This window comes from Magnolia sinica, chromosome 1, assembly GCF_029962835.1.
Source record: "Magnolia sinica isolate HGM2019 chromosome 1, MsV1, whole genome shotgun sequence".
In the NCBI taxonomy this organism is placed as follows: Eukaryota; Viridiplantae; Streptophyta; class Magnoliopsida; order Magnoliales; family Magnoliaceae; genus Magnolia; species Magnolia sinica.
Window position 1 is genome coordinate 80450033 of NC_080573.1, and position 72089 is coordinate 80522121.

Sequence of the window (72089 nt, forward strand, 5' to 3'; positions counted from 1 at the left end):
GATGTAGGGTTCAACTCCGCTCCTATGGCCTCTGATGGGCAGCTTCAATGATGACTGGAAGCCCCATCCTGCATTTATTGAATTTAGGTTGTTTGTTAGTTAAGTTTGAAGTCCCATTATTATGCGTTTAAATGGTAACACCTGCGTATTAGAAGTGCGGGGTGTTACAGTCAACCCCCCCCCAAAAAAAAAATCACCCTCGAAATTACCTACGGTGTGTCACTGAACATGTGAGGGTACTTCTCCATAACCTCTGCTTCCCTCTCGCAGGTTGCTTTTTCCTCGCCATGGTGAGACCAGAGAACCTTGACCAGTGATATTGTTTTCGTCCACAAGACTTGCTCCTTGCGATCCAGGATGCAGATAGGATCCTCTGTGTAGGAAGCATCTTCTGCGAGCTCTACCTGGTCCCAGCTGACGATATGCGAGTCATTTGGTGTGTACTTCTTGAGCATGGATATGTGGAAGACATTGTGAATGTCAGCCAAAGCAGTAGGTAGTGCCAAGCGATACGCCACGGCTCCCACACAATCTAAGATTTCAAATGGCCCAATGAATCGTGGTGCTAACTTCCCCTTATGTCCAAACCTCATCAAGCCTGTGAGACCCGTATCCTAGACCGTACCATTCTGTAAGCTTCCGCGGTCCTCCCTGTCGAATTTCGGCAACCTGTGACCTATAATCGGCATTTGTGTTTAACCCTGAGCCGTATCCCGTATTCCAGAGTCAGCTCAACCCGAGACTTGTATCCTTGCGACTGCGCCATTGCCACAGTTTCGATGCCATGTCTCACACGTTGATACGATACCTAGGCCAAAAGATGTGGGCCCACGTTCAGTTCAAGGGCCATGTATTTACAAACCCAAGAGAAAATGTCCTATCAATCACATCAATCATGTCAAGTACATATCCCATCCCCAAGTACAAGCAACCCCTAAAGTTAACTCTCTCTCTTACACAATCCATACATGTCAAGTACACCCATCACTCACTTACCCACCAATCACCATCCCTCTCCCTCTCTTATATCATCTCTCTCTCTTTCTCAAACCCATCTCCCAAGCAACAGCCATGAGAGAGGTGGACATCTAAGCTTCCATGAAGAAAGAAGCTTTGTGTGGCCCACCTTCTTACCACCAAATCCCACCCTCCAAGCTTCATCTTAACCGTTGAAATTCATCCCTTGGAGCTCTAGTGCGCATTAGTGGAAAGAGGAGTCCAAGATTTAACGGTGGGTGTTCTAGAGTAGATCATGATCTTTGATGTATGGGGCAAGTTGGGCCCATTGATGTGTGTGTTATATGATTAAGGGGGGGGGGGGGGGGGTGTAACACCCCGAATTCCAAGGGTTGAGCAAAGCTTAACTCTCGAGATCCAACGCATCACTTATGCAACAAGATAATGATGTTTAAATGTTGTCCATGTTAGTGCATTAAACACGAGGAGATTATACTAAAACAACATATCATACTTTACAGATAATTTAATTTAGCAAGCGAAAGACTGAAACACATATATATAAGTACGTGAGGGTGTCGCAACCTCCAGAGTATGAGTATGGTACCAGGCTGAATATAAACATGTATTGTTCCAAAATTTACAAAATATCAAAACGTACATGTCCGACTAATCCATATAATCCCTATGATCCCGTCAATCAGCGTAAGGTCTACATAGATCTGCCTGATAGCTGTACATATGAGAACTCCTCCTCCTCATCAAAGAAGTTCATCTCAGATGTATAGACTCCGTCATCACCTCCATCTACAACAGAGTCTGGTTGGTGTTTTAAAAAACCATCCCAGAGTGGGAGTGATCAACTCAGTGGTACTATAAGGCAAAGGTTAGGATGTTATTAATTCAGTCAAGCAGTAATGATAAAGCAGTACAACAATCATATCTTAAGTACTCTTGTAAATACAGGGGTGGTATGCTGTAATGATGCATGCACTCGCATGAAGCTCCCTCACAAGCGACTCCGTCAACCATTCACGCATGTCAAACTCCTTAAACGTGCCCTTCATCGCCAAAGTGCATGCAATGCGGTGCATGGTCGTGTTAGCCATGTACTTAATTAGGCTTATTCATACTACAGATTTGGGAAGCTAAGACACCTCTCTTTATATCACTAACCCCAAATGGAGATCTATCTAGGGTCGTCAATCCTAGTTAATCACATACGATAGGCAAGTTGTAGGGCATCACTCCTAATAAAAGCAGTGGATAAAAAATTCAAGAGTTTATACTTGAGGTCACTATGGGGAGGCTCGTCACTTCAGCGTAGGCCGACAGCTCGAATACAGTATCCCATACTACCATATTCGGCTCATGAGTTTGGGTTGCTCACTGGTCACTACAGGGAGGCTCGTCACCCCAGCGTAGGCCAATAGTTCGACCACGGTGTCCCATACCACCATGCTCAGCTCATGAGTCTTAGCGGATCATGGTACCATGGTTGAAACGGATTTTACATTGGTAAGTGGTACCTTAGAACCAAGCAGTAGTGTCCATACATGGTAAACACACAATAGGCCAATCGGGTTATTTAACAAGTTCAATTGGTATGAGCACACGCTAAATTAATCGACATGGAGCACATAAACACTCCTTGTGGCCTAACCACTGTCGACAATCGTCATATGGCTCAGATTCATCGAACGTATCCAATGTGGCGAGACTAATTCGGCTACTCAATCGGAAACCGTTACCGATTGCCTGGGCTACATTGTAATCCCAATCATACTCAAATGCAGCATGTAGATACATGTGACAATCATATAAGCATTTAACAGACATTCCCAATACAAATCTCATTCGAGCATTTCATCGAACACATTGCACATATTACCAAATATTGCATTTCATCCATATATTGCATAATCGAAATTTAGGTTACATGAAGGAAACTATACATATAGATAAGGTAATTGAGAATCATATCTCAATGCCCTTAATAATTACAATTTACTAACAAATTTCTCATTCAGACATTTTATCAAACATTCAGACTACACATTACCACATACATAGACTAAATTAGTTACGGCATATATTATGGAAAATCCTTTCACAAGGAGATTGTCATACACACAACAAACATGAATTCTACGTTAATAGTCAGGGCAAACACAAATCATAATTTCAAGTTCATTCAAACATTTCAAAAAACACATAGAATGCATATTTGTCCAACATAGTTCATACATGTAAAATATATGGAAAACGTCATTATAACTAAGATCATATGGCAGCAATTAAGTCAGACATAAACCATTAACTGACATTGAAAGCCTTGAAAATCATAACCTAAACGTTTATAGTCCGTACCTTACGTCGGAATCCTCATATCGAACGTGGTTCGAATCCTACATTCCCAAATACAGAACGAGTACCTAAATCACGAAATAGGTTAGCTATTTCATCGATTACTCTATTTGGATTCCTAAATCAAGATTAGGGTTAGGATTTCTTACCCAAATCGTAGTTGAAATGATTCGCATAGCGATGGTGGGGAGGTGAATCAACACATGGAGTAGTGGGAATGATCCCGACAATGATCTCCCGAACTCTCTCTCTTCTCCTCACTCTTTTCTCTTTTTTCCTCTCTTCTCTCTCCTATGGTTAAAGAAATTCGTATGGAATGGAAATGGGGTGATTTAAGGGCATTATATAGGCCCAGAACTGATGTCAATGGCCTCAGGGTCATGGTATACTTAGGTTATAGCCAAAGGGTGTCTTTTTCGGGCAGACGGGACATATCTGGAGGTCCATTACCTGTCTATGTCATAGAGTAAGTTCCCTGACAATGGATCTAGGCCAGGATGCGATTTCAGCGCGTTTGGATAGGCCAATCAACCGTGACGGACCTGTATCAGATCAACGGTCGTTGCCATAAGTATACCGATGTGTGAAGGGAAATTTTCTTGTTCCAAGGGTGAAGTTCGGTCTGAAACTGACGGTCTAAAATCTTCAATTTCACCCGCAAGCAAATGGTCCAATTCACTTAAGTTTGGGTTCATTTTCTAAAGATATTCGTGTTTCTCACACACTTCACTCAAGGCTCAAGTTGTGCATTTTTGGATACTATTTGGGTTCGATTCCCACGATGGCTGTCAAGCCCAATAAGACGGTCATAACCCTATAGTTTCGTAGTCATCGGAATTTCGACATGCGGTTTAGGTCCAATACGGAGTTTCAATGTGCTCCTGAGAGTAACTGGGTATTGGGATTTTCTAGAGGTTTTCAAGTAATGTTGAGTTAGCAATTTTAATGGTTTTGGGTCTTGCAGTTTGTATAGGTAGTGGTTCATGCTAATCTACCGACTAATTTAGTCTAGTACTTAATAAATTTTCGTATAATTTCCATAATATACGGTCTTTAGGGATTTCTGCCTGAGGTGGTACTCGGGTCTTTATACTGATTTTTCTGAGACGTTACAGGGGGGGTGCTCATAGTGGCGGAACTTTCATTTCTTTCCTTCTCTCTCTCTCTCTTAATGCGTGGCCCACCTGAGAATGCATGTGTCTTATCCATGCCATCCACCTTTGTGGGACCCACTCCACATGTGCTGCACATGTGGAGATGGGCCCACATTGATGTATGCATTCCATATCCAGATCATCCGTCAAAAGGACGTGTGGAAGTTGAATACATGATGATATATATATATAATAATAAAAAATAATATAATATAATATAATATTTATATATATAGTGAGAGATGTGGGGTGGCCCACCTCCACCACGTGGGTTCCACTGAGGTATGGGTTGCGTCCCACCGTCCAGTACATGGATGGTGGGGACCACCGTGATGTATATGTTTTATTCACCATCCATTTGGATGGTAGATTCCATCGTGTTGTATGTGTTTTATCTGCACCGTCCAAGATGGGACGGTGGGCCCTCACATGATGTATTTGTTTAATCCACACCATCCATATTTGGATAGTGATGGTGGGACACACCAAGCTGTATCTATTCACCCATGCTGTCCATCATGAGGTACGTGTTATATTGCACCGTCCATCCACTGGCCAATTGCCCAACAACTAAATTGGATTGACGTCAGCAAGTTTTGCTGTCCTGATCATGTGGCATATGTTATATCAAAATTGTCCATCCACATGGGTTTTAATCCACTCCATCCATCCGTGCAAGACCACCTTGGTGACACGTGTGGTCACTGGAGGTGGGGCCCACCTGGACAACGTGCTGCCTCCAGCATGTGGGGCCCACTAAGATGATGTGTTGTATCCACACCGTCCAATCAATGGACGGTGGGTAGTGGATTGGTTGGTGCATCTCACACCAGCAGCTTGCTGGACGTCAGCAAGCTATGTCACACCCCAAACTCGGAAAATGGGCTCACAAAATTTTCGATCGCTGAATCTAGCGCCTATAGCCTCCATAGTGCCCCATTCTTGGATCCCGGCACTCATATGCCCGATTTTGATCCTGTGATCCTACAAGGAGGATTTTCAGTAAATTTTTTTTTTATAATGGAGCATAACCACAAGCATAACCAAGTCACAAAACAACATTACCACATATCCACTATATCAAAAACTTTAAGTACAATGCGGAAAGAGAAATATAGGGTGATCAAAAACTTTAAAATGATCTGATGTGTGCTCCTGCCTCAGCGCTACTGCGATCCAAGGCCACCTACATGCAACGGTCGTGCATAAGCTTATAAAAGCTTAGAGAGTGGTGTAAGTGTGTGCGCAAGGCAAGCGCCAAGTGTACAATATCAGAATAATGCGAAAATATGCGATAAGTCTATGAATGTTATCAGCTATACCAAAGCTATATGATGCAAGGCATGAATGCTATCGGCCATACCAGGCCCATGCGATACGAGGCCTATGTAGCCAAATGTCATATGCGATATGTAAAGCAAGCATGTCAGTCCTCATCAAGTACACATATCAGTATAGTTCCTCTTTGGATATCACCGGGGTCTAATACACTTCACACTGACTGCCTCCTCCCTAGATGCACAGCTAAGCAAGTGGAAGAGACCACACTATCTGCCTGACCAGTAGTCTGCTAATACTTACTCGGCTCGTTGATAATGGACTCATTTACGAGCTAGTCAAACTCAACCTAGCTTATAGCCCCCTCACTCGGGCGGATAAGGCCACACCCCGTTCTAACTGACCACGACACAGTGGGAGACGTGGCCTACTGGTATTCGGCACTCAGGTGCTCGTGTATCCACTCAGTTTAGACGTTAGAGCATCTCCTAGTACCAAAAAGGTTCTGGGATTTTCACCCAAGGAGATCTTAAGTGCCCACAATGCTAGAGCTAATATTTCCGATATCCGATACAACCATCCACGATGTGCCTGTAGAGGCTACGACCCTGATGTCGCTAGGGCATGCAATGATCATGACACACAATGTGAAATGCATGAGTCACACTGTCAGTCATGCAATAATCCTGCGTGTACTGCGCGATCATGTGGGGCACTCCATCTTATAAGGAATCCCGTAAATGTCTCAGCCTAACGGCTTATGTTATGATCAAATATTCCTCATATCGAGCATACATATGATGTGTATGAGCATGAATCATGGAGTTATACTAAGCATGTTATAAGGTGATGAATTATCAACAAGTATAGGCCTATCAATGAGCCCTAAGGAGAGTTACAATGCGGACATTTAACTAACATTGTACTTACAATGTGGATGTCAAACCATCATTGCTCCCAAGGCATAGCCCACCATAAAGGTCAACACATAAACCACGGTGGAATCACATTCAATGAGCCTTATGTACATCCCATTGGGCCTTGACCCACGAGCCTCCAATACATCAAACGGGCCTTATAACTTGGGCCACAAATACATCAAGGTGGGCCTTAACAACGGGCCACAAATACATCAAGATGGGCCTAATCACATGGGTCTCATATATATACCAAGGTGGGCCTTAATGGATGGCCACAAGTACATCAATATGTATAATATATATATATATATATATATATGAATCATATCAAAAGACCAACTGGACTGCACTCCAAATAACAGCGGTGAGAATGATTTCTACCATTTAAAACTTTCGAGGCCCACCATAACATTTATTTTCTACCCAATCTGATCATAAGGTCACACAGACCTGAATTAAGAGGAAAAACAATTTTCCTAATGATCCAAAACCTATGTGACAACAAGGTTTCAATGGCAGACACTCAATCCCTATTGCTTTTGCTGTGTGGTTCACTTGATACAGGATCTGTCTCATTTTAAACTCAAACTTTAAAATGATCTTTCAAATGGTTGTACGGATTGGATGCAACACATGCATCATGGTGGGTCCCATGAAGGCCCACCATCATATATATATATATATATTATATAATATAATATATAATCTATATATAATATATATAATATATACAATATAATACACACACACACATCAGGTGCAGCCCCACACGTGGGGTGGGTCCCACCGTCCAGTGCTATGGACAGTGCGGATAGAACACATACACCATGGTGGGTTCCACCGTCCGTGACAGTGGACGGTGTGAATAAAACACATACATCAGTGGTGGGTCCCACGTAGGGCCCACTGTAACATTTATCTGCCATCCAATAAGGTCACACGGATTGGACTGCAGAGGAAAAACAATTTTCAAATTGATTTAAAGCTTCTGTGACACCCAAAAGGGACCCAATAGTGGACGTTTAATCAACACTGTTCCTTGCCGTGTGGGCCACCTGAGCTGTATACGGTTGATTTCTTAAGGGACCCATTGCTTAAAAAGGGGCCCCATCAAATGCATGGTGTTGATGTGGGGTCCATGTCATGGTGGGGCATGCGGCTGGGACCCACGTCCCAGCCCCCTTTCAAGTCTAGTGTAATAAGACGCTACACATCCTTTGGACAGCAGCAGCGCTGCTGCATACCAGTTTTTTTTCTTTAAAACACATTTTTCTACGGTTTTTCACAGGTGGGGCCTGAATCAGGAAAATCTGACCCATCCATTGGATCCTATAGCCCATGGCAGATCCAATAAGTCTAATATTGAGTATATTTCGGTGTGTAGAGGCATCAGGTGGTTTTCAACGGTAAAAACCACAGTTTTCTATGCTATAGTCCGCCAGAAAGTCGGATCAGTTTCATTTTTTGGCTCAACACCTAAAATGATCTAGGGAATGGGATGGACGACTTGGATTAAATACATACATCAAAGTGGGGCCTGCATGAGCAACCCTTCCCAAAGGCTTTAAACCAAAGCTAACATTTGTGTTTATTTCACGTCCAGTGTCCAGGGACGCTGGACGGTTTGGGCATTCCAAGTATGGAAGGTGGGCCCTGCTCAGGTGGGCCACCAAATGATGGATGGTGTGGAGACAACACATATAGAAAGTGGGCTCCACCTATAAATGGCTTGGATTAAATACATTGTTCATGGTGGGGTCCATCCAGGTGGGCCACATGGCCATATCATCACATACAAAAACAAATGAAAGAAAGAGAGGGAGAGAGAGAAAGAGGGAGTGAGACACACATGATGATGGAGGGACCCCGACATTATGGGCCCTCCTTTGCATGACTTACAACATTTATCAAGTGGGTCCCATTACATATGGGCCCACCGATCAAAATCAACCGTGGAGATCCTTTCTCTACCGAAATGCAAGGTTTAGATGACCAAGGAAAATAAACATCATAATGGGGTTCATGGAAAATGGCCCCATCATGGAATGATCATGAGGATCAAGGTGGGCCATCAGCCACATCTAGGGTCCAAAGTGAGATCCATACCATCAATCGGTAGGCCTCACTTGGCCCATCATTAAAAACATGAAAATCTATCCTATAAAGCACCCACTGTTCGATCTTCTTGGTCTGATGGAATGCCGATCTCCTTGTTCTTCACTTTGATGGAAGGTGATGAAAGGTGAATGGCTAGGATGACGGTGTTTGGGAGAGGAAGAAGGCCACACAACTCACTCTTTTCTCTCTTGAAATGGCTTGGACATGCACTCTATTCCCTTGCTTGAAAAGTGTGTTGAGAAATGAGAGAGAGAGGGTTATAAGGAGAGAGAGTGTGAGATGGGTGATGGATGTGAGTGATGGGTGAGGTGATGGTGTACTTGCCATGTATGGGTGTGTAAGAGAGAGGGTGAGAGAGAGTTGACTTGGTGGTTGCTTGACTTAGGGAGAAAGAAAGTATGGGTGCTCTTGTACTAGACATGAGGTGATTGATTGATTCATTGAGTAATTGATTGATGAGACATATTGTAGAGATTCTCTTGAGATTATAAACGCGTGGCGTTTCTTCGAAATAAACGCCGACCAACATCTTCTAGCCAGGGTATCGGATCGGTGCACAAGATGCGGTGTTGGAACTGCGGTGATTGTGCGGTCGTAATGATATAAGTCTTAGATTAAACCAACTCAGATATATGGGTTACAACTTAGGGTCGCGCGCGAACGTCGATTATACGTTGTAGGCTGCCGGAGTTCGACGGGAAGGATCGCGGGCGACAAAACAGTATGGACTAGGATACGGGTCTTATAAGCTGTGCGGACCCCACTATGAAGCATGTGGGGCCCACCTTGTGATGATATGGTACATTCACACCATTCATGTGTGGGGCTCACCATATGACTTATGTGTTATATCTTAACCAGCTATCAAGTGGACCACCCTGCAAAAATAGTGAGGGGATTGAACGACTACCCTTGAAACCCTTTTTGGTTGTACGGAAGCTTTATGATATTTGTCTTCCCACTTAATTTTGGTCTTTGTGACCATATGCACAAATTGGATGGAAGTAAATGTTATAGTGGCCCCTGGCCCTATGGAGTTTTAATGGTGGAAATTATTATCACCACTATTATTTGTGGTATGGTTCAGATGATCTTTCGATATGATTTATGTTTTTTGAATTTCTCTTAAATGATCAAGTGGGCCATGTGATGCGGCCCACTTGATGTATATTGGCACATTGGTGTGGCCCGTTGGTGCGACCCCACTTGATGTATATGAGGCCCATTGATGCAACCCATTAATGTGGCCCACTTGATTATATGAAGCCCATGTGGTGCAACCCATTGTGATATGCATTAGGCCCATGGGTTGTGGTCCATTTGGAATGTGCAGGGCCCACCTTATTGTGATGTATTTGTGGCCCATTATAATGTGCATTAGGCCCATGAGTTGTGGCCCATGTGATGTATTTGAGGTCCATGTGCAGTGCCCACCTGTTGTGTATTTGTGGCCCATTTGGCGAGGCCCATTGTTGTGTATTTATGGCCCATATGGCAAGGCCTGATGTGAAGTATTTGAGGCCCATGTGCAATGCCCACCTAATGTGTATTTGAAGCCCATGTGATGAGGCCCATCATGATGTATTTGAGGCCTATGAGTTATGGCCTATTATGATGTATTGAGGCCCATGGGTTATGGCCCATTGTGATGCATTCGCGGCCTAGGTGGTGCGGCCTATTTGATGTATTCAAGACCCATGGGACATGGTCCATTATGATATATTTTCGGCCCATATGATGAGGCCCGACTTGATGTATATAAGGCCCATTGTGATGTATATTAGGCCCATGTGAGCAGCCCACCGTGATGTATTCAAGGCCCATGTGATGTGGCCCATTGTGATGTATGTGGCCCACCGTGATACAGCCCATTGTAACTGTATTTGGCCCGATGTGTTATATATGAGGCCCATATGATGAGGCCCGATGTGTTGTATAAGGCCATGGGATGCAGCCCACTTAATGTATGAGACCCTTGTGTAAGGCCCATTGAGATTGTATGTGGCCTATTGTGATTGTATGAGGCCCATTGTGATTGTATGAGGCCCATTGTGATTGTATATGGCCTATTGTGATTGTATGAGGCCCTTGTATGAGGCTATGGGCCCACGATACGTTTGGCTCTATGTGGGCCACTCATTGGGAGCAATGTTGGTTAAATGTCCACATTGATGGGCAATAATGGTTAAATGTCCTCATTATGAGCTTCCCTTAGGCCTTATTAGGTCCATTTTCATCATTTTCTAAGTGGGTTGACCCTAATTATTGAGCACGATGGGAAGTCTAATATATTACGCAATAGAGAGGGAAAGGAAGCCCACTTCTTACACTTAGACTCGGATCTGCCCTCGGTGGGGGATATTGTAACGCTTCATTACTGTGATCACATGTGGGTGGGCACACGTAGGTGGACACTGAGTGGGCGGGGCATGAGGACTTGAGCGAGCTACCAGTGATTGGCAAGCTACTGTGCTGGCAGGCTACTGTGCACACAATGAAGGCAAAACTTTGTCCTACATCGGGAGTATCGTCCAATGTTGTGGTGGCTATAAGTTGGATTCTTTCCTTAACTATCGTGATGCATTTTAAATCGGTGAACCTATCTTGATATTTGGACTAGATCTGTCATCCTTCTTTAAACCCCCATCATTCGTATGTATGCTGTGATGGATGATTGAGTAAAGTAGATGCCATTGGGCTGAGATGTTTATGGGACTCCTTGTGAGATGGAGTTATCTCCACATGATTGCGCGATACGCGCAGGTTTGATGTATGGCCTAGATGAGGTTGATGGTATTCGTGGCTCTTCAGGATTTGCATATTGCATTGCATCATCGACATATGATATTTAGCTCTATGTGATTCTATATTTGCAAAGTCAATCCACATTGCATATTTTGATATTGAATAATTTATAGACTTGCAGTATTTCTGCTTACTCTGATATTGCATACTTGGCACTTATCTTGCTTATACACTTTCACCACCGTCTAAGCTTTCTATAAGCTTATGCACGATAGATGTGTGTAGGTGGCGTTAGGTCCTAGCAGCATTGAGCTTAGAGCGTGTAGCGGACTCCTGGAGCTTTGATTTTGACATATGTATTTCCCTTTCAGCATTGTATTCAATTGTTTATATTAGTGGATATGTGATGATGATGTTGCCTTTATGATTTGGGTATACTTGTGGTTATGCTTCTTACGGGATAAATGTACGTTGGAAAATCCTCCTTGTAGGATCTTAGGATCGGAACTTGGTGTATAGGCGTTGGGAGCCGAGAATGGGGTACTACGGAGGTTGTCGACACTGAATTCAGCGATCAAAAATTTTGTGAGCCTAGTTTCCGAGTTTGGGGCTTGACGAAGCCCTTCAAAGGCGAAATCTTCAAGAACATATGATCGCCCACTGCGAATTTCAAGTCACGACATCAATTATCTGCATAGCTCTTTTGTCTACTTTGAGCGGTATGCAGCCGTTTCTAAACAACGTCAATGACTTGAGTAGTAGCTTAGACAAGCTCGGGCCCTAACAAACTTCTCTCCCTGATTTTCACCCAGCACTGAGGGGCTCGGCAAGGGCTACCATAGAGAGCCTCATATAGTGCCATGCCTATGCTGGACTGGAAGCTGTTATTGTACGCGAATTCTACCAGAGCCAAATGATTGTCCCAGTTACCTTGGAAGTCCAGAACGCATGCCCTCAACATATCCTCCAAAATCTGAGGATGAAATGCCATGCTGAACTTGAACTCTGTGCTTATCTCTTCCTGCAACCTCTTTCAAAAGGTAGAAGTAAACTTGGAGTCTCGGTCTAATATGATCTCCCGCCGAACTCTGTAGGATCGCATGACTTCCTGAATGTATAACCTTACCAAACTATCGGTTGAATCGATCGTGTGAATCGGAAGGAACCGGGCGGCCTTTGTCAGCCTATCAACAATGACCAAAATCGAGTCGTGCTTCCTCTGTGTCATAGGAAGCCCGGATATGAAGTCCATGCAGATGTTGCCCACTTCCATTCAGCTAGTGGCAGCGGCTGAAGGAGGCCAGTGGGCTTGTGATGTTCGGCCTTTATCTTCTGACACACCATACGTTTCGCCACAAAGCCTGTTATGTCCCTCTTTATGTTATTCCACCAGTACTGCCTCTTGACGTCGTTATACATCTTAGTGCTACCTGGGTGGATAACTAAACTGGAATGATGGACTTCTACCATAACCTCTTTACTTAAATCGACATTGTTAGGTACGCATACTCGCCCCTGATACCAAAGACCGCCGTCACCACCAATCCTCCAATCGAGCATTTCCTCTCCTACACTTCTCTTTCTTCTTGATAAGCCACTCATCCTGGTCTTGGGCCGAGATTACATGGCGAACCAGGGTCGGCTCCGCAATCAAGAGAGCTACGTAAGCATCCGGTTCATCAAGGTTAAGTTGGATATTGAAGTCCTGAATGAACTCCATCATCTCCCACTCTTTGATCATCAAGGTAGCTATCAACTTGTGTTTCTTCTTCCGACTTAGTGCGTCAGCCACAGAGTTCGCCTTACCCGGATGCTAAGATATGTCGAAGTGGAAGTCTTTGAGCATTTCCATCCACCGACACTAGCGCATGTTCAAGTCCTTATTCATAAATATGTACTTTAGACTCTTGTGATCGATGAACAACTGAAATTCTTCCCCATAGAGGTAGTGCCTCCATATCTTCATGGCGAAGACTACTGCTGCCAATTCCAGATCATGCACTGGATAATTCTCTTCATGCTTCTTCAACTGCCTTGAAGCATTAGCGATCACTCTATCATTTTGTATCAGCACACATCCTAGTCCCAACTTCGACGCATTGCTGTATACCACGAACGTCTCTTGCTCTTGTGGAAGAGTGAGTATTGACGTGGAAGTCAGTCTCATCTTCAGATCTTGGAAGGCCACTTTTGTGTTCTCATCTCACATAAACTAGTTGTTTTTCTTCATCATTTGGGTGAGCGGCCTCACGATCTTGGAGAATTCCTTGATAAAGTGCCTGTAGGACCCTACCATGCCCAGAAAACTTTGGACTTTAGTGACTGTGGTGGGCTAATCCCACTTAGATACTGCTTCCACTTTGGCCGGATCAACTGCTATTCCCTCAACTTTCACTACATGTCCTAGGAACTTCACTTCCTCTTCCCGTAACTCACAGTTGCTTAGCTTGGTGTACAGCTGATTCTCCTTCAGAGTGTTCAAGACTGTCCGCAAGTGCTGTTCGTGTTCTTCTCGACTCTTCGAGTAAACCAAGATATCGTCGATGAATACTATTACGAATCGGTCCAGGTATAGCATGAATCATCAGGTCCATAAACACGGCTGGGGCATTACTGAGGCCGAACAACATATCCAAGAACTTGTAGTGCCGACAGCGAGTTCTGAATGCCATCTTAGGGATGTCCTCATCCCTGATCCTCAACTAATGGTATCTTGATCGCAGATCTATCTTGGAGAAGTATTTGGCATCCTTAAGCTGATCGAACAGATCGTCGATATGTGGTAGGGGGTATTTGTTCTTTATCATCACATCATTTAGTCTTCTGTAATCTATATAGAGATGCATCAACCCGTCCTTCTTTTTCACGAAGAGGACTGGTGCTCCCCAGGGAGAAATGCTAAGGTGGATGAAGCCTTGGCCAGTAATTAATCAATCTGACTCCTTAGCTCCTCCATCTCGCAAGGAGGCATGCGAAGCAGAGGCAATGATATGGGGGCGGTCCTTGGCTTGAGATCAATATAAAAATCCACCGTTCTCCTAGGGGGTATCCCTTGTATTTCTTGAAACACCTCTGAAAAATCTTGCACTATTGGTATTCGACTGATGGTGGCTTATATTGTTTCAGATTCGCCTAGAGCCTGTAAGCTCTCGAACATATTGCGTCTGCCCCTCCCTTTCAGGGTGAAGGAGGCCTGCCCGGGGATGGATATAGTAACTGTCTTGTCGCGACAATCTATAACTGCACGTACTAATCTAAGCCATTCCATCCTAAGGATAACATCAAACTATCTAATGGGCATGACGATTAGGTCCACAATCACTTCGCCATTTGCGAGAGTTATGGGACACGCTTTGCATACTTTATTTGTTTCCACAAACTTACCCATAGGGGATGCTACGACTAAGGGGGCATGCATTTAAATTGTGTTCAATTCTAGTCTAGATGCGATAGCAGAATATATGAAAGATAAAGTTACACTAGAATCAAACAAAGTGAGTACAGGGGTACCGTTAGTGTGGGCGGTACCGTGAATGGTTTAGAGAGGGTCCTCTTCAGTTTCCGTAGTGAAAACTGCATACATTCGCGCCGGGGGAACCCTTTACTGAGTCAGAGGTCCTTGTCTGGGTTGCTGGGGCCTAGGTGCTGCCTTGACTACTGCCCGGTTCTGCTGGGGGTGGTTCGCTGGCGGCGCATTGCCCTCATCGGCTATCATCCTGTAGCAATATCGGGCAGTGTGGCCATCCCGTTTGTAGTACTCACAGTACTTCCTTGGGGGCGCGGATGGGGTGCCTACAGGCTAGATACTGAACCTCCCTACTGGAACTGGCAGAGCAGGAGGAGCCTGTCTCGGTCTGATCGCGGCGTCTCAAATTAGGGGGGGGGGGGGTGACCTGATAGTGCGCTCGAAGTCCTTCTATACCCTCATCACCTTATCCACCAATTCCAGAAAATCCCTAAAATCTCATGCACACAACCGCAACTATATCCTAGGCTTAAGCCCCTCCTTAAACTTTTGTAGCTTATACTCTTCGTCCTCGAGGGCCTTAGGCACGTATCGGGAGAGCTTGTCGAACCGCGCCTCATACTGGAGATAGTCATTCCTGCATGATCGTGGGAAATATTTCTCCAGGAACTTCGTCATGAAGCTGGCCCATGTCTAAATGTACCCAGTTGGCACGCTTCGCCGGACACCCTGCCACCAGTTCTCGTCCTCTCCTTCTAGTAGATACGTGGCCACATTGACCATCTGAGCGTCCAAGCACTCCAATGGCCTCATCCTCTTGGCAATCCCCGCCAACCAATGTTCCGCCTGAACTGGATCTGACACTCCTTTAAACGTCAGTGGCTGGAGCCTCTGAAACCGCTCGAAAATGTCTGCGCCGGTGACATCTCTATCTCGGGATGCCGCCCAATGGTCCTTATCTCGAAGAGTCTCCATCATCAGCGCATGCACGTCTTGGTACTGCTTCATGGCTGCGACCATCTATGTGAAGGTTGCGAAAGTCACGGCACCTGTCTATGAATCTGCAGGTGCATCAGTTAAAGCATCCTTTGCTTGAAGTACTGTGAGGGCAACCCTGATGGGATAACCTAGGGGAGGAGAGTCTCCTACAGCTTCAGACTCCATGTCCCGGTTTGCCACTCCAGGCGGGAGCCCTGGTGTGTACACGGGACTGCGCTCTTACTGGCGCCCTGTCGGTGGAAGGGGGTGGATATCAATCGTGTGGGCCCGCTGCGATCATAGTACGGGTGGCATGGTTCCTGTGAGGTCAGAAATTTATGGGTCAGGTATTAGGAAAACATAATTTTTGTCAAATAACGAAACAATGCAAAGGTTAGGGGTCTGCTATGTTGCTTGCCGAATTCGCGTCATGGTGAGCATTCGCCTTTTCAGGGCATACAAATTTAGTTCCTAAGCCTAACCAATACTCTTGGTTGTAATTTAAGGGGACTAAGGTTTCTGTTTTTAGATTTAGACAACTAGCTTAATGTTTCCTAAGGAATCCTAAGTTCTTATCTAGGGAACCTAAGACTTCAATTCATACTATAAATTCCTCCTAGATAGTGGAAATTTCTTCATAAGTTCAATTGTGTTATTCTACCAATATTTGAGGGGGCATAAGTATTCTGTTTCTATGTTTGTTCATCTTAGCTACTTCCTAAGGGAAAATTTCTAAGTTTCACGTAAGTTAATCCCTTAAGGATTTTATAAGTTGATCCCATACCTGGCTATCTCAGACTCCGCTTTGATACCAACTTGTAATGTCCCAATTTTCAGAACCCGAGTATACAACATGTTTCCTGAAAGCCCGGGAGTTAATAGATCATCAAGTGGCAATCAATATAAAATAAAAGTGCAAATAACAGAATTTAAGCATAGTATAAGTCCACTCAGCAGGGGACCTAAATACAAAACCTCAAGTTTTAAGTGTAATAAATAAATAACAACTAAATCCACTGGTTCAGCCCGAAGTATTCAGCCGCTTCCTGATTCGGCTCCTTCTCGTACAACTCTTCCTCCGCTGCAGCTGCAACAATCCCCAGATCCGCTGCGTATCTGTCCATACCTACACTTGTGTCCTTTGTATGATTGAACATTGATAAATAAGTGGCCAACTCAGTGTGATTTCCCCTCAAGATTACACATCGCTGCCTTAGACAAGTATAACATAAAACAACAAGACATATAAAACATGATAAGATGTAATCTTATTATATGCATGGATGTATGAGTGCACATCAACTAGGGATGGTCATCCAGTTAGCTTTTGGGCAAAACTCATGCATGTGGTCGGTCAACAACGAAAGTACATAGTACATGCGTAGGGCCAAACTCACTGAAAGTAGGTCGATAGTCAATGGTGTGGGAGTTAGCGAAACAATACCATGCTAAGGACACGTGCCACAACATCTAGAATTAGCCATATGTCATCCCCCGAATGCTATGTGTGCATGATTAGCCAAACTGTTATTAATCCATTTACAATCAGCAGGTTTAATGAAGCTCACGGTCACTACGGGGAGCTCATAGCCCAGCGTAGGCCGACGGCTTAGGCATAGTATCCCATGACCACCATCCCTGACCCACAAGTCTACTACCTTAGAGTGTGGATAGAACCCATTAACATGTGGCCAATCGACTCCCAATGTATGGGAAGCTACCATCGTATGCTCCATAGATGGTAAATCCCATGAATTAAACTGCCACTAATATAACCTCCATGTTAGGGGCCCGATTATATTGCAATCAATTTTGTTACACCCTAAGTACAGACTTTCTTTAAATTAAGGTTTCCTTAGAGAGATTTCAAGTCATATGTGTCTTGCAACCAACACCATAATATGAGAAGATGACATGGAGATTAAGTAGTGAACTACCTAAAGAAGGCATGATCAATAATTTAAGTATTCATATAATTCAGGGGTCATATGATCATAACTTATAAATTCCAAAGCATGCATTCAGGGTAGCTATCCAAGTGTTTCGGGCGTTGAGTAACCGGTCAAGCAAATTTAATAAATTCTAAAACATGTACTTAAACTAACTAATCAAATATTTTCATCAATTTAGGACATGTATTTATTTTAAACCTATTGAGTATTAAATCAATTATAAGGCATTTGTTAAGTAAACTCATCAAGTATTCTAAGTAATCCTAAGACATTAGTTAAGTAAAATAATCAAGTATTCTAACTAACTCTATGACACTTATCTAACCAAGCATTATAATCAATTCCAAGACATGTGTTTAAGAGCTAATCAGATGATCAAATCACTTCTAAGACATGAATTCAAGTAAGCTAACCATCAATCAAATCACTTATACGGTATGTATTCAAGTAAACTACCGTATGATTAACCACTCATGGTTCATCGTTCGTAGTTATAATAAAAGCTATCCTTAACATAGTTTGGGGATGGAAAGCCCAAGGGGAGAAGTCATCACCTTATAGGGTTGTATTATCATCCTTGATCCACGTTCCCGTGTATACCTTGTGGCCCAAATCACACAAGTAACCTCTTAAGGTTATAGTCTGTATTAGTCAAATATCCCTAAGGTCAATACATTGAAGTTATGTGGGTTTGAAAGGTCCCATGGATAAGGCTATTTGGGCCTGCATCAGATTCACTAGGCCTACCAGATTTTGGTCCAACAAGTGGCCCAAATTGGGCTTAGAATCCACCCAAAATTGAGGCCTGAATTGGGCCCAGTCTGTTAGGCCCCAAACGAGCCCAAAATTGGGATGGGCTGACCGCCTTAGGCCTAACAATGGTTGGCCCATCTGAACCCATGGGTCCGCATCATGTTTGATTGTGGCCCACCTGCACCATGCAGGGTGCGGCCCACCTGCCTTATGTAGGGCATGGGCCACCTACGTTGTGCAGGGTGGGGCCCACCTGCGATGTGCAAGGCTTGGATTTTAAATAGGCCCACTGCCTGATTCTAGCTCAGTTTTTGGCCCAGCTGAAGGCCTATTTTCATCATTCTCACGGCCCATCTGAGAGGCCTTTATTCATCATTTTCATGGCCCATCTGAGAGATGTTTCAGCTCCAATTGTGGCCTAGTTGAAACCTGATTTTTGCTCAGATTTATGGCCCATTTAAAGGACCGTTTCAGTCCAGATCCACAGACTAACTATGGCTTTCTTCAACCCAGTTACAAGGCTTGTCTTGAAGCCATTTTCAGCCCACCCTTCTGGACTGTTTTCAGTCTAGAACATGGGATGGTTTGGCCCACCATCCAGTACATCTTGTGGCTACGACACAACAAACGAACAGCCCAAAAAAGAGCTCGTTCCTGCAAGTTCTGCCCATACATTAGATGGTTACAATCAGCATTCACCGTTGCAGGTGTGCAAAGTTTCATTACCACCTACTGATGCTGAACCTAGGCTGACCCATTATGCCTATAGGAAGTTTGGCTTGACACAGAGCTTGTGGTTGAGTCAGGCCCTGATTAGCGACTGGTTTGGATCCAAGTCATTGCGATATGAGCGGGCTGGATGACATATGAACATGATGGTGGGCATTCCTTAAATGATCCTAGCCATCTGATGAGATGAGCACTGATGATTAGTGAACTATCATCATCTGAAGTTAATGGAGGCAGGGCGCTCGACCCAACGTTACTAACAGAGTTCGGCCCACTACATGACTTCCAATCCTAACCGACCAGAACTCCCACAGCAATGTGCTATTGGATGAAGGAAAAATAATGGGAGTTAGACCGTTACCTGGGCTGCTCTAATGCGGGTTGAGTCAGCTCAACTCAATTGCAGTTATAGCGATGAACACCTGCGGATGTCGATTTAGAGTTGGCAAGGTGCTATGGTTTTTTTTATTATAAAAAAACTGACCAAGGCAACTCAAGGCCTTTACTTGAGGGATTCCTGGTCTTGGGACTCAGTGAGACAGCCGCCTAACTCTCCTGAGTGGTTGAAAATGACCCAAGTTGAGTTAAAGATGGGCCGAGTCGAGTTGAGTAACTGCTGACTCGCTTCTCCCTCTCACACTCTACTATTCTCTCTCTTCTATCTTTCTTTCTCTCTTTCCTTCTCTCCCTCTCTGGTGCGAATCCCAATGCACCCTAATGACTTTTATAGCTGAGAGAGAACTCCAACACATCTCAACCAAAGGCTAAGATCAAAACACCGTTTGCAACAGCCATAGTTGGGGAACCGCTATCCATGGGGTCCATCCAACCCTGGGGATGGATTCCCACTATCATGGCTCACCAGGAAAGTAAATTTTTAGCCCTGATGGGGCCCATCTCGTGATTGTGGGTTGGGTGCTTCAACGGGGAAGATGAGAGAGCCATCAATGACAACTTCTTATCTATAATACTTTCTTAAGATCTGGTCCATTTGAACAAACCAGATGAAGCCTCTGATCAGCGTAGGGCCCACTTTTTAGGCCATTCGGGTGAGTTTCGAAATATCTCACAAGAAACTCCTCATCTCGCCAATTTCTCGTGAGATGAGATGACTCACACCTACAACTCGCGTCGCCTTAAAGTGAGGGGTTGGGATAGCTCCACGTGGCCCAGGGAAGGGCCTGGATCATGCCAACACCCATTTCCCGAAAGGGAAATGTCTCCTTTTGCTTTATTTGCTTTAGAAGGTTGTCCTACCATTTTTGGCAATGGGAGAGCGTTCTCTCTAACGAACTAGGGGATGGCTGGCATTGCATGGCCACACTGATCCTGGACCGCCCATGTGACTCCTTGTTGGCCCACCATCCGATGATCTTAGCCATTTATATTGTTTTGATCTGTTCTGATCCCAAATCCACGTCCCTTTTCATCAGACCATAAGAGTTTGCTTGTTCAGGCCCCACAAGTCTGATGGACGGTTCAGATCGATCAGTTAATGGATGAGGTGGGCCACCTTGGAAGCTGACGTCCATCCCTTTTTTGAAAATGTCGTTGGTGGTAGGAAAATTCAAATTTCCCTTCAAAGGGTCGGGTCAACACTGGTCAAACCGGCTGATCCGTCCCGTGCACTTCGTGCGCGGATGCACTTGGTGCACTCACACTTTGTGTGGGGTCCACTGTGATGTTCGTGATAAATCCACCCCATCCATTCATCTTGGGAGCCCCCCTCTAAGGGTCCTGGCCTAGTATGGGGCAAATGTGAGGCCCAGGTGGGTTGTATCACACATCCCAGTGCATGTTTGGTCAATGCACACTAACTTGGTGGATAGATTGGCTTGAAAATGGGTTTCGACGGTTAAATGGGGGTTTAGGGCACGGTGAATGCTTGGTTGGCTACTAACTAACCCTCAAGAGTTGATCGTAGGTGCATTGTCCCAATATAATTCGATTAAGTGATTTATAAGCTGATTTAATTTGAGGCGTTTAGTTAAGTTTACCTTCCTAACTGATGTAGGGTTCAACTCATCTCCTAGGGCCTCTGATGGACAACTTCAATGATGACTAGATGTCCCATCCTGCATTCGTTGAATTTAGGTTATTTTTTAGTTGAGTTTGAAGTCCCATTGTTATGGATTTAAATGGTAACACTCGCGTACTAGAAGTGTGGGGTGTTACAGCGCCGCACAACCAAACGTTTGTAAAAACTTATTTTTCTTGAGTTATTCTTCTCCTCTTTGATTTTTTATGCCTCAGATGCCGCCTTGATCTTTCATTTCTGATTTTCCATCTTCAAAATGAAATGGAGGATCAATCCTTAAAAAAATTTCATTTTGTTTCTTCTTTGCACGCAACCACTGCTCATTACGTGGTTGGATTCACATAATAGACCCAGGTCCAAATCAGTATATAAGCAAGAGTTGTCTTCATTCCGTCTATTTGGAATTCTCGTCCAGTCTCCTTTGCACGCTAATTTTTTCCACATAATGTTTCCTTGAGCATAACACATCTCAGCGCACAATGAAACTCTGTGCACAACGCATCTTAACACATAACAAAAATCTACACGCAATGCATCCCAGTGCACAACGGAACTCTGCATGCAACAATTTGTGCACAATCAGAACTCTGCGCACAACAAACTCTACGCGTAATTAGAACTTCCTGTTCAGAAAATTTTCTAAGTGTTTGAACTCCACTGAATTTTCTTTGACCTTTTAATGGCTCGTTCTAAAAGACCACATCCTCCTCATGATGAAAACATTGCTGGATCTTCAAATCCTCCAACATCCATCGAAGACCGTCCTTAGAAAAGAACTTGATCAACTGAAGATTATTCTTCTTTCTTCAAAATACCAGATCCACCAATTGTTAATTTTACTAATCGTATTCAACTTCTTGCTGACCTCATTCGTCATGCTGTATTAATGAGACGATTTGAGGGACCACCAATAGAGGGTCATGAATCTGATTGGGAGAACTAGTTGAAGTCTGCTGCTAACTTCCATACCGACAGTTTCTTATAAGGACGAGACTGTCATTATCCCATTGAGCCTTCATCGTCTGCTCTCTATGGTCCAAAGTGAACCCTTTGATCACATGACATAAAATGACTATTATATGTTGCGATTTGGGTTATAAAAGAGCCAAAGATTCTGGAGGGTTTTCTCATAGAGAAAGGTCTTGGACAGAAGACTGGACAAATATCGTACATGCGCTTCTTTACTCCATGTTATAATCCTCATACTTCGTATCCCACGTACTACTTTGAGACCATTTAGCAACGCTTTCATGATAGACATTCTCTATGGAGTAAAGATGAATTCAGAACACGCGGTCTTCTCTCCCATCGTCAGTTCTATAGTTCATGGGTCAAGGCCATTCTTTAGAAATATAAAGAAGTCCCTGGTATAATGAATTTATACGTTGTCATAGAAGCTACTTTTGATTTCTTTCATACAGACACCATGATTTATAAAGGATTTCTGAAATACTAGTCCTCTACGACAAACTCTTTCCGCCTACCGATTGGTGAAGTGAACATTACTCTATGGGATCTTCACCGAATGGCTGTTCTTCCCATTACAGGATATTTTCTTGATGAATATATCCCTACAAACACGGAATTTGTTTATTTTGATGCTGGAAGAGATCCTCACATTTATGCTTCTACCATCGAACTCTTTAGAGAGATGTCTCATTTTCTAGATGTTCATAAAATATCTTCGCTTCAGTGGCTTGCACATTTCACGAGATACTTGCAGTATATTCTTTTGATATTCCTTTCCCTTTCCTTTTCTCCTTTTTTTTTTCTTTTTTACACACACACACACAAATATATACATACACACACACACACACACACACACACACACACACACACACACATTTTCTCATACTCTTTCTTTCAGATTTTCTGGAAGTCATCCTCTGAAATTGGAATCTGCTCGACGAAAGATAAGAGGTCCTGCTATATTTAGTCCTGAAACTGAACTAGCCACCTTTCTAGCATATTGGCTAAGTTTAGTTATTTTGCCAAGTTTAAAATGGTTGAACTCTGTTCATCCTACTTTGTTTGTTGCTTTTAGAGCTATGGAAGAAGGCAAGAAGAAGTATTCTTTGGTTCCACCTATTCTATGATCCCTATATAGAGCTTTTGGAAATATTGCGGCGCACTGCTCAAGCCTAGTGATTGGAGCTTCATCTTCCTTTACATGGCATTAATTTTCTGGATGGCTAGGAATATATTTTCCATGGACATACAATGATCCTAAGAAGGCCTATGTCAATCCTGAGAGTCCTCCTCTATACCATTATCTCAAGCGAAAAATGGTGAAGAAAACTTACAATTGGGTTGTTGACAAAATTAAGAGTATGGAGTCTATCGACTTCTTTCCATTTTATCTAACTTATCAAGCTGAAGATAGGCAGGTTGAAGATAATAATGACCTAGAACTTATTGAAAGAACTTTTCTGATTTGCATCAGATCTTGGAGTCTACCTCTTCAAGAAGGAAGTGAATTTTGGAGAGAGCCCTACTATCCCAGTAGGTTCGCAAGACAATTTGGTTATGATCAAACGGTGCCACAGGCAGGAGAAGAAGTCACTCGCATAATGTGAAGCTATGGAGTAGGTCTATATAATTAGGCCTTGATATGGAAACAACTCCTAGCTATAAATTTCGGTTCTTGCTTCATTCTTCCTAGTTTTAACCACCAAGTGTTGGCTTCATATTCTTGGATGCGTTGGTGGTTGCATCAATATTACTTGGTATGCAAATTTTTTCTAGTTGATCGTCATATCTGGATTCCTCCTCATAGATTGAGGAATTACAGAACAGAACAAGGAATAAGCTATTTTATCGAGAAAGATCACGTTACGACTCTTGGCCAACTTTGTCAAAGAATTTCTACAAAAGTGCCTCTCAGGGAAATAAAGCCACCCAATACACTTGAAGGTTGGATAGCCTTTGGATCTCCGATGGACCTTATAAAGTAAGTGGAGAGACAAACTACTCCTGCCAATGAATTTAAAACTCTTGGTGCTATTCTTTCTTCTCCTACTCGAGAAACAGAAGACCAAACTGTAGTTGCGGCTTCTCCTTTTATGGATCGAGCTGCGACTGTAACTTCTCTTACTGTGGGTCGAGTTGCGACTGCAACTTCTCCTAATGTGGATCAAGCTATGACTGTAGCTTCTCCAATGACTCGCTCATGAGATAAATCCTTGTCCCCTCAGGTCCAAGCTTTATGGGTTTCTCCTCCTGACAACGTTCGCCTTTTTCCTATTAAAGCTGGTCCTTTTCCTATAGGCAAATAAGCAGTCTCTAAAGAGAGTTCATCAGAATATTCAGCAGAAATTGAAATCTCTGATACCTCTTCTTCTACAAGTTTAACTGACGAAGGAAATCTTTTAATAGATGACAATCATGAAGAGGATGCAGAAGTGGATGTTGGTGAAGAAAGTGAGATTAGGGTTGATGTTCCGACCATTGAAATTCAGCCAGATCATCAAGATATTTCTTCTCCGATTAGGATGGCTTCTTTTAAAGAGGAACAACTTAACTATGGGAGTTCTAGCTGTTGGAGCATAAAAATTGGCAATTTTTAGACTACTCCAAAAATAGAAGGGTAAATCACCCATGGAAAGTTCACCAGTTTATGTATCGCCTCAGAGCGTATCACCTCAACTCATATCGCAGTCGGCCGAACTTTGTGGAAGCACTGAAGAAATAAACAAGACTCCCTTTTCAATAAGCCCTGTCACATTAGCATATTCTCACTCCACTCCGGTGACTGCTTCGTTAGGGAACGGAGAACCCACCGTATATATGGCCGGTACAAGTAAAGATCCACCACCTACTACTGAAAATCATATGGTTGAAATGGCCCAAGCACAGAAAACACTGATCGAAGAATGCAGAAGCCTCCAAGAAGCTTTAGCTACTCTCGCACATAATGTAGCCCAGATAATTGCACCTCCGATGATGGCTACTATGAATGAACGAGAACATCAACCTGAAGGTTCTCAACCACCAAGAGCTGGATCACACGGATCAGCTCCCGTGGTGAGAGTAATAACCTAAGAGGAAGTATGGCAGGTGGTCACAGAAGCTGTTAGAGTAGAAAGGGAACGCGATAATGTAGGAAGGTTTCACTATCGGATGCCATATTCGAGAGAGGTAGAAGACATACCTTTTCCGGTTAACTTTAAGCATCCCGAATTTTAAAAATTCAGCAGGGATGGGTCCCCAGATGAACATTTGATGCATGTCACTACGTCCATGGGTAACTTCTCCACTATCCCTTAATATTGCCTGTGACTGTTTGAGTCTTCTCTAATAGGCAAGGCATTCCGATGGTATTCTGGTCTGGTGCCTAAATCAATACAAGCTTAGGAACAGATGTAGGATGCATTTATGTCGAATTTCTTTTTGTCAAATCATGATGTCAGTATTGTAGAGTTAGCATCCGTAAAGCAAAGAGAAAATGAACCTGTGGAGAAATTTATCAGTAGATGGAAGACTTTAGGAGCATCGTGTCGATAATTACCTGAAGAAAGAGAACATGTAAAAATGTATCTGAGCTCCATGGAGACATGGATCGCATTTGGACTCACCAGTGCTAACATAAGGACTTTTTAAGACTTGGCAACCAAAGTACATGCATTGGAAATGATGACTAAAAAGATGACAGCATTTCAAATCCGAACAGAAAAGGGAGGACCGAACAGGGCAATAGTAAATGCTGTCGATCAAGAGAAAAAGAAAAATATTTTTCACGACAAACGGGAAACAAGAAGAAGGGAAGATTTAGATCAACGAAGGGATTATAAAAATGATAAACGACCGTGGTCATATGATTCTCATAGAGAATATACTTTTGATAAAGAAGATGTGTTGCCAATGATGGAATGACTACTAGCCCCCGGAACTATGAGGTTACCTTCACCGGGATATCTAGAAGAGGTTGAAATGACTAAATAGAAGAATTACTATCATTACCATTGTTGGCTAAGGCATCATACAGAAGATTGTTTCACATTAAAAAAAAAATATTACATAGGATGATAAAACAAGGAGAAATAGTTCTGAAAAAGGAAGATGGACGACATAGGAAGGCAATTATAAATATGACATACGGAATTGAATTGTCAGAATCTTCTGTCAGAAAAGTCAGCCTGAAAGACCTAACTTCTACATATCGCCAAAAGGATGAACTAGTTAAAGAATCCATTAGGCAGGAGAGAATTTTGGGGACATCCGCATTCGAAGAAGATGACATGCTTTGTATGATGAACCGACTGCTAATAATAAATAAAATCAATCTACCATAGCCTAAATGCCTGAATGGAAAGAATACATCAATCCAAAAGGTGGACACAATTTTGGTTGCGAAGAATATCGACATGATACTTCCAAACCAAAAGGGGGCAAGATAGGTGAATAAAAAGAAAAGCTACAAAAGTCAGAACTCTATATTTCTCCTTGTGTATGAATAAAAATGCAAATTTCCAAAGCATATCAAGTTCAGGCGAATTAATGAAAAGAGCCAATGATGATCACCAAATGAAAAGTGCCAATGATTATTGTCAAATCGTCAAAAGCCGTCATCGCCATTGCTATATTGCTGACACAAGGGGTCATTTTATTATTCAAATTTATCAAAATTAATAGCACTGTCAATCTGATACACTATTCTAACTATAAAATTTTGTTTTATATCATTAGCAAGGGCGATATATTAATTTTGATTTATTACCTTTAATAGGGCCTACAAAGCCAGTTGCATATAAATATGATCGGCAATGGCAATTTATCATCTACGTCAGTGGAATAAGCTTATGAAGACAACCATGTACAAGTCCCACAACGATGGTGGTGATTCACCATATACGGTAGCAAAATTTAGCCTATGAAGCCAACTACATATAAGACTTATCATCATTGGCGACGGTGATACAATGAGATTATTTGAGTACTAGTGAGTAGCCTATGCCCTAAAAAGCCCATAAAGTGCATCATGTGCACCCATGCGGGTAGTTGATGAAGCAATCATGTAAGACCTATGCCGTCTATACAGTTTTCGACAGCGTCACGAGGGCTAACGAGAAAATTCCCTCTCATGAATGGGTCCGACCTTGCAGACGAAGAAAAAGTGAGTCTCTGAAGTAAGATGACTCCCCAGATCCTTGGCTTTGTTTCAGTAGTAACACATGAGGACAGGTCTCTAAAGCAAGATGACCCCTTATTGATGGACTAGCGGCCCTGGATTTAGTATCCGAAGGTAGCCTTATGCACCTTGTGAACTCAAAAGAGAGTTATTGTGGTCAACCTTGTGCGTAAAACCTACCGAGTTCAATGCCCCGATAGTTTTACTGGGCCTCTCTGATGGATCGCGGTTTATGAACTCCCCAGCCGCGATAAGTCTAGCGAATTCATAAGAGTTACAGAGACCATTGGCGTAAGACCCGACTCCAACCACTTATGAGTCTAAAAACTGTGATTGCTCCAACTACTCATGAGCTTAAACTGTGTGTGAAACTAACTGAGACCGAAATTTAGCACCATCCATGAAAAATAACATTATGTAGACAACATCATGCTCATGCTAACAATCATCATACAAAAGCATGTTTGTAAGAATCAATTATTCCTCATGCATCCATAAAATTTCTGAATTATCAAAATTCATTCATGATGTTAAAGGACAAAGTATGAAAGTGACAATAGGCATAAAAAGAAATTCATACATCCTCTAACACTCCTAATGTAAGCATGTATCATCAAAAATCCTCCTTTAATTGCACTTCTATAGCTACAACATCGATGATAAGCTTAACTTGGTCAGGAACGTCAGTTAGTTCTTGCCCCAGAGAAACTATTGGGGCTTCCCCGTTTGAAATCTCTGATCGTTCCAAATCACCTATTCGCCTATTGACCTCAATGTCTGCTTTAAGCTTGTTGTTCCTCAAATTGGCTTCACATTGTTGGGACTCCAAATTAGAGATTTATTGTTTAAGGCTCAAAATCTTCTCACTTATGAGTGTCGAAGAATGCTTGGAAGCTCTCACCTGCTCCTCGAGTGAGCTGAATTCTTTATCATACCCGAAGATTGTTGTTGCTGCCATGAAAACTTTGTCTTTAAGATGCAATAACTCTTTTTGGCGAGCAAGAATCTAAGGAGTGACAGTCATGTCTTGAGCAGCTCCCAATTTATGAAATGTCTCACAGAAATCAGAAAGAGATTCGCGCAAGGGAGAGATGTTGATCTTTGCTATCCTCGCAGCATTCTCTACGGATGCCAGTACTATTTCCAAATCCGACCACTGCGTGGAATCTTTATATATATATATATATCTGCTAATAGAGAAATTTTCAACAAAATCAGTGCAGGCGGAGGAATTTTCTCTAAAGATATTATATGGGAGACAGTAGCAACAGAGGTGGAACTTGTAGAACCGCTGGAAACAGGGCAAACTACAAAGTGTATAAGAAAGAAAGCATGAATCAGATGATGAATTGCGAAATATTATTGTGAAATAGGGGAGTGGAATGAAGTATACTTGTAGTCATCGAAATCATTGGAGCAGGGATTGTTGTTCCTATAGGTTTCATCTCTTTAGGAAGGGAACACTGGCCAGGCATGTCTGAAGCCATGTCAGTAAGAGATTGTGCCCTGGCTTTGTTGTTAGACACAACTGTAGTTGGAGTAGTGGTATCAATTGGTTCCATCAGAAAAACTATTCCACGAACCATTATGCTGGTTTTATTTAGGAGCTTAAGAGGAGCTCTAGCTTTTCTGGCAATGCACTTACCAGAAGAGGGAGCAGCCGAGATGGTTTGAGTCATATCTGTGGAAATCGGGAGAGTCTCTGGAACTGTTGTGACATTAGTCAGAGGATCCAAAAGCATTGTGCGTGGAAGGGGAGAATAATTGCTACTGAATGATATAGTCAGATCAGCACTGGGTGTATCTTTATACTCCCCATAGTCGAGAGGCTCTTCTTCATCTTCTTCGTTGATTCTCGTAGATGCGGTATGGTGAATAACATCTTCTTGAGGGAGCCCTTCATCAACTTCGATAGTTGTAACGATCTGTTCATCATCACCCACATCTACCTCTCCTTCCTCTACTTCTTCTCCTTCGTCTTCTTCTTCTTCATTTGTATTCAATTCATTCTCTTCCCTGAATCACTAGAAGATGACTCATTTCCATTAGAAGAAGAGCCACCAGAAGAGGACCCTTCATCTTCTCTCTTTGATGATGATGAAGATGATGATGATTCCAGGACTGGTTCTTCAATAATCACTTGTTTCCTCTTTTGTGAAGATTGTCTCTTCTCGGCAAGAATAGGATCTTCCGCAGCGACAATCTCAAGGGATGCGGAGGACCTAGCCCGAGTTTGTGATCTAGTAATAGGGGACGACGAGTCTCTGCAAGTAGACGATGGTCAAGGGATGGATGGAGGTACTGTTTGGAGTTCAGAGGGCCCAGTAGTCGTTGGAGTTATTTGTAGTTCAGAAGGTCTAGTAGCCACTGGAGTTGGAATGGGATCTGTTGGTGCAAGAACATGAGAAGTGTCGGCAGCATCTGTAATAGCATCTTCCCCACCAATATGCCTTCTTTGAGCCTTCAAGTATGTCAAGGGGAATCCATGGGCAATCCAACCCTCAAGGATGTTGGCAGGCTTAATTTCACGAATCAGTTCTTCGACAGAAATTTTCACACAGGCTTCACTAGGAGCGGGGGCACGGTCTCGTTCGATAGTGTGTCCTACTCCTTCCACAAGATTATGTTTGTCGATTCTAGGAGCAAGTGTCCAAATGGGAGAATCCACTGACATACAACAACGAATCAGGAGAGATTAGTGTGCCCACCATCTCATCCATGGATATGTCATGCGAACAAAACATCCAAAGCTGGGAATGATGAATCTTAAATTAATTTACATTGTAAGCAATTGTCTCAAAATCAATCGCTAATTGTAGAGACCTACACTGTAGCTTCTCATAGCACGGGTCACTACTTCAGGGTGCTCAGGAACAGTTTGATCATACCCAAATTATCGCGTGAACATACTTGGGTAGTAGGGCTCCCTCCAGAATTCACTACCTTCCTACAATGGAAGACTGTTGGACCCTATTGAAATAAAGAAAGCACACTCAGCAGGAGGAAGTTTCTCATCATCATAAGTCTCAATGAGAAAATGATATACAATATAATGAGAAAATGAGAATTGATAAAAGTTGATGGCTTCAATCAACTCGATCATGTCGATCACCCACTCATACGTTCTTTTCTGCATTACCCTCTTCTGATAATGACACAATGGAATTTGTGAAGGATGGATGTAGGCTTTCTCCGGATCATCATATATCCAAGGAAAGTAAACACCTAGCCACCCAGAAAATTAGTGCCATGGTGTGAACGTCGAGCTAATTCTGATGGATGGGTTCTGACAATGAGTGATAGTGTCGCCAAAAGCCCTATATAGTGAACAAAGAATAAGGGGCACCAATGAATATTTCTGACCCTCTGCTAGTCCTCCTGCAATAGCATATATGGAAGGTCTAATAGCATTGGCCCATTTGGAGCTTGGAAGTACAACGATGCTGTGCCAATATGTGAGGAACGCTGCCAGTTCACCCTTGGGTGTATATTTTGGAGGATACCTTATTCTGCGACGAGCGTTCTCCAAGTCATCAGAATGGCTTTTTTTTTTAAAAAAAAAAATCTGCAAAAGGAAGAAGAATAAGTAAGATGAGTATCGGTGAAATGCAAAAGATTATGACATGTAGCAAAGAATTATACCGTAGCTCTTGAGAAAAGTGAGCAGCCAGAGAAATTGAGGGATCTTCTTAATGTCAGGAAATTTGGACATTTCTCTAAACAGTTCGACTGAGGCATCAGATACTAATGCCTGCCTTTTGAAAGGCAAAAAATGAGAGAATTCTTCATTTGTATGGATGTATTCATCATAAAAGCGACCCATTATGGGGAGTCCCGCTATTCTGTGCAGCTCCCAAAGGGTGATGCTAACTTCACCTAGAGGCAAGTGAAAGGAATTGGTGGTAGGATACCAATAGTTAAGGAATCCCTTATAGACCATGCAGTCTTTGTGAAAGTACTCAGAAGTGGCTTCGATGGCACCGTAAAGGCCCACTGCTGTCATGTAACACCCCGTACTTTGCAGTACTCGAGTGTTACCATGTAACCTATCTTAATGAAAATACAAGCATAACTTAAGTGAACGCTCAAGTTCATTCTGGCTTAAATCTAGTCGTGGAGAACAATTCTCATTCGTATAACAAGCTATCCATCCGTTGTCATTCGAGAAGGGCCATCACATCGTTAGAGGGACTCTTAGGATTCTAATTTCATTAACAAAAAATTCTGACCATCTTAGATTCAGAACTTTTGATCATCGTGACGTCTGAATTTGGGCTAGGACAACCCACAATACATCGGTAAGGTCTAAAGTCAATCCACCTTGGGTTGAGCCTTAATTTATTACAATAGGTTTGCGCCTCGTGTAACAATCCAACTTGCAATCTAGGTTAGCTATCAGGTTATAAATGCAATTGTCAAAAGTTCCCTAAACTAGTACGGGAAACACTTATGATCAATTGTGGAATTATCCGATCATTAGATTGGTCGTCCAATTCAAAATATGTAATGTGTAATAATTATCTAACATACATAACTTATTTTATATATATATATATATATATATATATATATATATATATATATATATATATATATATATATATATATATATATTTAGAGGCATGCTCACCTGCGCACCTACGCACGTGCACACCTTTGCACACATGTCATGGGTGTCGAATCCAAACGGTCCATAAGATGCGGAATCCCATGAAACCTCAGGGGGTGAATTTTCACCCTGATCTAAGATTCTGGTGGGCCATAGCAAAGAGAAATTCAAATCAAGGGAAGAAACTGTTTGCATTTTTCATGGCCCACCGAAGTTTTGGTCCAAAGTAAAAAATGGTACCAAGGGGTTTTATGAGGTTCTGCTTCATGTGGACCGTTCAGATTTTTGAGACTCATCAGATATGATGAGTTCTCAAAAAAGTTCATATGTAGTCCGTGTGAACTACTTCGCAGGTGAGAGTTCCGCTTTATATATATATATATATATGTGTGTGTGTGTGTGTGTGTGTGTGTGTGTGTGTGTGTGTGTGTGTATGTATGTATGTATGTATTATGTAAGCAAACGATTTAATAATCATTTATAATAAATGAAATAATACAACATAAATATATACACTATGAAATGTTTTTATATACTTTGTAAAGATTTAAAATTTCATATTAAAATGACATGTAACTATAATCCATATTATGTGTATACACTTACAATATCATTAAAATAAAATTACAAATTATAGAATTTATAATACTTAAAAATAAAATATACTAGAAAAACTTATAATGAATAACATATTTCAAACAATTTAACAATTTATATAAAATTAAAACATAACACATATATAACCATATAAATAATATACAAATAATATATATTAATCTTTGCTAACTAATATTCATATAATTTATATATATTAACAATCAGTGATAATATAAATTATATATGAAAAAATATGTAAATGATGATGATAATAATAATAATAATAATAATAATAATAATATAAAATCTTGAGACAGATAGTCCTAATAACTTACAGAGCGGGACCCATAACAGAAAAAACATGCATATGTGAAAATAATAATAATAATGATAAAGTGAAATAAACAATGATAATAATAATAGTAATAAAATTAATATTAATATTAGTATTTGGATTAGCGGTATATTATAAAGGTCTTGAATGTACATGTGACCCAGTAAGACCTTTTTAACCATTGACGTTCAATTTCAGGAAGATCCGACCATTAGATCGACGGGAATTCACCGTTAGAACTAGTAATTTAAGTAGTATGGCTCACTAACATTGACGATTGGATGATCCTTGATCTAGGGTCATAAGGAAGCCTTATCAACCAAATGGACGGAGTGAATTTCACCAGAGCATCATGGTGGGCCCCACCTCGAAGCGCAAGTGCACAACAGGGATGTGCACTCGCCGTGCACTGGTTAGGGCAACTCGGTCAAGCACCGCTGACCCAAAAATTTCGTAAAAAGAGAGAATTTCTCTCTCTCTCTCTCTCTCTCTCTCTCTCTCTCTCTCTTTGGTTTGCACTAGCAAACGGACAAGACGTTGTAACGTCCCGAATTTTTGCCAACTTGGAGTTAGAAGTCCTTAGGCAATGAGTCTATCATAATACCTTATCGACTTCTCAAAACTCAAATCCTAAAGTCTCAAATCCCCTTGCAACCCATTTCCTTCAAAATCTCACATTTTACCACCTTATTCTTCAAAATTTTCCAAGTACTTTCATATTAGATACTAATCCTAAAGTTTAAATGATGAAGAACAATACTTAAACTAAAATTTTCTATAAATAGTAAATTGATAAATAAAATAAGGTTTTTGACCATTAAACTTATGAAATCTCATGAAATAAATAGGTTATTTGGATAGATCAGCTTCTCCTACCCCAAATTTAAATATGGCACGTCGCATAACTCATTTCGGATTGGAAGATATGCCCGTTTCAAGAAAATAAGTGGCAGAACCACCACTAGGCGAGTGCAGCGACACTGGCCGCCTCCACAGTAGGGTGTGGCGGCACCGCCTTGACCGCGGCACGCCGCCAATGCACCAAATTTCGGTGGACCCTCGCTGCAGTTTTCTACAGTTTTCGACCAACTTCAGAAAGTCATATCTACCTCAATATAACTCCGATTTAGGTGATTCAAAAGCCAGATTAAAGCTTGACAAGTTTATTTTCATATAAAAATAAGTGAAAAATAAAATAAAAATTTTAATATAATTAAATCTAGGTTGATTTTACAACTATCTAAAAATTATTAGTCCAGACAGCTGCTACTTTAAGAATTTTTAGAATTTTTCTACAGCACGAAATCTAATGAAATTTGGTAAAGATAAAGTAGACTTGATGATGAACTACTAAAAAATTAATTAAAATAATATACTAACTAAAAGTTTCAAAAAGGGATATAGAACTATCCTAAGATCTTATTCTGTCGTAATTAGGGCAGAATTTACTTAAGTAGTAAACAAAATAATTGGTGTATTTATATCGAACCGCTATTTACACAAATGAAAAGATCTAAAATCATTAATACCATTGACTCAATATCCCTTGCAAACCTAGGACAAATCCTAAAACCTAGTTGCTCTCGAGAGCACATTGAAACTTTGTATCGGACCTGGACCGCGCATCGAAAGTCCGATTACCGCGAAACTATAGGATTATGTCAGTCTTATTGGACTTGAAAAATATCACAGGAATCGAGCCTAAATAGTATCTAGAACTGCACAACTTGAGCTCTGAGTAGATTGTGTGAGAAACACGAATATCTTTAGAAAATGTATTGAAATTGTAATGCCCTGAAAATTAGGGGTCGAGCAGATGCTCAACTCCCAAGTTCCAACGCATCACTTATGCACCATAGATAATGATGTTTAAATGTTTTCCATATTAAAGCATTAAGCATGAGTGAGATTATACTAAAACAACATATCATACTCCAGAGATAATTACGTTAAGCAAGCGGAAGACTGAGATAGGTATATAATGTATAGAGGTGTTTCTCAAACCCCAGAGTATGAGTATGTTACCAGGTTGAATATATACATGTGTTGATCCAAAATTTACAAAATATAAAATGTGAAAGTCTGACTAAATCATATAATCCCTGTAATCCCATCGATCAGTACATGGTCAACAAAAACCCGCCCGATAGTTGAACGTAGGAGAACTCCTCCTCATCTATGAAATTTAAATCAATAGCGTAGACATTGTCGCCACCTGCATCTACAAAAGAGTCTGGTTGGTGTTTTAAAACACCATCCTAGGTACAAATGAGTAGCTAATTCAGTGGAACTATAAAGCAAATGTTAACATGTTATCAATTCAGTCAAGTAGTAATGATAAAGCGGTACAACAATCATGTCCTAAGTACTCTTGTTAATGCAGGGATGATATGCTATAATAATGCATTCCCTCGCATGCACTCCCTCAGTGACATCATCTCACGGTCGCGCATGCAACACTCCCACTGTGCTTAACTCCATTGATATACGTGCTGAGAAACTCTGTCTCCATCTTGTTCGCAAGAGAGAGAGAGAGAGAGAGTCAGGGGTAGGAAGAAGCTGAGAGTCGTGAGAGAGAGAGAGAGAGAGAGAGAGAGAGAGAGAGAGAGAGAGAGAGAGAGAGAGAGTCAGGGGTAGGAAGAAGCTGAGAGTCGGGAGGGAGAGAGAGAGAGAGAGAGAGAGAGAGAGAGAGAGAGAGTCGGGAGAGGGAGAGGGAGAGAATCGGGAGAGGGAGAGAGAGTCGTCGGGAGAGAGAGAGAGCTAGGAGCAAAATGGAAATAGCTTTTTGTTTTTATTTTTATATAGAAACATTCGTGGGCCCGCTTTTAAATAGCGCCGGTGAATGGTGCACCCAAAGTGCCTGTTTTACCCATTTTTGTTGTAGTGTGAACAAATCCAACCTTTTTGGTATTTACATCCAATTCTCGGCATTTTTAGAGGAATTTGATTCACATGATTTTGTCGCATTTCATTTTACATTGATTCCAACTGTTGTTTATTATCAACCAAATAACCTTTTTTCCAGAATACAAATGATAACAAACATATTTTGATAGATGTGTATTCTACAATGCATTTTTTCCAAGTATGGCACAATAGAATATTTCTGGAATTCTTGTCATCATTGAAATTACCGGAACTATGCTACAAGGTTAATATAGACCGGCAATTGATTCTAGAGTTATCTACACTTTGTCTTATTCTTCATACTTACTGTAGTGGTTGCGGCCAAATGTGAAATGTAACCTATTATCAAAATTATTTCATTATTTCTGCAGGAATTGTACCACCTTGACCCCTTTTGCAAATTGAATGAAGTAGTTTCGTGTGGTTTGAATACAACTTGCAGATGCATGGAATCTGGACTTCACATGCATTGGATTTGGATGTAAGAATGTTGGTTCTCACTTTTCTATTCGTTCACTTCTTCACAATGTGTGGCCCACCTGATCAATAGACTAGCTGAAATATCTGGTGGTTGAAGATAACTGACAATTGACACAGATGAATCATATGATTGTGGGACGAGAGTTATTTAATACTCTATGTGGCAATTGTGGGTTTTCTTTAGTTTAAACATTTTCTATTTTACTATCCAGAAAACCTTTTTGCCCATGATTACTCTTATTATATGTGATCACAAAAATCTTAATTTTCTTGTCAATCAGTCACTTGTGTAGAACATCTAAAAATCAGCAGGGTCTACTAACAGGTGTTGCCTAGCTAAGTAAATAGGTCAACCTGATTTTTACAGCAAGTGATATTTGGTGGGGTCCATCTTTTCATAAGTGGGATGTTAACAAACATGACAGGTTGGTGGGAAGGAGGGGACTGTGTGAATCATTTCTCTTATTCATTATGAAGGGAAAAAAAATCATTCACTAAGTTAGGAATTGTGTATGGGATAGATCCAGGGATTTGCACTTCTCATTTACGATTTCTCAAATTTTGTAGCTTTAAATGTTCTAATCATTCGTTTGCTTCACCATTGAAAAAAAATCATGAGTTTGCATACAAGGCGAGGGTGATTTATAGCTTGTGGACATGCTCTTGCTTCTTCTCATTTAGGCACACATATACACATCCATCCATATATCCATATATATATGGATGGATATAGCAAATGAATGTAATTTGCGAGTGAGTGATATGTATCAATTTTCAAGAGGCAAAACTAGGTTTTTAAGATGATTTTATTTGTTTCTTTTTTGATGTTTACGTTTGTTGATTATTTTTCCATGAATTTGGTACTTCAATAAGTAAAAAATACAAGATATACTTTACTAATTGCACAGAGTCGTCAGCTGATGGAAACTGGTGCAAATGGAAGGAATGCAACTATACATTTTAACATAACAGTCAGTTAACTTAGGAGCTCACAAACAGAAGCCATGACCTAATTAACTTTTTTGAATTTTGCAAAATTTAGAAAATATATGAGAAGGTTTTCGCTAGTTCTGATATTTTTCTCTTATCATTTGATTATTTATTTAGTCTTTTGAAAGACAACTTTTTCTCTTGTTATTTGATTGGATAGTTTCATCTTTTTTCAAAGCATAAACTGTCAGATTGATTTTCTTTTATCCTTACTGTAGGTATGATGGCCAACGAGCTCAGATTCATAAATTAATGGATGGGTTTGTGCAAGTCTTTTCATGAAATGGCGAAGAAACAACATCTAGATTTCCAAATTTGGTGAATATAGTCAAGGAATCATGTAAGCCTGTTGCCACGACTTTCATACTGGATGCAGAGGTAACACATTATTTTATTTGGATGTGCTCTTTAGTTCTATTTTGTTGAATCTATAGTCCGTGCATGTGCCTGTAAGTCTTATATCTCTGTTTCCATTAATTACTCTTTTTTTTTTTTGTCTTTGTGCCAAACAGTTCACCGTTCAGATGCATAAGCCAATCAAATTATCATTGGCCTATGGATCTAGTTCATGCATGTCACATGTGCAGCAATGACATGGGGCATGGTACCTCCCATGCCTTCAATGACACTGGATCTAGTCCCTTTCTGGTTACTTGAGTGTGAATTTCACACAATTTTACTTGGTGCACTCCATCTTGACTCATGTGTTTATTGTCTCATTTGAATTTTCTATTATCTGTAAAGTTTTTCAGCGGTAGTGGATCCGAATGGAAGTTGTAAAAGCAACGTCATAGATGCAATGCGTGTATTTGGGAAACGAGCTAAGCAGGTAAGCTCCATTTATATGTGGGAATCTAATCAGGGTCATAGATGCAATGCTCTTTGTATTGATTTGTTGCAAAACTTTCGTTTTGTACCCTTCATAGTTGTAGAATCTAACTTTGAATTACCCTACATTCATATGCTTTATATTTCAAATTTCATATAAAGCATATGAATCAGTTTATTTATTCACTCAATAAACAATCACAGTTCTTTTTCACACCAAGGAGAAGTGTTAACTTTCAAATACTAAAATAAGCCTCACAAAATGATGCCAAACACATGACTTGCACTTGAGCCACACATTAGGTGGGCCCCACTGTTGAAATGACCTATCCAAGAAACTAGGCTGATTCAATCATCATTTGGACCACATGCATATGTTGCATGCAGCCCATTGGCAATCTTTAGACCAGATCATCTACACAGTTGGACCACCTGTTGCGGGCTCGTATGTGCTATAGATGTTCCAGGTTGGCACATGTAGCTCTTCAGAAGTGTAATTGAGCGGATGAGAAGTGATAAAGAAAACAATGACATGAGTACAGGAGTTCATCAAACACCGAGAGAAGGATAATCAGAATGTATTGAAGATGCCCAACCTGGATAAAACTAGTCAGGATAAGGACAGTAAGTCCTGCAAATAGAACGGGTCTAAGATAGCTAAAGTCCTTGCCCTTCTTTGCGGCCCAGAAAGTATAGCTAGTCAAGGCAGAAACCATAATTGATGTTAAAATCAATGCCTCAAGCACGATTCTTCCTGCAATACCAATAGGGAAAGAACTGAATATCCACAAATATTAATTACATATTATAATATAAAGGTTTGCTAATTTAAAAACATGTGTAGATCCCAGCACCCTTGACATGCTACCGCATGAACAAGCTGGCATTTGCATGGAGCATCCAAGTTGTCAATGTCAGGTGGACTCCACCATTTAAGATGCCCCGGTCCAGAACCAGGCCAGTCCACTTAGTGTAATGAAGAAAAAAAGATGGATGGCTAAAGAACTTGCCAAGTTTTTCTAACCATCCATTTGTTTATTACATTGTGGCCCCACCTGATGAGTGGACTAGAGAGACTGTTGGGTCCAGTCGCATATGAGGTGAGGTAAATCTCATGGATCGCTAGGATGTTGCACACATGTGCTATGTTGGGACATGTGGGCGAGTGTAGAGGGCCTGGAATCTACATGCGTGAGGAACTTGGAAACCTCTATAATATAAATTAATTTAGAGAAAGAGAATTATAGATCAAAGGGGGAGATGATCAAAACCTTTTTTGTTAGCATAGGCAATTCCAACGCTTATGCTCAGGCAAAGTGTGAACAGTCCAAGGAATGTAAAATTCAATGGATGACTCTGCTGATATGGATACAAGGGGCACAAGGCTGCACATTGGAGAGTATGAGGTATGTTAATTACTCGCTGATTGGATGTTAGAAGACATTCCATGAAGATGAAATTAATTTAGCATGCAGAGCATTAGACAAAATATTTGGATTTTTCTTAAAATGTGTAAATTATCTAGGAAGCCTGACCTGCATCCTTATGGATGGGACAGGAGGCTGGATGAAACAAATGTTTACCTAAGCAGGTAAGCTCCATTCATATGCTTTATATGAATTTTGAAATATTTCTGGATCACTAGTTTTTCTTATTATTTATTCATGTTCTTGTTTTTCTGTTTTTGCAGCTCAATTAGTTTTCTTCAAAAATGGTGAAGGGAAAGTGATATGTATCCTTATCGTGGTGGCAGTATGTTCACTCATTGGCATTATCTTTTGTGTTACATCTCTCAAGTTAATATAAGGTGTCTCAAATTGATTGTGAAATTCACATGCTAAATCAAATGATCAAGTTTAAAAATTGATTTGGCTAGATTGTTCGGTTCATGCTCAAGTGCTCAACTGCAACTGAATATTCTGTATTGAGATATCGTTGATACGTGTCGCATGTATCGATGATATTTAGGAATATTTGTAAATGGGCAGTGCAATATTTTGAGATATATCAATGTATGGCTGCAACACTGAGTATGTCTAATATCCCCTTTATAAAAAAAAAGAAAAAAAAGTAATTGTCTGTATTGGAAAATGCTTTTTTATCTTCATTGATATACACGTCCTCTTTGGGAGTTAGTTTTCTTCTATCGTACTTCTAGGAATGACCCATTATTGGCAGATTTTTCTCTAAGTTTTCTTCACATTGAGCCCACCTGATGCACATGTCAGACTTCCCATGCAAGTGGTAGGCCAATAGTGTGGCCTTGTATGAGGTGCATGTGGGCTTAACAAGCTGCTTTATTAGTTACTTCTTTTTTCCTTTCTTTAAAAGTTGCCAATTACAGGCACTTTCATCTCTCTTCATATTTTCAGTTTTACCACTCTTGATTCCCTTTCCATTTTCAAATTTTCATCACTTAACTAATGTTATGGTATTTGATTCTTATAATAAGGTATGAATGAATCATCTGCAGGTGTTTTTGAACTTGTTGTACTTCTATGGAATGTGTGGTGTAGTGAATGGTTGCTTGCTTCAATGGTACTTTAACAATGTATGAACGCTGTTTGGAGCATTAATTCAGTTTACATCAGGGGAATTTTATGTTTTCCTTGCATTTAGTTTTCATCCTTCTTCAATTGATTGATTATTTGTTTTTATGTTGCAGAGTCCTCTAGTGGTGGTTCGCCCTCGAATATAATTACAGAAGATGCACAGGAGAAGTTATTGGTATAACTGTCGGATGTGCAGGTGGACTATTGATACTCGCATCCATTTTCTATCTATGGTGGATGAAGGAATCACCTGGCCATATGCGAGTGCACACAGACTCTCCAAGATTTGTACTTTCAGCATTATTGTAATTGTAATTGAATTGAATGAATGAAGGATTGTAATTGATTCATTATTAAATGAATGATTGTAATTGACTGAATGAATGAATGATTGTAATTGATTCATTATTGAATGAATGAATGATTGTAACTGACTGAATGAATGAATGAATGATTGTAACTAATTGAATGAATGAATGAATGATTATGCTGGTGGTAATTAAATGAATGAATGATTATAATTTCTTTTAAATGTAGGCAATAGCTACAGATATTGACTGTAGCTCTTATTAAATTCTGCATATTGCACGGATGCAGCATCACTTTTAGCTACAAATACTATCCGTAACTGTATATACATTTGGCTACAGAAATGATTGCTACGGATTATATCTGTAGCTATTTTAATCTATGGTTATGGATTAAATCCGTAGCCGTAGCTTTTAGACCTATTGTTATAGCACTTACGACTACGGTCGTGCTACAGACTAAAACCGTAGCCATAGGTCTTTACCTATGGATTTTATCCGTAGCCTTTACCCTGGTTTCTGGTAGTGCAGGTATACCATGGCCCTGGGGCCATTTACATCACTTTTGAGCCTATATAAGGCCTTTAAACCCACCTCTCTCTCTCTCCCATACGAATTTCTCCAAACCCTAGGAGAGAGAAGAGGGAAAAGGAGAGAAAAGAGTAAGGAGAAGAGAGGGAGATTGGGAGATCATCGCTGGGATTCACTCCCACTACTCCACGTACCGAATCGCCTCCCCACCATCACTACACGAGCCGTTCTAACTTCGATTTGGGTAAGAAATCCTAACACCTAATCTTGTTTTAGGAATCCAAATAGATGAATCGATAAAATAGCTAATCTATTTCATCATATAGGTACCGTCGTTCCGTTTTTGGGAACATTGTGTTGGAATTGAGTTCAAATCGGGTATTTCGACGAAAGGTGAGGACTATAAATGTTTAGGTTATGGTTTTCAAGGCTTTCAATGTCAGCAATGATTTATGTCTGACTTGATTGCTGCCATATGATGTTAGTTACGATGTTTTCGATAAATTATATGTGTGTGAACTATGTTGAATATAGATGCATTCCATGTGTTTGTTGAAATGCTTGAATGAACGTGAAATCCTGATTTGTGCTTGATATGATTTCTAATGTAAGATTTATGTATGTTACATGCTTTATGACCGATGTTGTGTTATGAATTGCTATGTCACATGTTGTAACTAATTTAGTCTATGTATTTACTGAGGTGTAGTCTAAGTGTTTGATAAAATCTCTGAATGAAAATCTGTTTATGAATTGTATTTATTAAGTGTATTACGATAAGATTCTTGATTTCCTTAATCATATGAATATCTCTTTCATGGAATCATATCGCCACTACACGATTTATGGATGAAATGCATACGTATGACAACATGTTCAATGTGTTTGATAAAATGTTCAAACAAGAATTATGTTTGAATTGTTTGTTAAATGCTGTTATGATTAACATATGTGACTACTTATTGTATTTGAGTATGATTGGGACCATGCCGTAGTTCAGGCAATCGGTAACAATCCATGTACAGGTGGCTGAATTAGTCTCACCACATTGGGTAATTCGATGAATCTGAGTTGCACGACGATTGTCGATAGTGGTTAGGCCACACAGGGTGCTTATGCACCCCATGTCGATTACATTAGCGTGTGCTCGTACAAATCAAACTTCCTTAACAAACCAATTGGCCTATTGTATGTTCACCATGTATGGACGCCACTACTTGAATCTAAGGTACCACTTACCAATGTAAAGACCCGTTTCAACCATGGTACCTCGATCCGCCAAGACTCATGAGCCGGGCATGGTGGTATGAGACACCGTGGTCGAGCTGTCGGCCTACGCTGGGGTGATGAGCCTCCCCGTAGTGACCAGTGAGCAACCCAAAACTCGTGAGCCAAATATGGTGATATGGGACACTGTATTTGAGATATTGGCCTACACCGGCGTAGCTTGGTTGTGGTCCCAGCATGGGTTGGAGTGAGCCGTCTAATCTGGACCCGCTCCGAAAATAGCGCTCCAGTTGGTAGGGCGTTGGTGGAGTGACCTCGAGTATAAACTCATGAACTTGCCTATCCATTGCTTTTAACTGGGAGTGATGACCCCACAACTTGCCTATCATACGCGATTAACTAGGATTGATGACCCTAGATAGATCATTTGTTTGGGTAAATGATATAAAGGGAGTTACCTTAGCTTTCCAAATCTGTTGTATGAATAAGCCTAATAAATTACTTGGCTAACACGACCATGCACCACATTGCATGTGCTTTGGCGAGGAAGCACACATTTAGGGAGTTTGTCATGCGCAATCGTGAGATGAAGTCGTTGACGGAGTGCAAGCTAGGGCATGCATCATTATAACATACCATTCCTGCATTTATGAGTACTTAGGAAATGATTGTTGTATTGCTTTAGCATTACTGCTTGACTAAATTGATAACATGTTAACCTTTGCTTTATAGTTCCACTGAATTAGCTACTCATTCCCACCTGGGACAGTGTTTTAAAACACCACCCAGACTCTGGTTTAGATGGAGGTGATGGTGAAGTCTATACAGCGGAGTTGGACTTCGTAGGCAAGGAGGAAGGATTCTCCTACGTTCAGCTCTTAGACGGGTCTATGTAGACCCCGTGCTGATTCGACGGGATTACAGGGACTTATGAATTAGTTGGACATTTACACTTTGATATTTTTATAAATTTTGGAACCATAAATGTATATATTCAGCCTGATAACATACTCAGACTCTAGAGGTTGTGAAACACTTATATACTTTATATATCTATCTCAGTGTTCTGCTTGCCTAATTACATTAACTCTGGAGTATGATATGCTATTTTAGTATAATCCCACTCATGTTTAACTCATTCATATGGACGAAATCTGAACATCATCATCCATGTTGCATAAGTGATGCACCGGACCTCGGGAGTTGAGCTTTGCTCAACCCCCAATTTTTAGGGCGTTACAGACGCGCTATGGCCCACCATCTTAGATTAGATGAGAGATTTGAACTGTCCATCTAGCGTGGACGCTCTGTCTGACCAAACCCCAATTGATTCCACACCTAGGAGCTCGTGCGCATGCACACAATCCTTGCTGGGCCCTACAAACACAACACTTCCAAAAATGGAAACTATTCATTTCCATCTTGGCAATCTGCTTGTGCCCTCATCCTCGAATCTTAGCCATCCATGGGAAGAAAATCCCAGCCGTCCAAGGCCAGCAGATCCAGTGATGTAGATAAAAGAAAGATAAAAGAAAAAAATGGTTAGAGAGCTAGGAGCCCTAGATGGAATCCCAACCATTTAATCCCGATCCAATGGTCTGGGATCATTAGGGCAGTGCTATTAGAGGGAGGATCGAGCAACGACTCTCTCTCTCTCTCTCTCCATCTCTTATGGCCGCCCGAGAGAAAGCCCAGCCGCAACCTCCTCCATTCGAACCCACCAACCTAACCACCTCCAACCTTCAAAAAAGCTCATTTATAAGCTTCATAGGGTCCAAATGGACTATACTCAAGGATCGGATTGGAGGAAGGAGCAGGGATGTTGAGGCTGCCATTAATGCCCATGTCGTCTTCCATGTTCAAACTGCACCGAGTTGGCGGGTTCGGCTCAGGTTAGGATGAGCCTGATCGCCCAATGGTGCTACTGGCGTTTGGCAGACAAAAAGAAAAAGGAATTGGGAAGAAAAATAATTGGGAAAAAAAAGAGAAGAAGAAGTAGGAGCGAGGGTGTGCGATCGTGGGGTTGCACTCGCGTCAGGAGGTGTGGCACCAGGCCTCTGACCGAGTTGAGTGTGGTTTGGTAGAGCCATGACGTTTGTTATTGCTGGATAACCAGCAGAGAAGGAAGAAAAGCAGAGAAGAGAGATGAGAATAGGGGTGGCCCGACTTTAGCTGGTTCGTCATGCTGCTGTCCAACCTCAAGCTGCACCACGTTAGGCTGACGAGTCGTGTAGAGTTGGCCCGGGTTTAGTCGGTTGTGGGATTCCTGAGGAGAGGAGATAAAGAAGGAGAAGGCAGGGAAGAAGAGAAAGAGAGAGAGATAGAGGGAGAAAGAGAGTATGGTGAGTGGGTTGTGTTGTTGGTGAGTCGACTCGACTCACCTGAGTTGGGCCAGGTTATTCATTGTTGTGTGTTTCCAGCAGGAGGAAAGGAGAATAAGAAAGGAAGAAAGAAATGAGGAGGAATGGAGATGAAAGAAAGGGAAGAGAAAGAAGGAAGAAGAGTCGGGCGTGTGATTCAACCGCCGAGTTGACTCACTGAGTCAGGGGCTGACCTGAATCCCATGCTTTTCGGGGACCGTACTCAGTCAGTAAATTGACGATGTTGGGGCTCCCAGTCTCGATCCTAGTATTAAGCATCGTTGTTAGGTAACCTTTCCAAGCGAATCCAAATCGACTGAGTCGACTCAATGAGTCAATGTTTTCTTTTTAGACTAGACATGTCTCATTGTATTAATATCATGGTTACACTCTTATTATTAGGATTGCTAACATTATATATAATTATCCATTAACGGATAATTTATGCTAGAACTAGTTATTATAAATGAAATTACAAATAGTAAATAGTTGTATTTTACTCACCGTTCTTAAATATTAGCATGATAGTAGATCATAATATTAATTATCATCATAATGATTACTATTAACATGTTATGCTAATATTAGTTTTTATGAATGAAACTACCATTAATGATATTAGCATGGTATCCATCACTTGAAAATATTATCTTTAATAATAGGTTATACTATTTTATTACAATTGTAATACTAATTATTACAATGGTCATAAATATTAATTATATTATTAATGTTAAATTGTAACTAACCATATTATTATTATATTGTATTTAAGCTACACATACATCATAGTTCTACTCCTAGAACTAAACCCTAGGATGAAAACCCTAAGTCCTACATCAAAACCCTAAAAACCTAAGTAATCCAAAACCTAGGTTAAGACCTTAACCATAAATAGTGTACAAAGCTTAGATCTAATTGTATAACTTTATAATTCATGGTAGGGTTCAGTTCTAAGGGCGTAAGCACTTAGCGACACTAGAAGGTGATTCGGTTCATCAGGTGATGATTTCTTCCCCTTGAGCTATCCATTTTCCCATTAGCTTAAGGGATAGTTTTTATTTAATTTCAATTAATATTTGATATCTTTATCTTATAATCATATGTTTTAATTATTGAAATTGAATTGCTAGATTACATACATAGTATTTATCATGCATACTTTCTTATGCTCGCGGATTACTTGTGGACTGTTTTTGGCCCCCCCACTTATAAATGTATACCCACACTTGGGATGTAACTTGATTGATTGTGATTGTAATGGACCTTCGACTTAGTGGTTATTGAATGGTGGTTTAAATCGAATATTGATGTGGGCCTACCATCCAGGGGTTGTTGTGTCTAAATGGTTTTTAAGGATAGTCTTTTATCGCATGATTTTGATATTTGCCTTATGTAGCTTAGTCTTAATAATTGCCCTATATGACTTAGTTTTGATATTTGCCCTAAGTGGCTTATTTTATGTGTATATATATTTTTATATTTGCCCTATATAGGGTCAAGGTGTTATTTTATGTAACCATGCGATGATAAGCCCCATATACTGAAATATGATTGACCACTAGTCGACAGGTTTCCATTAAACATCCTAAGGTGATAGTCTCATGAGCTGGGGATGGTGGTATGGGACCTATGCCCGAACTGTCGACCTACGCTGGGTGATGAGCCCTCCCCCCCCTGTAGTGACCTTAAGCTTTATTAAACTAGCTGGTTGTAATTGGACTAATAATGACTTTGGCTATCAATGATGACGGGTGGATATTTCTGGATGTTGTAGCATGTGCCCTCTAGGTTATTATGGGATATTATTTCGCTAGCTGCCAAAACATCAACTATCAATTTACGTGCATGATGCATGATGGACAGTCATTATGCGGTACGTGATGTATGCACATGATGTGCTTCACTAATAGCCAACCTTTGCATGGATGATGAGCCCAACTGCCAACTGGATGAGTATCCCCTGGTCAATGATGCATTCACGCATCCATGCATTTAATAAGACTGAATCATGTATTGTTTTAAATGCCTTTTGTTTATAACTATGCTTACATAATGTGGCGGTGTGTAATCTTGAGAAAAATTCACACTGAGTTGGCCACTCATCCATAAAATATATAACCGTATAGGTAGCACAGGTGGCTTAAGTGATATGCATGCTCAGACTTAATGAGGAGTAGAGTACAATCGCCAGGGATGCATGACTATATTTGTCAAGAGGAGCTGCACAATTTTGCGGCTTAAATTTATATGCATTTTGTTACCTCCTTGGTATAAATTGTGTAAATCTTGTATTTGTTAATTTTAGAGACATTGGTTTGTATAAGTCATTATGGCCAGCCTCTTATATATTCTAAATATAAATGCAAATTTACCTCTATGTTGATTGTCCATTCTACTCTAAACTGTTAACTCTAAAGATTATATATATATATATATATATATATATATATATATATATATATATGGAATTTGGCTCTTTATAAGTTTACACTAAGGTTTTTGGGAAACAAGTCATATACTCGGGTCCTGAAAACACGGGGCGTTACATGTCAGTGCAGCATAATGTTTATTGAGGATGGCCTTGGCCCAGTCAGCATAATATTTGCATGTGGATAAGAAACCGTGTGTTCGGAATTCTTCATTTCCCCACAATGATCTTCTATCTCTGAAATGCTAACGTACTGTTTTGTAAAAGGCTGTGGTAAACAGTTCGTGGGGGTTGTAACAAGGAATGAGGAACCGCATAGGATGAATACCACCGACTTGCTATTTTGATCCTCTTTCTAACAAGATACCCTCCAGCATCCTGGGTTCTTTCATGGACCAGTTCAGTGTGTACATCATTCAGCTTTGGGCCGTCCTATCTATGGGTTCGCTTTGAAGAATGGATAGATGATGACGAATGTTCAGAGGGATTATTACTAGCTCATTCCTGAAGGGGCTGTTGAATTTTATGATATCATCTTAAGCTTTTAAAGTATCCCAGGTATTTGAGAGCTTTCTTTTCTTGTGCTCCTTAATTTTCTCTTGAGGCTCTTAGTCTTTCGATTTCTTTCGCTTCTTCTTAGAGAATGACGGCGGTAAAGTGTCTTCCCTGATAGGAGATCGGGTAATGTCGGTATGAAGATTGGCTGTTGATTTCAGCCATGTTTCTCAATTAATCTCCCGACCTTATTTCGAAGGTCCGGGAATGTCTCCGGTGATAATGGCTTGGCATATCGGCCAAGAGAGTGTCTGCATTCTATCAAAAAAATCAAGAACTGGCAGGACAGGTTCTTTTATATAAGCAGGTTGTTTCTTGGTTACTTTAATTCTTTTCCTTGGCTGTTCCTCATGAGTAAGAGGGGAAGAAGCAGATTTGGGAATTGAAGAAGGCATAGGGATTGAAGGAGAAGGTGAAGGGATTGGAGGCGAGGATTTAGGAATTTGAGAGGAGCTCCGAAGACTGGCATGAGAAGGTTGATCAGTGGGTGGTTCTATAAGGCGATATGTTCTTTTTGTACGAGCCATTATGGAAGGGTCAGAGAATTGGCTAAGTTTGGAAGGTAGAAAATTGGGCAGAGTTTCAGAACTAGGAATTTTGCAGTAAGTGCAAGGGAGTTGCACGAACTTTGAGTTGCGCAGACTCTCAGTTGCACGATAGGCTAAGTAGCACGATAAGTTGAGTAGCACAGGGAATAAGTTGGGCGGGTTCTAAGTAGCGGGGAAAAGGGATCCGGGTTGGGAAAAGAGATTCTGAAGTGAGCAAATGATTGGAAGCTTGGTATTTATAATTGTTTTGGGACTCAGCTAGAGTTGTGCGGGGCCATTGAAGGAGAGTTGTGCACCTCTGCACAACTCAATTCAAGGACAGATAATTCTGATCTGATAATCAGACAAAATTTGGATCAAGGGGGCATCTATTGGAGCATAAAAAATGATCAAGAAAAGAAGAGTGAAGAAAAGAAGCTGAAGTAAAATACCGAAAGAAAAGAAGTTGTGGGGATTTCAAGTTACGTTGAGGTGAGTTGCATGGGACTGCACAACTCGTTGTAGTTGCGCCGGCCCACCCCACTCTCTTCAAGAGCGGTTGAGTTGAAAGTGCGAAGTGGGGACCACAGCACGAGATTCGAGGGCCCACACGTGCGGAAGCCTATAAATACCCCCCTACCCCCTCATTTGCAGGATTGGATTTCTAAAAGACCAGTGCCTCTGACAGGTATTGAAGAGAGAAGAGAGAGAGAGAAAAGAAAGCCAGATCGCACAACTTCTCAGCCCGCACAACTCTTCAAATAGTTGCATGGATCATTTGTGAAGCGACATCATGTCACTTTTTTAGAATATTCTCAGTATTTCCAAAAGTTCTGCAGGGATTCTTGGGATTCTTTTATTATGCCAATAAAGGAAGATGCATGCATGGATAAGATCCACACAACTCATCTCCTATGGAGACATGAATGATATGAGCCGGAATGCTGCCGAAATTGATATTTGAATCCACTCAGTACCTGTACTTTTGTCATAAAACCTCTATCTTGAAATCAAAGGATCAAAAGGATTTAACGAATTCAGAATGAATAAATTTGATGATTATTCTCTCTATTCTTTTCTCTTTGTCATTATTAAGTGAGATAATTCCCTGAATCAAATACTTTTCGTTTTTGGTCGAAATAGTAGTTGTTCTCTAGGCGTGACAATTTTTATCTCTTTCAATGCTTTATACTATCCTTGTCTTGTGGAAACTACTGATGTGATTAAACAAGGTCCTATTATACTTCCAGTTACAACAGAGGTCCCTGCATTCAGAGAAGCTGAAATTTCTCCATCTAAGGCCCCAGTAGAACCAAAGGCATTGTTTTCTCCTTAGAGTATAGAAGTAAATCAAGATGCTTCACAGATTCCATCAGTTGTTAATATAGTTGTTGATGCCTCTGTTCATGTTGAGAAAGCTTCTGCCGCACGTCCTTCTCCCATTCAACCAGTCGATCGAAGTCTGGAGTTTCCTTCTGATCCTACTGACATTCCAAATCCAACAACTTTGGATTCATGTACCAGAGTCCGGGAACTTTCTTTCAATGTTGCAATTGCTGATGCAGACATTCCTGTATCTTCAGGGATAAAAGCGACTTCTATACCAACCACTTCTCAAGCTGCCCCTAGAGATGGTATACTTTTCTTTTCATTCTTCTTGTACTCATATATTTAATGTCAAAACCCCTAATCATATTATTTCTTTTCTCTTTTCTCCTTTTTTTTTTAAAAGTTACAGTTATTCCAACTCCAAGTCAATTTGTAAGTTCTAATTCAGTGGCCAAGATTTCTGACAAAATTTCTTTGGAGAAAGTATCACCTCTCATGCTTGTATTCTTCAAGAATGCTATTTTTATCATCATAAGTGCCTTCAAGGATCTTACACAATGGCCTTTCTTAGATAGTGCCTTAGTTGTTCTTGATCATTCAGCAAGGCTGACCCATATCAATGTTCTTCCTCTACACAACTCTTTGTCTCAATTCTATTCTTCTATAAATAATTTGGAATCGGCACGAAGCGTAGTTATTGCTCCAGGTATCTTGGATCGTTAAAGAGAATTAATGTCCCTCGAGGAGAAGATTTCTCGAACTGATAATCTTATATCTAGTTATGATGTTGAACATCAATCTCTTCATGATAGACTGAAGGCTTCTGATAAGAATAGGATAATCGTCAATAATCAAATTGCCTTTCTGAAGAAAGAGATAGCTTTGCTTGAAGTCAGGGAGCGAGAAGAGGAATTGAATATCAGCAAGATCAGAGAAGAAATTGAAGTTAATGTTCATATTGCTGATATTGAAAGGGCTGTGCAAATGAAGGATAAAGAAGTTGCTTCTCTGGAACAAGAATTGGCCGATGTTCCTAATCAAGCAAAAATTATTCTTGAGGCTGAACTAACTAATGCTGCAGCACAAGTTCAGTTGAAAGAGGATTTACAAAGATACATGGTAACATTGGGTATGTTAGAAGATTTATAGAATTCGCTCTTTATCATCGTATGTAATCTCTTGTCTTGTAAAGTTCATGAATGAATTTTAGTGTTTTGTTTAAAGCGAGCACATTTTCAGGAATCTTACCAAGATAATCAGTTTTGAGCTCATACTTACACAATATTGTCTCTGTTAATTCATATGGTCATGCTTTAATAAAACATACAATTTCTATCATATAATGAAGTGATAATCTATCATGATTGTTAGTACAGTGTCCCCTATGTGGTATTTATTTTAATGGGCGAGACTAATTTTTGGTTTAAGTTAATTTGACACACAGTTTAAGCTCATGAGTAGTGGAGCAATCACAGTTTTTTAGACACATAAGTAGTTGGAGTTGGGTCTCATGTGAATGGCCTCTGTAACTCTTTAGAGTTCACTAGACTTATCACAATCAGGGGAGTTCATAAACCGCAGTCCATCATAGGGGCCCAGTGAAGCTACCGAGGCAGTAAACTTGGTGGGTTTTACGCACAGGGTTGGCCGCAGTAACTCTCTAGAGTTCATAGGGCGGGCAAGGCTACTTTTAAGTACCAAATCCAAGGCTGCTAGTCCATCAATGAGGGAATATTTTTATCTTAGGGACCCTGTCCTCATGAGTTATTGCTGAAATCAAGCCAGGAATCTGGGGGGTCTTATGCATGGTTGGCCTATCTATAGACAATGGCTAAAGAACGCACACTGTCGCCCACTTTTTCTTCGTCTGCAAGGTCAGAGTAATTCACGAGAGGGCATTTTCTCTCACCTTCCCCTGTGACACTGTCGGAAGCTGTACAGATGGCATTGGCTCACGCGTGATTAGCCTTTTGTGGACTTTTACCTATTTAAGGCTTTTGGTCATTGGCTTCATTTATTGCTCGCATGGGTCTAAGCATGTGATGGGCTATACGGGCTTTTTAGGGCCACTGACTTCTCACTACTGCCCACATAATTTTTTATATATCGTCGATGATGACAGGTCTCATGCATAGTTAGCTGTATAGGCTTGGTTATGCTACCGTAAATGATAAATTGCCATCGTTGTCATAGAACTTACATGTGGTTGGCCTTATAGGCTTATTCCACTACCATGAATGGTGAATCGATAATTGATATATCACCACTATTGATAATATTTTGATAATATTTATGGTTAAGATAGTGTATCGACTTGGCGATGATAACAATTATCGATAATATAACTTTTATATTAGCAATTGGTGAAGGTGATAGTTGTTGATTTTGCGATAATCATCGGCGCTTGACAATAGTCAATGATTACATCATCTTTAACATACTTGAACTTGATATGCTCAAGAATGCTCAAGAATTTTGCCTTTATTCATTTATGAAAGAATACATGGGATGGCCTTTTAAGGCTTTTTCATCATTTTGCTTGTTCTTGCCCCCTTTTGATATAGAAGTATTACACTGATAATCTTCTAGATCAAAACTTTATCCATCTTCAGGAATATATTTTGATGAAGTGAGCATTGACTGGTATGCTAACACCTCGTCCATCTTGGTCCACAACTCGATAAGCTCCATTAGAGTATACTTCGGTTATTATGTACAGACCATCCCATTTAGGTCAAACTTGCCCCCTGTTCTGCAGGTGACGACTATCGATCTTTTTAACATCAACACCATGTCACCTTTCTTAAAAGAGCGATGTTTAACTTTCTTGTCAAAGGCGGCGTAGATTCTTGCTCAATAAAATTACAATCGGTGTTGAGCCACCAATCATTTTTCGTCAAGCAAATCTAATTTAGCCAACCTTATTCTTGCATTTTCATCATCTGTTATCGATTGGTGTATTGCTACTCTGAGCGATGTGACTTGTGTTTCGATCGGGATGATGGCTTTAACACCATAAACCGATGAATATGACATAACTTTCGTCGCAGTTCGATGCGTAGTCCTATTTGCTTATAGAGCTTCTTGTAACTTTTCATCCTAGTCACGCTTATTTCCGGTGACAGTTTTCTTTAGTATTTTCATGATCGTCTTGTTGAATGCCTCTGCTAATCCATTTGCCGGTGGATAGTAAGGTGTAAAAAATGAGTGATGAATACCGAATTTTTGACACAACTTCTCCATACCCCTATTCTTAAAAGGAGTACCATTATCAGTGACGATTCTTTTTGGAATGCCATGATGATATATTATTGCATGTCGGATGAAATTTACGACATCTCTTTCTTTGACGTTTCGCAATGTGATCCCGTCCATTTGGAGAAATAATTAGTCACTACCAGTATATATTGTTTTCCTTTAGATGACGATTGATTTATAGGACCGATGACATCGAGTCCCCAGGCGGCGAAGGGCTAGGAAGCTACTAACTGATAAAGATCTTCAGGAGGCACATGTATGATGTCACCATGAATTTGACATTCATGACATCATTTCGCATAATTGATAGCATCCTTGAACATTGTGGGCCAATAATATCACATTCGATGCACCCGATGGAATAGATTTTGGCCTGCTTGATGTGCTCCACATTCTCCATAATGGGCTTCTCGCAACATTTGATTTTCTTCTTATGTATCTAGACATTGCAAAAACATTTTGTTGTAAGATCTTCTATATAATATTTTGCTACACAAAATGAATCCCTTTGATCTCTGCTTAATTTGCTATCTGTGTGCTGAATCCTCTAGCAGAATATCATATTTGAGATAATCTACAAAAGGCTGGCGCCAATCATCTGTTGTAACCTCCAAACATAATATAGGAAGTGCTTCAGCAGCTTCATTAATAATTTCTGATGATGGTAAGAACCTTCATTCTTCTATGGTTACCTGAAGAGGACTTCAATCTGGACAGGATAAGGCTATTGCCATGCTAGCTAAAGTATCTGCCCTTACATTCTCGCATCGCGGTGCATGTTTGATTTCAACATGATGGAACTGCTCTAGCAATTATTGTGCTCGTCGACAGTACTGTAGGAGCTCTTGTTTTCTTATTTCAAACTCAGTTGTCCATTGATTTATAAACAACTTGGAGTCCCTAAAAATCTTAGTATTTTTATTTTCATTTCTTGAGCTACCTCCATTCTAATAATGAGAGCTTTATATTTAGCTTCATTATTTATACATGTAGTACCCAATGTGAAAGAGTAAGGCAAAAAGTTGCCCTGAGGAGTTATGAATATCACTCCAGCACCTGTTCCTGACATTTAGGAAGCACCGTGGAAGTACATTTTCCATGAGTTTGGCGATTCAGTCATTGTAACTTTTTCATTAGGAAAGTCGTCACTGATTATTTCACTGTCAATTATGGGATGAGCTGCCAAGATGTCTACCACTGCCTGTCCTTTTACTACTTTTGCCGGTTCATAAGTGATTGTGTATTCTGAAAGTAGCAACATCCATCTGGCCAATCTTCTTGATAACATTGGCCTGGTCATCAAAAACTTTATGGGATCCGTTCGCGAGATTAAGATTATATCATGAGAAAGGGAATAATGTCTTAATTTCTGCATTGCAAATATTAATGTCAAGCTCACTTTCTCAATCGGTGAATAATTGCATTTTGCGCCTATTAGAGTTCAACTCAAATAATAGAACGCGATTTCCTTGCCGTGTTCATTCACCTGTGCCAATAGAGCCCTTAATTAATTCTCAGCTGCAGATATGCATAGAATGAGTGATTTACCCTTCACAAGAGCTGCTAGTATTGGAGGCTATTTTAGCAATTCTTTGATCGAATCAAATGTATTCTGACAGGACCTGTCCCAAACAAATTTCGTTCCTTTCTTCATTAGATGAGAGAATGGCTGACATCTTCCTGCTAATTTCGAGATAAAATGGCGAATATATGCCAACTTTCCTTACAAGCTTTTTTATTCCTTCAATGTTTTAGGTGGTGGCATTTCTTGGATAGTTTTGACTTTTCCCGAATCGATTTCAATTCCTCTGTGCCAAATTACAAAATCGAGGAATTTTCCTGATGAAACACCAAAAGCACATTTGGACGGATTCATTTTTAACTGTTTCTTTCTGAGCCGGTGGAAGACCGAAGTTAGATGTTTGCGATGTTCTTCATGGTCATTTGATCTGACTACCAAATCATCTACATAGCATTCAACATGCTTGTGCATCATGTTTTGAAAGATGTTTTGTATTGCTTTTTGATATGTTGTGCCAACATTCTTGAGACTGAACGACATAACTTTATAGCAATAAATTCCCAATGAAGTTCTAAATTTCGTGGCTTCTTCGTCTTTAGGAGGCATTCTTATTTGATTATACCCGACATAACCATCCATGAAGGACGTCACAACATATTTTGTCATACTGTTGATTAACAACTCTGTTATTAGCAACGGGAAATCGTCTTTCGGACAAGCCTCATTTAGATCCATGAAGTCGACACATACCCTAATCTGTATGCTTTTCTTTTTTACTGACACAATATTCGATATCCATTTAGGATATTTAACCTCTCTAATGAACCTAACTTTTATCAGTTTATTTATTTCTTCTTCTATTAGAGGAATTAGATCTAGATGGAATCGCCTTTGTGCTTATTTAATCAGCCTCTTGTATTTAGAAATGTTTAGTCAATGCATTGTTATCGATGGTTCCAGGCCTGGCATTTCAGCGTACATCCAAGCGAATACATCTTTGTTTTCTTTCAAAGGCTTGATATACAGATCAACTTCATGTTTAGGGAGGCTGGTGCTTGTGAATGTATTCTGTGGCTCTTCTTCCGTTCATAGATTTATTTCTCGTAAAACTGTCAATTGTCGGTTGCCCACCGTCTTCCATCTGTTTCAAAGCTGTTTCAGGATGCTTGATTATTTTGGAATTTATTTCTTTTGCCGAGTCGATTGCAACCATATTCACCAAAGATTCTGCTCCCAATCCCTAGAATTTCTCTCGCGTTTTCTCATTGACTCCAATTGGAATTTAGATTCCTTTTCCATAATTTAAGTCGGTTGGTTCTTCATAATCAAAACCCATATTCTTCATGATTCTTCTGTTAGCCGGACTATACCTTTTGAGATCTTTGAATGTCATTTTTTTGTAACTCATGCTATTATCGGCCTTTTCTTCTGCTTTCATTTCTGAAATGGCATAAAACTCGATCAGCTTTGAATACTTCAAACTGGATTTGACATGAAAACTTTTTCGAATGGCCGAAAATGGCTTGTTTCTTTCAATATATGGCAATGGCACTGTATAGTTTGACTATAGAATTTTTAACTATTCAGGTGATAATAATGTTAACGGAGGCTGTCCTCGTTGTCTCAAGCATTTTGGCACGAAATAGAATTTCTTTTTCGTGTTTGCTGTCCCAAACAATTCTACCTTTGCAGCTTCTTTTTCTATCATCCCCATATGATCATTTCTTGGGGCTTTATTTTCATCATTCTTCTTTTTTTCCTTTCAGCAAATCCATCATAGTAACTATCATCAGCGAAGAAAGATTCGGCTTCTGTATATGGCTTTGAATCGGCCATTACTTTATATTGAATTCTATCTTTACAATATTTGAAACATTGATGGAGGGTAGATGATATAATGTCGTACTAATGCATCCATGGTCTTCCCAAGACGAGGTTGTATATTGTCACTGCATTGATAACATGGCAAACAACATTTGTAGTTAACTCTCCTATTTCCAGTGTTAATTTAATCTTACCAAGCACGCGTTGCCCATCTTGGTTAAAGCCATGTATCATCATTCCACTAGGACGTAAGTTGGAGCGATGGTATCCCAATTCATTCAACATTGTTAATGGCAACAAATTCACTGCGAACCCATTATCTAACATTATTCATTTAACCTATTTATCACGAATATGACCTACTATCATTAATGGCCTATTGTGTTCTTTATCGCAGGTTAAATCATCATCAGAGAAGGAAACTACTAGCATGCAATCCTCCTGCTCCGTATGTTCCATGTTTTCCACTTCTATGAGCGCTACCTTCCTGACATTGTTATCAGATAAGGCTTGAATTAAGCTATGCTGAGAGTCTTCCGACAATCTTAATGCATCGTACATGCTCAACCGAGCCGGTATGCCTTTCAGATGACTTATCACATCGTAAATTACTTTCTCAGCTTTATTCTTTTCTTCTCTTCTGTCACCACCACGATAATTCTCTGATGTTTCTCCTTTCACTGGTTCAACTTTCTGTTTCTGAGGGCTCGTTACCCCTTTTCCTGAGCATAACGTGATTACTGTAGCTTTGCCCATCATTTTGAAAGACTCTTTTCCTGCCCTCTCATGGGTACCTTCTTGGGCAGTTAATACATTCGATGTTGCTTTTCTATCTTTCTCTTTTTCTTTTTCAATTATTATCTTGCTTCTTTTTATCATTCTTTGTATTATGCATTTTAATGTAAAGCAATTTTCTGTTGGATGTCCTAACAGACGATGATAATGACAGAAGTCTCTTTCTCTTATTTTTGTTGCTTCTTTAGGATGTTTGGATGGAGGTAATTCTATTTTTCGCCCTTTAACAATTGATTCATCATAGGGACTACATCTTTTTTGAATGTGAATCCCTCATGAGAATTGAGTGACCTAGGTCTCTTATCACCAATTCTGCCTCTGGGACGACTCAGTTCTTCTTTCCTTTGTCTTCTTTCCTCTCATTTCCCTCATGTCATTATTTTTATTTTTGTGATCAACTACATTTGTTATCAGCCATTAGGTCCTCTTTTGGTTGTTTCATAATGAAATGTTGGCATATTCCTAGTCATTAGCTCTAAAGCGTGAGCTTTGTAACCAAGGCATGAAATTTTTTTTATTAGTACTGGTGACACCAAACACGATTCCTGTCTCCATGGAATTTAAACACATTTTCACCAGCTCCTCTTCTGGCAACTGTCTGTAAGAAGCTCCCAATGTTTTTCATTTGTCTATGAATTTTTCTATGGGCTCCCCTTCTTTTTGTCGCACTGAGGCCAATTATGTAATGCTGACATCACGCTTTGACGAAAAGAAGTTTGACATAAAGGCGTCTTGCATCCACTCCCAAGTCCATATCGATCTTGGCACTAAACCGGAGTTCCATCGAAACACTTTCCTTGTCAAAGAAGAATCGAACAGTCGAAGGAAATATTGTAAAACTATAGAAAAATTCCCTATAGGTGTGATGAAGTGCATGAGATGTTCCTCTGGTGACCCATCCCCATTGAATTTTGGAAGTCGGGGAGCTTGAAATTTGCTGGAAAAGGTATATCTTCTACCTCTCTCAGATAAGGCATTCGATACCTGAATAATCTGGTGTTCTCGCACTCTCTTTCCATTCTAATGGCTTCTTCAACTACCTGTCGTACCTCCTCTTGAGTTTTTGCCCTCGCCACAGGAGCGGATCCATGTGATTCTGCTCTCGGTGGTTGACAGCCTTCAGGCTACTGTTCTCGATCATTCATGGTGCCTATCATTAGATGAGCCACGATCTGAGCTACATTGTATGCAAGAGTAGATAAGGCTTCCCAGAGATTTTTGCATTCCTCCATTAGTGTTCTCTGTGCTTTTGCCATCTTAGTTATACGATCTTCAGTAGTTGGCGGTGGACCTTGACTTATTCTTACCATACATACGGTAGCTTATCCGTTCCCTGATGAAGCGGTCATTGGAGTGGAGTGGACATATATTGATATAATGGGACTTATAGAAAGAGGGGTTTCATTTGATTTTCTTGTACTTCCATAGCATTCGGCTGATTGTGATGCAACTTGAGGCGATACAAGGGTTGACGGGCTTTTCATTAGAGATTTACCTTTCAGTTTCCTCATCCATTGAGCATTTGCAGTGGACAGAGCTGGGAAGTCCTGCAGCGTCAACGAAGCAAGAGACCTTTCAGTGTATATTGCTGGAGGAGCAAGTTCGAAGTTTTTCCTAGCTCCATTTCATGTCACTGGCCCTCTGATTTTCTGTGCCGATGGACTCATCCCAGCAGTGGCAATGTTTCGGGGTTTTGATCTTCGGTGTGACACGATGACGCAATTGTTCCCAAGCAGTTACAACTGCGGCAGTGGCTTGTGATTCATTATGTCTGACCAGTGTAAACTCTTTCTTGCGATTTGGAGTTTGTTTGCTGGCGTATTCTATCATAAATCCAGTCATTGTGAAGTAAAAGACTGTCTTGTTCGTAATGGCTTCCATTAGTTGTATTTTTTTTCTTCTCTTTCCTGAATTTCGTTTATTCTGGAGATGAAATGGAGGATATTCCCATTAAGAGTCGCCATTTTGGCTTTGAAATTGTGGTAATGACCACTTTAGTTAAAGTAGGAATATGCCAAGATGTCCAAAAGGGGGTGAATAGGACTTTTTAGTATTTTATGATAATATAAAACCTATCAACCCTACCTTGAATAAATAAGCAAGTATTAGGATTTCTTCAAAACAACTCTAATGGCTTACAAGCCAAATAGAGGATCCAATCACAAAACTATTCAAAAGATAAACAAGATGCATAATATAGTTTATGATGAATGTGACTGCATGTGAGATGTGATTCTACTCAGTTCCAATTAATCATGTATGCATGGGATATGAGAACATTTAGAGAAATCACACAAGTAGTAAAGTAAATGGTAATCTCAAACATAGTTGTTTTTATAGTGGTTCGACTACTTGTCTACTCCACTTCCAGCGGACGCACTCAACCCTTGAGTGTACCAGATCTCACTAACGGAGGTTTGAAATCAGGTTCACCTCAAACTAGTATAACCTACACTAGGCTGACTTTAACATGTGTACATGACATAAGTTTATGCCCCACATAGGAGCAAGGGTCAACACACAACACCCAACTTTTAGGCCACACAGGCTAAGGATCCACACAAGAAACCTACCAGTTTATGCTCCCATGAGCAAGGGTCAACATATAACACCCAGGTTTTAAACCACATAGGTCAAGCACCTACACAAGGACCTAACAGTTTATACTCTCCACGGAGCAAGGGTCAACATAAAGCACCCACACGTACACTCCAGTCAGAGGCCTCCTATGAGGGCTTGAAAGGAGTGAGAAGTACCTTTCACCCAATCCTACAAAAGGAATGATCGCAATGGTTCTCTAGACTCTAATGACTTATAGATAAGTAGATGAGCCCTATTCAGCACATTAATGAAGATCTCCTCCTTTGATGATGAAGAATCTTCAGCTTCCTTGAACCACAACTTAGATGATGTACCAATGTAAGACAACAGGTTAGGTCAAGGTTATGATAGAATCCTACTATATTAAATGTTTTCCTATAAAGGAGACAGAGTGATTCCAATCATTTATGCATTTAAGGTATCCTAGCTTAATGATTTTTCATTAAGATGGTAGCTGCAGGATCCTTAAATGCGAAAGTTCATTCCCCAATCCACTCTATTGAATATCAATGACGAGGGTGGATTGGAGGATGAACTTCCATGAGAGAAAAGGCTTAGGGTATATGATCTGGGTTTAACCACACAAAAGTACTCTCTGTTTTCTCTAAAAGCAACTAAAGGCAAGCTCTCATTAAATATGCAAAAAGTTCCAACGGATATAAAATGGTCATATTTTTGACAGAGTTCGATATCATCGAGCACGGTTCGATATCATCAAGCGTATGCTCTCGATAGCATCGAATGACCGCTCGATGATATGAATTCAAACTGTCAAACGCTTTTGAAACTTTTTTGCTAACTGGTCGAGGGGATCGAACATGCTTCGATGCCATTGGATTTTGAACTTCGATTTCATCGAAACAAGGTTCAATTCCTCAACATTTAAAAATGAGAGAACAGATGCCTTGGAAACTTATCAGGTATATGATATGATCAAGCATCACTTGATATCATCAGAATTTGAATATCGATGACATTGCCGATTCATCGATAATTCTAATTTCCTATCATCGAAATTTTCCTATAAGCTTGCTGGACAGTTTATATCTTATTTCGATGACATCAACCATGCCTTGATATGATCGATATTTGAATATCGATTTTATCAAGTGATCCTTAATACATGAAAACTTTAACCTAAAAACTTGCTGGATAAATTCGTGTCCTAATCCGATATCATCGAAGGTCTACCAATATCATTGAGATTTGAATTTTGAGGATATCGAGGATCCCTTCGATATATCTAGAATCACATGTTTTGCCTTAGCAGTATATTGGATGCAACTAACCAGATGTCAATTTTATCCAGTCGACTTGATGGACTCGAGATTCAAAAGTCGATGATATCGAATAGTCCATTGATTCATCGATAATTCAGTCCAGAGTTCTTTGTAGTTGCTAGACATCTGAAGTCCTCAATTTGATAATATCAAGTGAGTTTTGAGGACATCGATAACAGGGCTTGATTTCATCGAACTTAGAGTCGATAAATCGACAAAGGCAGAAAACTTAAGGATTTTCCTGATTCTACAAATTAGTTTTATTACCCAAAAGCCTAGGATGTTCTATTCAATTTTAAGGGTTTTATATACCTGGTGTTTTGGGACATGGGATGTGAGGCTAAGATTTACCTTTGACGAGTTCGGGCACACATCCAGTTGAGGCAGATGCTTGAACAATCTTCCTATGGGGCTCCTTTGTCTTGCTGACTCAACACTCACGTTAATTGACAAACCAGGGCACTTTCAATCTCCCCCTTTGTCAGTTAGGTGACAAAACACCCTAGAACAATTTCTAAACCAACACCCTAAATTGTGTGTACATGAACTTTACACAATTTTATAAAGCTATTAAGTTCACACATACACACGACTGTATCGTTCAGTAGTAGCTGCTCCCCTTGTCTTCTTGCAGCTGCTCCCCTATCACCTGTACCATCATTTACAAACAAATACACACAATTTTCCCCTGGGTTTGAATTTGTTCTCCCCCTTTTTGTCAGTCATTGGCAAAGGGAAAAATAGCAATATATGTTGACTAAAGTTGAAGCATATGGGAGAACGAAAACTCAAATATTAACTCTAAAATGCATAAGTAGTAAGAGACATATGTAAAACATATAATGACACCTCTTATAGAAAACACTTATGCAAACTAGGTCAAGGGAGAGCTGTGATTTTAACAGACAGTAGCATTATAGACATGAATCATAAAAGCAATGCTCAAGCGATAAGGAATATGCAGAAGTAAGCAACCACAACGTATACCAGTATTCCACAGACTTAAGCGCATCATTGATAGCAGAGATATATGGCAACAATTATATATATATGAATCATCAACCAGCCATAAAAAAGAAATATCCAAAGGAAGAACTGCCCAAGCTTGGCAGTCTTGTAACATCCATCAAAATAACAAAAACCAACTAGTCTGTTCAAAACATGAGCACAACAAAATGAAGTGTTTTCCTCTTCTAGTGCATGAACAACCCCAAAATGTTTCAATCACAAAATATCGATTTAACCAAGTCAGTAGCTTATCACATACACACACATATATAAATACTTAGGCCATCGAAAAAGATATTTATGCCCTAAGCATGCCATGGATAATCGAGGTATGTGATGAGGAAGGAGAAGCACTACAGGTTGTGAAAGCTTGGGTGTGCTTAGTGCTAAGGTAGCAAATCCAGAATGTGTTCTGTAGTACGTTGCAGAGCCATCATCATGTGCTTAATCTCTGAAAGACAGGCTTCACAGTAGTCAAGTCATTTCATCATGTGAGATTGTCCATCTAGAAGATGTTGCACAATATCTTATTCTATGAAAGCCTTAATGATATTGACGGAGTCAGGGCTGTGCACAGGATTTCCCTTACCTGAGGTTTGATTGGTTGGACACCCACGAAACATGTTGTCAATGATATTCAAATTGCAAATGTCTTCGTAGTTGAACAAGGCATAAGGGTGCAGGGAATCATTAGCAGGAGGCAACCCAATCTGTCAAGAAAGCTTGGACATAAGACACGGGAATGGAAGGGTAGTGATATACTCCTCTATAGTCACACGAATTAACTATTGTAGAAGAAGAGTGGGTAGACACACTTGAATACCTTGATGAACATCATACAAGATATTGAGAATGTATGGAGAAAGATTGTAGCCAGAAACTTCACAAGGATAGACTTTTGTGCTGAAGATGCTGTGAAGTATTTTACAGACGAGATCAAGGTGCTTAACATGAAGGACGTTCTTCGCATTTCTGGGTATTGTAGCACTGTTACATAATGCTTGAGTAACTTCTCCCCACACACCAAGACCGTTCATGTTCCGTTCAGTTACAGATATCCCAGTGACTTCTACTCCTATTAGATGACCTATCAATCCGGGAGTGATGTGCTCAGTCTTATTCATGATAGCGACTGAAATGAGTGGGGGATTATTCTCAATGTTGTAAATTAAGTTCAGAAACTGATGTAAAAGATCATACTGAAATTCTCCTCCAAAATTCACGATATTTTCCCACCCAATCATTTTCAGGAGATTGATGATCCCAAAGGGTTCAACGCACTTACGATGGACAACTCGTTCTACCACGATTTCTATGTCTGAAAAATGAAGATGAGACAATTGCATTTTTCTTACTTTTCTTGCGCTCAGTTGAGTCACTTCGTAAGAGAAACAGACCCTTGTCTTTAGACATTGCTGCTTTAAATGGAAGAAGACTTGGATTCTAGATATAGACAACTAGCCAAGATAAGAAAAAATGCTCTAGAAGATGAAACACCAAAATGAGATGGAGAAGGAAGGCAAGTGAAACCCTTTTCTCGCTCTACTGTCTTTTATTGAGCGGTAACCTTCGATATCATCGAACATGGTTTCGATGATATCGATATACCTTAATCAATGTATCAATGATGAGTTTGAGGGTAGACTAATCGACCCGACGTTTCAGACTCTCGAGAGGTCATCGATGAGATCGATTCTGTGCCGATGAGATCACATATTGTTCGATTCACCGATTCACTTATCGAGGAGAAGGATCGGTCATGTTATCTCTAGTTTTTCGATAATCTTACATATATGTATATCTTTAAATATTTTCATGTCAACTTTAGTATACGCATCAAAATTTGTACAAAAGTTGTAACATCAAAAATTATAAACATCAGAATGTTTATACATAAAAAAAACATTTGAGGTGTAGAGACCTCAGATATATCATGAGAATCATCAAAATTACATCATTTCAACAGCCATCCAGATCTAGATGCATGACCTGGATATGTTTTTCATGCTTAATTATTGGTAAGCATATGGATCAACCTTTCCGATGCCATTGATGACATAACAGTGATCACTAGTGTGAAGACCTTCCATAATTGATTTTCCTGATAGATCCATAATCTCGCACTTTTGTTTGTCGAAGTTAACCACATGTTTGTTGTCACATATTTGAGAGATGCTTAAAAGATTATGAGTCAATCCTTTTACACAAAAAGCATTCTCATTTTTGAGCAATTCCATTCCTTTTATGGTTCCACATCCTATTACCTTAAGAGTGCTTCCATCTCCATAGGTGACTATCCCATCATCAAGATTTGAGTAATTTGTGAGGAGAGATTTGTCACCTGTGACATGTCGAGAGCATCCGCTATCCAGGTACCACTTAGCATCATTGCAGATTATATGATTTGAGTGAGTAACAAGGCAATTTTTCTTTTCTTTCACTACCCATTTTGTGATAGGATTTTTTACTATGGTAGTTTTTGCTTCATAAATCAAGTTGGGTAACTGGATCATGTTTCCTTGTTTCACGAATTCATTAGTTTTCTGATTTAATTCAGCCACTTGATTCAATAGCTCCTTCATTCTTTCGGTCATTCTGGGTGGTGATGGATGTGTACTACCTTTAGCCATATTCCTAGGCGGACTCCTGATATTTTGTATTGTTCTTCTGCTTGGTCTAAATTTACTAGTATGATTTTGACCAGAATTGAGTTGAGTCCTCCTAGGAGATATGCATTCAAATTTATAATGACCAGAATCTCCACATTAATGACAAATAAGAGTAGTTTTTGTTTTACTTCCTGATGCAGTTGATTTTTCAAACATTAGTGCTACATTTTCAGATTTTTTTTTGAATTTGTCATATCCTAAACCACTCATGTCTTTCCCAGGTCTTCCCATCCCTAAGATTTTTTTCTAATTTTTCACTACTCTGGGAAAATTTATAATTCAGTTCAACAGATTTTTTAGATTTCTCTATATCAAACATGAGTGTGTGATTTTCATTCTAAAGATGCATGTTTTTATCTTTTAGTAGTTCAATATATTTGTTCAGTTTTTCAAACTCAAATTTGAGAAAAGTATTGATTCTTTCGAACCTATCGTTTTCTCAGTGGTATTGTTGTAGATCATTAATCAGGTGTGTATTGATTTCCAATGTTTTGTCTAGATCTTTTTGCAGCAATTTATTTTTGTTTTCAGTTATTCCTAGTCTTTTAAGGATATTGATGCTATGGATATAGAGTTGATTATAGGAATCTTGTAGTTTATCCTTTTCTTCTTCTTCTTTCTCTGTTTCCTCATTATTAGATGGAAATGATTCAGTGGCCTGAGGTTCTTCGATGTTCTCAGTTTCTATGGGGATGATTGAGGCTGTTGAGACCACAAGAATTTTTAAGGATTTTCGGTCTCCATCGCTCTCTCAGTCACTACATTCTGAATTTGACTCTTCAGTATCATCCTGTGTGGCTGCTATTGCCCTTCCTTTGGTTTTCCTATTTGGGCATTCAGTGGACAGATGTCCAAACTTTCGACAGGTTTAGCATTGTGGTTCTTTGGACTTTTTACTAGATTTACTTGTAAAATGTTTGTTGTTTAACTATCTTCCTTTAAATGGTCGGCCACGATTTTTATGAAAGAATTTTCTAAACTGTTGAGCCAACAGAGCCACTTCATCATCTTCATTCTCTCTTTCACTTTCATCCTCCTCATTTATATTATTCTTTGAAGTTTTGAGGACAATATTTTTGGTTTTAGGAGTTTGCTTGAAGTGTAGTTCAAATGTTTGTAGGGATCCTACAAGTTCTTCTGCTTTCATCTCATTCATGTTCTTACACTCTTCAATAGTTGTGACTTTAGAATTGAATCGTTCTAGTAATGGTCTCAGTATTTTCCTAAAGATCTTTGGAGCTGGAACTATTTCTCCTAATCCACCCATGGAGTTGCAAATGATGTTCAGCTTCGTGAAAAACTCCATGAAGGTCTCATGCTCTTCCATTCTAAGACTTTCAAACTGTGATGTTAGGAGTTGCAGTTTGGATCTTTTCACTGTGCTTGTTCCCTCATGGGTTGTTTCAAACAAGTCCCATGCTTCTTTGGCTATTCCACACATACTGATTTGATTGAAGACTTCTTGGGACACAGCACAATAGATAGCATTCATTGCTTTAGCTTTAGAGGTTTGTTTTTCTTTATCGAATGTTGTCCATATTTCTTTGAATTTCAGTTTAGTGATAGTTATGCCATTTTTAAGTACTATTTGTTTGGTTAGTGGCACATATCCTCTTTCAACTATATCCCAAACATCATGATCCAAAGATCTCAGAAAGTAATGCATTCTAGCCTTCCAATATGCATAGTTTGATCCATCAAATACTGGAGGTCTAGTTATCGATGAGCCCTCTCCCTTGGCCATATTACCAACTTCAGTCAAGATCACTCTCTAGGCGGTGAAGCCCTTAAGAGAGACCAACCTTTGATAGCAATTGAAATTACGGTAATGACCGCTTTAGTTGAGGTAGGAATATACCAAGATGTCCTAGAGGGGGGTGAATATGACTTTTTAATATTTTATGATAATTTAAAACCTATCAACCCTACCTTGAATAAATAAGCAAGTATCATTCTTCAAAAAACTCTAATGGCTTCTAAGCCAAATAGAGAATCCAATCACAAAACTATTCAAAAGATAAACAAGATGCACAATATAGTTTATGATGAATGTGACTGCATGTGAGATGTGATTTTACTCAGTTGCAATTAATCATGTATGCATGGGATATGAGAACATTTAGAGAAATCACACAAGCAGTAAAGTAAATAGCAATCTCAAACACAATTGTTTTTATAGGGGTTTGACTACTTGTCTACTCCACTTCCAGCAGACGCACTCAACCCTTGAGTGTACCGGATCTCACTAACGGAGGTTTGAAATCAGGTTCACCTCAAACCAGTATAACCTACACTAGGCTGACTCTAACGTGTCTACATGACACAAGTTTATGCCCCACACAGGAGCAAGGGTCAACACACAACACCCAACTTTTAGGCCACATAGGCCAAGGATCCACACAAGAAACCTACCAGTTTATGCTCCCATGAGCAAGGGTCAACACACAGCACCCAGGTTTTAAACCACACAGGTCAAGGACCTAACAGTTTATGCTCTCCACAGACCAAGGGTCAACACAAAGCACCCCCACGTACACTCCCGTTGGAGGCCTCCTATGAGGGCTTGAAAGGGGTGAGTAGTACATTTGACCCAATCTTACAAAAAGAATGATCACAAGGGTTCTTTGGACTCTAATGACTAATAGATAAGTAGATGAGCCCCATTCAGCATGTTAATGAAGATATCCTCCCTTGATGATGAAGAATCTTCATCTTCCTTGAACTGCAACTCAGATGATGTACCAATGTAAGGCAATGAGTTGGGTTAAGGTTATGATGATATCCTACTCTATTAAATGTTTTCCTATAAAGGAGACAAAGCTATTCCAATTATCTATGCATTCAAGGTATCCCAGCTTAATGATTTACCATTAAGATAGTAGCTATAGGATCCTTGAATGCGGAAGTTCATTCCCTAATCCACTCTATTGAATATCAATGATGAAGGTGGATTGGAGGATGAACTTTCATGAGAGAAAGGGCTTAGGGTATATGATCTAGATTTAACCACACAAAAGCACTCTCTGTTTTCTCTAAAAATAACCAAAGGTAAACTCTCATTAAATAAGCAAAAGGTTCCAACGGATATAAAATGGTCATATTTTTGACAAAGTTCGATATCATCGAGCACGGTTCTATATCATCGAGCGTATACTCTAAATAACATCGAATGACCGCTTGATGATATGAACTCAAACTGTCAAATACTTTTGAAACTTTTTTGCCAACTGGTCGAGGGGATCGAACATGCTTCAATGTCATTGAATTTTGAATTCCAATTTCATCGAAACGAGGTTCGATTCCTCGACATTTAAAAACGAGAGAGTAAATGCCTTTGAAACTTATCAGGTATATGATATGATCGAGCATCACTCGATATCATCGGAATTTGAATATCGATGATATCGATGACAGTGTCGATTCATCGATGATTCCAAGGAATTTTTCTATAAGCTTGTTGGATAGTTTATGTCCTATTTTGATGACATCAATCATGCCTCAATATGATCGATATTTGAATATCGATTTTATGAGTGATCCTCTATACATGAAAACTATAACCTGAAAACTTGCTGGATAAATTTGTGTCCCAATCCAATATCATCGAAAGTCTACCAATATCATCAAGATTTGAATTTCAAGGATATCGAGGATCCCTTCGATATATCTAGAATCACATGTTTTGCCTTAGCAGTATATTAGACGCACCTAACCAAATGTCGATTTTATCGAGTCAACTCGATGGACTCGTGATTCAAAAGTCGATGATATCGAACAGTCCATTGATTTATCGATAATTTAATCCAGAGTTGTTTGTAGTTGTTGGACATCTGAAGTCCTTAATTCGATAATATCGCGTGAGTTTCGAGGACATCGATAACAGGGTTCGATATCATCGAACTTAGAGTCGATAAATTGACAAAGTTAGAAAACTTAAGGATTTTTCTGATTTTGCAAATTAGTTTTCTTACCAAAAACCCTAGGATGTTCTATTCAATTTTAAGGGTTTTATATACCTGGTGTTTTGGGACATGAGATGTGAGGTTAAGATTTACCTTTGACGAGTTTGGGCACACATCTGGTTGAGGCAGACACTTGAACAATCTTCCTATGGGGCTCCTTTGTCTTCCTGACTCAACAATTACGTTAATTGACAAACCAGGGCACTTTCAGGCTTCTGTACGATGCCAAACAATGGTGAAATTTCTTTGTATTGTTTCTAAGTTAATATCAAGTAAGATAGAAAATTTCCTAGTAGAGTCGCCATTTTGTTTCGACAAGAAACAAATGTATTTGATTTGGAGAATTGTCTTACTCAATAATAATGAAGAAAGAATAAAGAGAACAATCACTATCACTATTGTTTATTTATTCTGAATTCATTTACATCTTTCTACTCATTTGATTCCAAAATGAAGTATTTACTTGAAATAATACAAGTGCTAAATATTTTAATATTAATTTCAGCAGCCTTTTGGATCATAGCATTGCTCTTCAGATCTGAGGTATCATTGTGCTGGAATAGCATTCATCTTGATTGATTTCATGCTTATGAAACACTGTGATTCTTCAACCTGAATTAGGTTCTTTTTTATGCCCTCAAGATGAATAATCTTCACTTGAAACTTACTGTCTACACAATGGACTCATTGTGCGGACAACAAGACCCATGACCCATGATTTGCTCATTATGTGATCTTGACTGTTGTGTGGGCTTCTCATTGTGCGGACTACCCGTTGTGTGTCGCACAATAGGTACTCCCAGTACCTGAATTCTTCTAAAGTCTGGGTTCTTCTTTGCTACTCCGGAATTGTTCGAATGAATCAAATGTATAAGTCAGTGGGGTATTTATAACCTTCCGCACATGTGAACCCTTCACAAAAACCCGTTGTGCGCCGCACAACCATTATGCACTTTCATCCATTGTGCGCCGCACAATGAAACTATGAAAACTTCTGTTGTGTGTTGCACAACCAAATGTTTATAAGAAATATTTTTTTCAAGTTATTCTTCTCCTCTTTGATTTTTTTATACCTCAACATAACTAGAATGAAGAGTAGAGGCAAAAAGACATATTTTCTACTTGTAGTTGATTACTACACTAGATATTAGTGGGTAGCCTTCTTAAGAGAAAAGTCAGATGCTTTTGATGAAATCAAAAAGTTAATTAAATGCATCCAGACTAAAAAGGAATTATTCGTGATCAGAATAAGAAGTGATCATGGAATTGAATTTGAAAATAGAAATTTTGAGAAATACTATAATAATCATGGTATATTACATAAATTTTTTGCTCCAAAAATAGCTAAGCAAAATGGAGTTGTTGAAATGAAAAATAGAGTTATACAAGAAATGGCTAGCGCGATGCTAAATAGAATGAAATTACCTAAATATTTATGGGTTGAAGCTGTAAATATTACCTGTTATGTAATTAACCGAGATTATATAAGAGCAACTAAAAATAAAATAGCTTACAAATTATGGTTTGATAAAAAAAAATCCCCTATTAAGTAGTTCTATACTTTTGGAAGCAAATGCTTTATTTTACATGACTGAGAAAATTTGGACAATTTGAAGTAAAAAGCGATGAAGGAATATTTATAGGATATGCTTTAAACAGTCGAGCATATCGTGTTTTAAACAAAAGAACTGGGTTGATTCCAGAATCTATAAATGTCATTATTAATGATCAACTGATCACACCCAGATAATGATATCATTATGATTAATCAATCTGAACCATCATCTAAATCATATTCTACTAAGTTAAGGATAGTTAAAGATTATTCGACTGATCAAATACTTGGTAACCCTCATACTAGTGTCTAAACCAGAAGGCAACTAGAAAATTTATGCAATCATGTTCGCTTCACTTCTTAAAAGGAACCGACTAATGTAAATGAGGCATTAGTTAATGAAAGTTGGATTTTGGTTAACCAAGAGCCTAAAACCATTGACCTTGAGATACCTGCTTAGTTTTAATATAAGTCTGAATAATTTGTGATAATTGTTTCTGCTTGGACTATTTACTTGATATTTTCAGATGTTTTAGCATGTTTAGTTAGTATTGCATAGATATTCTCTTTTATATGCTTAATTAAAATTGCCTATATATTAGTGCTTCCTTTCTTTCTTATTCCTTTGTCAACTTGTGACAAAAAAGGGGGAGAAGGTGCTTGAAAAATATATATGTGAGCAGGTGATAGAACATGCATGATATGCTTAAAAAATTGGATATTTTTTTATGTGTGCATGTGTTTGGATGGAAAACATCTTTGTATAAGTTCTCAGAGGGAGCTACAGGTGATACATTATAGTTCTCAGGGAGAGCTACAGGTGATATACTGTAGGAGGTGTATAGATGTCTTATTGAACCAAAGCTTCGAATTGATGGATGAGTTCATGAGATATTTAATGCATGTTTGTATGATGTGATGTGTATGATTGTATGTGTTTTGTCACTAAATTGACAATGGGGGAGATTTTAAGTGCTTGAATTTGAAGCACACTTAGAATAATCAAATTTCATAGATAAAGTACCAGATTGATTGCAAGTACACTCCAATCTTCTTTGGCATCTCATGAAAATCAATTCAAGATCAGCTCAACATCTCAAGGCTTAAAGAAATCACATGGTTTCTAGATTAAGATCTTTGTATATGTCAACCATTAGGTGATAGACCTTAAACAGATGCTAGGTTAGGTGTTTTTGAAACACGACCATAAATATAATATGTATAATGTGAAATCATTAAAGTTCGGCCACCCTAACCAAATTCGGCCAACCTGATAAAATTTGACCAAGTATACAACAACATTCGGAAAATCTATTGCAAGTTTGGCCAGCCCAACTTGAGATTGGGCCAGCTTGAATGATTTTTCAGTCAAGTTTTCAGTAATGGAATTCTTTGGAATTCAGTGGGATTCGGCCAGCCGAACCCTATATTTGGCTAGACGAATTAGAGTTTCGGCCATCTGAAT

At 39.8% G+C, this 72089-nt stretch overlaps 1 protein-coding gene and 1 long non-coding RNA gene across 3 annotated transcripts; one reads left to right on the forward strand and one right to left on the reverse strand.

Moving 5' to 3' along the window:
- Positions 1-209: 209 nt before the first annotated feature.
- Positions 210-13141, reverse strand: LOC131247253 (uncharacterized). Its single transcript, XM_058247661.1, has 4 exons — positions 12881-13141; positions 12666-12758; positions 12329-12560; positions 210-532 (listed from the first exon to the last, which is right to left on the reverse strand). Exons 1-4 carry the CDS (start codon positions 13139-13141, stop codon positions 210-212), a joined length of 909 nt encoding a protein of 302 aa, XP_058103644.1.
- A 26229-nt stretch (positions 13142-39370) lies between these two features.
- LOC131249297 (uncharacterized) lies at positions 39371-41316 on the forward strand. 2 transcript variants are annotated; one of them, XR_009172788.1, is made up of 5 exons: positions 39371-39736; positions 39889-39921; positions 40021-40082; positions 40804-40881; positions 40996-41316. It is a non-coding gene; the product is annotated as an uncharacterized LOC131249297 (long non-coding RNA). The 2 variants fall into 2 exon arrangements; XR_009172796.1 differs by lacking the exon at positions 40804-40881 and having other exon boundaries at positions 39371-39921.
- The last annotated feature ends 30773 nt before the right edge of the window (positions 41317-72089 follow it).

What these genes read in the sequence shown, in the direction of transcription:
- LOC131247253 (XM_058247661.1), bottom strand. Translation starts at nt 13,141, where the DNA reads ATGAGTGGCTTATCAAGAAGAAAGAGAAGTGTAGGAGAGGAAATGCTC. An exon ending in GCTTTGTGGCGAAACGTATG is followed by an intron (nt 12,759 to 12,880) that starts GTGTGTCAGAAG and finishes CCTATGACACAG; the next exon opens with AGGAAGCACGACTCGATTTT. An exon ending in GGTGAAAATCAGGGAGAGAA is followed by an intron (nt 533 to 12,328) that starts GTTTGTTAGGGC and finishes TTGAAATCTTAG; the next exon opens with ATTGTGTGGGAGCCGTGGCG.